Here is a 60,948-nt window from a genome sequence, read left to right as displayed (position 1 = left end):
ATTAAAATGTTCTCTGGCTGACAAGCCAGTAGACGAAACACACTGCAAAAGCAGGAACCTCGGTACCCAAAAGAGGATTATATTCATTCATTCATTCCTATTTAAGAACTATTATATATACTTATTATTTATCTTGTGCCAGGCACTATTTCAGGGGTTTTATAATCATTAAGTCACTTAATCCTCATGATAACCCTAGGAGCTGCCTCTAAGAGCCCACCAGGAAATGTATTCTGGGTATTTTGAAAGAGAAGAGGGCACAGTGTATTGGCTGGCAGATCAAATGCTGCTGTCCTGTTGCAACACACATAAATAACTAAATGGGAAGAACACAAGAGTGCCCAGAAAATCTGTGTCAGTTTCCTGTGGCTTCAATTTACTCTCTCACAATTCTGGAGGCAGGAAGGCCAAAGATAGTCTGTGGAACTTATAGGTATGTTAAGCTGCTTTGGTCGTGTCTTTGCGACCTTATGGACCACCAGGCTCCTCTGTCCATGGGATTCTCCAGGCAAGAATACTGGAGTGGGCTGCCATGCCATCCTCCATGGTACCTTCCTGACCCAGGGTTTGAACATGAGTGTCTTATGTCTCCTGCACTGGCAAGCAGGTTCTTTACCACTAGGTGCCACCTGGGAAGCCCGGAACTTGTAAATGTTACCTTATTTGGATAAAAAGTTCTTTGCAGATGTGATTAAGGGTCTTGAGGTGACCAGATCATTTTGCGTTACCCAAGTGAGTCCTAAATGTTATCACAAATGTCCTCAGAAGACAGAGGCAGAGGGACGACTTCCCTGGTGGTGCAGTGGATGGGAGTCTGCCTGCCAATGCAGGGGACACGAGTTTGATCCCTGGTCTGGGAAGATTCCACATCCTGCTGGGCAACTAAGCCTATGCACCGCAACTACTGAGGCCGCGCTCAGTCAGAGTCAGTCTCACTGGGCCAAATCCAGGGTGGACAGCCACCCGCCTTCCCCCAGAGGCTCTACGGGAGAATACACACACACACACACACACACCCCGCCACTTCCAGCTTTTGCTGGCTCTGCCAGTTCTTGGCCTGTGGGCATGTCACTACAGTCCATCCGCCATCTTCACATCACCTTCTCCTCCATGAGTCAAATTCCCCTCTACCTCTGTGTTTAAATAAGATCGGTTTTTGATTTGATTTGCTTTTGGTTGTGTTGGGTCTCCACTGTGGTGCAGGAGCTACTCTTCGTTGCTGTGTGCGGGCTTCTCATCACGGAGGCTACTCTGGCTGTGGAGCACAGGCTCTAGGTGCGGGGCGCCGTAGTTGAGGCTCTTGGACTCTAGAGCGCGGGCTCAGTGGTTGCGGCACATGGGCTTAGTTGCCCGGCAGGATGTGGAATCTTCCCGACCATTTTTCAGCCTACCACAAAATTATCTGGCTAATAACAGCCCCACACCCAGCACACACACTCACACATGTACATGCTAAGTCACTTCAGTCATGTCCAACTCTTTACTACGCTATGGACTGTCAGGCTCCTCTGTCCAAAATAATAAAATTCTGTAAAGCAATTATCCTTCAATTAAAAATAATAAAGAAAAAAAAAAAGAGTGGGTTGCCATGCCCTCCTCCAGAGGATCTTCCTGACACAGGGATCAAACCCATGTCTTCAGGGCATTACAAGGGACTTTCTGCACTGGCTGGGAGTGGATTCCATGCATCTCTGAAGTTCTCTCATGACCTATAGAGAATGTCTTCTAACTCCTCCCCGTATTTTCCAGAAGTCACCTTGCTCGAACACATTTGGCAGGGAAATTACCCAGGCAAACACCTGCTCTGGAGTTGCCATTCACCATCAATCCATGGCTTCAATTTGAATTCAAGGTCAGAAAATCCTGCATTTACGTGCTGCAGGCGAATAGAACGGTGTGTCTGTCTCACAGTGGGTGCCTATTGTGCTGATTCTACCCCCGGCTTCATTTTCTCTTCCCTGCCTTTGTGCTGATTTCTAAACCCACTTTTCGAAAACAAAAAAAAATTGCCTGTATTGTGTTGTGTGAATTTTTATAAAGCAGTCTTAAAGAGTTTTTTTTAATATAATTTTACTTATTTTATTTTTGGTTGGGCTTCCCAGATGGTGCTAGTGGTAAAGAATCCACCTGCCCAGTAGGAGCTGGGTTTGATCCCTGGGTCAAGAAGATCCCCTGGAGTAGGAAATGGCAACCCACTCCAGTATTCTTGCCTGCACTCCAGTATTCTTGTCTGGAGAATCCCATGGACAGAGGAGCCTGGTGGGCTATAATCCACAGGGTCACAAAGAGTTGGACATGACTGAAGTGACAGCGTGCACACATTTTTGGTTGCACTAGGTCTTATTGCACGAGGGCTTTCATCTAGTCACAGCAGGCAGGGGCTACTCTTTGTGTGGTGGGTGCATGGGCTTCTCTTGTTGCTGAGCGCTGGCTCAGCATGGGCTTCATGCTGGGCTTCAGTACTTGCGGCTCCCAGGTTCTAGAGCATAGGCTCAATAGTTGTGGTGCACGGGCTTAGTTGCCCCGAGGCATGTGGGATCTTCCCAGATCAGGGATCGAACCAGTGTCTCCTGCATCCAAAGGCAGATTCTGTACCACTGAGCCACCAGGGAAGACCTTAAGAGGAGTTCTGTAAATGAAGGTGACATATAAATCATATCAATCCATTGAAAATGATCAATGTGTGTGACCAGGCACGTGTCTGCACTAGAGTGTGCCTTCTGCCCTGGGGGCAGGTTCCCTCTCCTCCTTCCACAGTTTGGGGAGAGAAGTTCAACTTGCACATCTTCTACTGGGCTCCTTCCAACTCAAGGTCCCAGCACACTGAAAGTGCTTCGGCCCGGGTGCTTGATCTGGTGTAAATTACTGCTCAATGACATGGTCATTCAGGATGTGCCTTGATACTAGCTTGTTGAGAAAAGTCACATGGTGTATGACCCCAGGGGAAATGAGTTGAATACATCTTCTCTAGTACTGGGTTGGCCAGAAAGTTCCTTCAGTTTTCCCCACAACAGCCTACCGGGGGAACCAATAACGAACCTTTTGGCCAACTCAGTATCTCTGCCAGGAAGGCAGAGGGGGATCAGCCCAGAGTACCAGTGCTCAGTGGGCACGCTAGGGACACACAGTAGCTGCAGGTGGAGGCTGGTGAGCAAGCACTCTCCTCATTCTGCAAACTCACCTCCATCTAGATTCCTGGGGCATCCCTGCACGTGACGCATCAGATGAATGAACGCGCTTCCCAGCCTGCCCTTCAGCCTCAGATCCCCACGGTTTTCCCACCATTGTGCTGGACTTGGGAATTTCAGAGCGCTCTTGTCTCTAACACAGATGATGTTCTAGAGGCCATCTTAAGCGGTCTCCTCTTTTGCCCTTTCTCCCTGAGCCCACCCTGGCATCTTATCACCCTGAGGACAGGACAGACAGAATGAAAGGTAAGCTGCTCTCTCCCCTAAATCCCGAAACAGAGCAGAGCTAAGTCCTAACTCTTCTCCTCTGATTCTGTGCCCTTGTAAGACAGGCAAGTGCTCTCAGGTCATATGGTGACTGTGCTTTAACCATGTCTGTATCTTTCTCTATTTTTGACTGGAGCATAATTGCTTTACAATGTTGTGTTGCTTTCTGCCACACAACACTGTGAATCAGCCATAAGCATACATACATCCCCTCCATCCTGAACCTCCCTTCCTCCCCCCAACACTCTCCCACCCCTCTACGTTGTCAGAGTATGATCTCCTGTTACCCAGCAGCTTCCCACTAGCTATCTGGTTTCCATATGGTAATATATATGTTTCAATACTACTCTTCCCATTTGTCCCACTCTCTCCTTTCCTCTTTGCATCCACAAGTCTGTCCTCTATGTCTGCGTCTCTATTTCTGCCGTGCAAATGGGTTCATCAGCACCATTTTTCTAGATTCCATATATATGTGTTAATATACAATATTTTTCTATTTCTGACTTACTTTCCTGTGTACAACAGGCTTTAAGAGCCTGTACAACCATTTGTGTGTCTCACACAAGTACTCCTCCCACCAAAATCGGCCTTCCCATTATCAGTGGTTTCTGTGTTCCTGGAACCTCAATGGTCACTGACTTTCATTAGTGCTTCCTTCTTGGAGATGGAATGGAGAGCAGGGAGAGGGGTCTCTGAGCTTCTGCCTGAGGTTGGCAGTGTGTTAATTCTCTCATCCCCTTGCCCTCTCCTCGTACAGGCACCTGCCTCTCTAGGGTCATAATTCTTCCTTACCTATGACCGCTTTCTGCTTTATTTTGCTAATTTTGCTTTGCTCATGTATTTAATAAGTGTTTTTGCTCGGCATTCCAGAGATACTCAACTGGCTTGTGCAAGTTCTTCAAGGAGTCAAGAGAATCAGGCTGGAAGCTGGGTATCCAGGGACCTGTCTTTCAGTTAACTGGTAGCCAGAGAAATGGGGTGGAAAATCAGGCATCCTCATCACAGCTGATTAGAACAAAGGCATCGGGCAGGCTGTTGACACCCTCTCCAAAGCCCCCACTAGGTGCTTGGCAGGCCCACACGGCCCCAAAGCATTTTCACCCGTGACACTGACGCAGCAGGTGTCAGCTGTTCTTCAGGAGTAATCTCCAGATGCTATCTTCCAACACGAGTTCTACTACTCCGTATATAATGGGCTCGGATACGTCTGTGAACTGAATGTACAATTCATGATAGCAAGATGGGACAGGCTTGGGCTTTTACTTGCTGGGCCTGCAAATCCTCCAGAGCAGCAGCACCTCCACCCACCTCAACTGAGCCCCCGAGAGCACTGCCATGATCTGAGGTCTGCAGAGGGTGCTGGCCCAGCCTGCGCCACTCCCTACCCTGCCATCTCCTTTGCATTTATTTTGTACCAAAAACAACGTTGAGAAGTTCTCTGTTGGAACACTCTCTGCTGGAGGAGTGGGCCTCCAACACCCATCTGCACCGAAGAGGACAGGCCCCTCGCAGCTGCCCAAGCCACACAGCCCACTGCCCACACTGTAGTGTTGTTTTAAAGGTCACGTGTCCTCCTTCACCCAGTCAGCCCTTCAGGTGCCTTCGACTCCCCCAGTGCCCAGGCCAGACCACTGGGGTTTCCTGCTGCAGGAACTGGGAATTGGGAACAGCAAAAGGGATAGTGGTCTGGAGGTGTGGGCAAGCGCGCCATAGACTGTGGGAAGGTCCACATTTGGGCCCACTGAGTTGGGCTGGGATTCTTCACTTTGCCCCTTTCTTGAGAGCAAATAACACGGCAGAACCACGTGGGTGTTTTAGTATATAGTATCTTAGTAAAATGCTATAAATAAAATATATTTTAGTATATTTTATATACATATGGGCTTCCCAGGTGGCTCAGTGGTAAAGAATCTGCCTGCCAATGCAGGAGACTTGAAAGCCGCAGATTCCCTGAGTCGGGAAGATCTCCTGGAGGAAGAAACAGCACCCCACTCCAGTATCCTTGCCTGAAAAATTCCAGACAGAAGAGCCTGACAAGCTACAGTCCGTGGGGCCACAAAGAGTCAGATATGACTCAGCACACACACATAGACACACACAAGGTTACAAACATTGAAGTAGCATTTGTCCTTATTTTATAACACACACATATATAAAGAGTTCTAATTTGCAAAAAAAAAGATGGGACTCAATTGCCAACTTGCCTACAGTGAAGTGATGCTGGTTCCTACAGAGTCTTTCAGTCACACATACACTTGGCATATACATATTACCACAGACTCTGAAAGAAATATGGCCTGTGCATGCAGAAGTTACAACAAGATCCTGCAGAACGCACTACACAACAAATCATTAAATAATAAAGCTCTGTGATGAAGGTGAAAGGGCTATACCAGACAATCTCCTTAGGTTTCATGTTATACCTGCACCTGCTTGTGCCTTAAAAATAAAGCACAAACTGCATCTGAGAACTCCAGCTCTGCTGTTATTTAGCCACGGTCTTAAGTGGCTTAATCCATTTAAATTACAGAAATGAAAATGTTTTATGAACACACACAGGACTGCACATAAATGTTTTTGGAGAATTTGTTTACACCATTCCTTCTTACTCTTTGCCTCTTGAAGAACTCACTCTCCAAAGCCAGCTTAGATGTTATCTTCACCAACATCCTCAAGTAGTGGCTGAGTCTTCTAGACTCAGTGGTCCATGGTACTTGCCCCGTCACAATACTTACCATCACGTACTAGGCTATTTGTGGAAGTGCAACATCTGCCAGAAGCTCTTCGTTATTCACCTGTTCTTGGCGCCTGGATCAATGTGATCCAGAAAAACGCTAGACAAATGTTCGGTGAATGAATGACATCACCCTAGGTTACAGAGAAATGAAAGCAAGGAGCCAGGTTGGTTAACTGAATCCACTGGGCACACAAGAACTGTATCATCTGTGAATTCCAAGACTTAAACTAGCAACAATTCTGAGTTCATTGCACTTATGTCTAGAAAGCTGAAGGTGTTTAACTACTATGGATGTTGCCTTCAAAGTAATTCACAATTTCTTCAGCTTTCATCAGTAACATTGGATGGCCTTATCACCTACATTTCTCTGCTGGTCACTGAGTACCAAGACAGACTCACTCTGAACTTACAGGTAATGATTTATGCCAGGTAGCAAAAAAGGACACCAATGGAATTTATTTTCTAATCACCTAAGGCACCTTTGTAGAAGGGTCTATTAGAAAACATTTTATGATCTGGGGAATTTTAATACTCCTTGCTGAGCAATACTCAGAGCAGCATACTACCTGGGGTGGTTCATATGGATCATGGAAAAAGTAAGAGTTCCAGAAAAACATCTATTTCTGCTTTACTGACTATGCCAAAGCCGTTGACTGTGTGGATCACAATAAACTGTGGACAATTCTGAAAGAGATGGGAATACCAGACCACCTGACCTGCCTCTTGAGAAATCTGTATGCAGGTCAGGAAGCAACAGTTAGATCTGGACATGGAACAGCAGACTGGTTCCAAATAGGAAAAGGTGTACGTCAAGGCTGTATATTGTCACCCTGCTTATTTAAAATTCTATGCAGAGTACATCATGAGAAACGCTGGGTTGGATGAAGCACAAGCTGGAATCAAGATTGCCGGGAGAAATATCAATAACCTCAGATATGCAGATGACACCACCCTTATGGCAGAAAGTGAAGAGGAGCTAAAAAGCCTCTTGATGAAAGTGAAAGAGGAGAGTGAAAAAGTTGGCTTAAAGCTCAACATTCAGAAAACGAAGATCATGGCATCTGGTCCCATCACTTCATGGGAAATAGATGGGGAATCAGTGGAAACAGTGTCAGACTCTATTTTTTTGGGCTCCAAAATCACTGCAGATGGTGACTGCATCACTGCAGATGGTGACTGCAGCCATGAAATTAAAAGACACTTACTCCTTAGAAGGAAAGTTATGACCAACCTACATAGCATATTCAAAAGCAGAGATATTACTTTGCCAACAAAGGTCCGTCTAGTCAAGGCTATGGTTTTCCAAGTGGTCATGTATGGGTGTGAAGAGTTGGACTGTGAAGAAAGCTGAGCGCTGAAGAATTGATGCCTCTGAACTGTGGTGCTGGAGAAGACTCTTGAGAGTCCCTTGGACTGCCAGTCCATTCTAAAGGAGATCAGTCCTCGCTGTTCACTGGAAGGACTGATGCTAAAGCTGAAACTCCAGTACTTTGGCCACCTCATGTGAAGAGCTGATTCACTGAAAAAGACTGATGCTGGGAGGGATTGGGGGCAGGAGGAAAAGTGGACGACAGAGGATGAGATGGCTGGATGGCATCACCACCTCGATGGACATGAGTTTGAGTGAACTCTGGAAGGTGGTGATGGACAGGGAGGCCTGGCGTGCTGCGATTCATGGGGTTGCAAAGAGTAGGACATGACTGAGCAACTGAACTGACATATTAATATATTTCAAGCAGAGCATTAGCCACCACAGTGGTTTACATGTATACACCACTTCACTACAGGAGCAAGGAACGTGTCAGCCCAACAGGAGGGAAAGCCTTGCTCACCTTGATTCACCCCACGTTGCACTCTGACATACTTCCTGCCTTCAGAGACTCACAGGCGCCATGAGTCACTGCAGGTCTAGAAGGAGCCAGAGGCAGCAGACAAGGGAACACCTGCACTCTGAATCAGAGGGCTCCCAGCCCTGCAAGCCCGGCTCTCTTGAGAGGACAGTGGCTGGGGTTTGGGGCAGGCCAGGCAATTCTTTAGTGCTGCAGGGGTGCACCACAGCCCTCTTGGAGCAGCTGCGTTGGTGCTGGGCTGACTTAAAGCAGCCTTCTTCTGGAACTCTGTGCAGAAGAATCATCTACACAGGAGGAATCTTGTCAAGGTGCTTGCAGGACCTGGGGCAGAAGGCCGGGTGGGGTGAGATTCTGTACCACAGTGCTGGTGATGCCTGCTCCCTGGACTACACTTTGAACTCTAGATGGTAACTAGATCTACATGAGAACCACCTGGGTGACTTATATAACCATAGGGATGCCCAGGCCTCACTCCTTACTAATTAAATCAAAATGATGCTGGAGAGGGGACGAGGGCAAGGGGGAGTCTGAATCCAGGCTCAATACTGTTCTGGGCTTCCCTGGTGGCTCAGTGGTAAAGAATCTGCCTAACATTGCAAGAAACACGGGTTCTATCTCTGGGTTGCGAAGATCCCCTGGAGAAGGAAATGGCAACCCTCTCCAGTATTCTTGCCTGAGAAATCCTATGGACAGAGGAACCTGGTGGGCTACAGTCCATGGGGTCACAAAAGAGTCGGACACAACTCAGCAACTAAACGACAACAAACAATATTGTTCTAAAAGTTCCCCCAAGCATTTCAGTGTGGTGAAGGTCAAGGTTGAGGTCCGCTGGTCTTGGGTTCAGCTCATGTGACGCAGGGGCCAGCCTCAAAGAAAGAGGTCCCAGCAGACAACCAGTTGTCACCGGGTTTTGTTGCTGTTGTTCAGTCACCAAGTGGTGTCCGACCCTTTGCAACCCCATGGACTGCAGCACACCAGGCTTCCCTGTTCTTCATCATCTCCCGGTGTTTGTTCCAACTGTGACCATTGAATCAGTGATGCCATCTAGCCATCTCATCCTCCGTTGCCCCCTTCTCCTTCACCGGGTTTTACCACTTTCAATTTTCCCCACCAGTCAGGCCACATGCTAAAGGCAATTTACTGCCACCCCTCATTTCAATGACCATTTTCAACACAGAAAATGAGCAGGAGAACTATTCTCCTCTGCCCCTCACCCCAGCTCCTGACACAGTGTTGTGTGCATAACAGGCTGTTAACAGGCTGATTAACAATGGTGAGTTTTCCTTCCTCACTCTGACCCAAAAAAGGTGCTAATAAGCAATTATTGCACCAAAGAGAAGAGGAGCAAGGGGCCCAGAGTATGCAATGACTGAACAGCACTGAGACCTAGGTATGGTGCAGTCTACTGATAAAACAGCCTTAAGGATGGGGCAACAGAGGAACAAAGCGTCTTTCAAAATTCTTAATGGCAAGGGAACAAACTGCAGTTTTCTTCCAGTCATTGATGGGATTCAATGCGTTCGAGTCATGAAAGTTGACGGGTCGTAACTCAGACCAAATTAATATACAACCACAGACAGTTTAGCCTTTTATCTTTACTTTTAACCTACAAAGTGTAAAGTGTTCATAAAAGATTTTAATAAATATAGTAAGGCTTCAGGTGATCACCGTATTGAGTGGAAGAGTTTGCCTTCTAACATACTACAGCTGATACCCAGAATCTTTAAAACTGAAAACGTTCACCACCTTACGGTGACTGATACACATCGCTTGCCCCAGTTTTGTATCCCAACTCGAGGTATCTCTGCACTGTCTTCCACCCATCTCTGAAGCACAGAGAATGACACAAAATATCTGGACAGGTTCAGAGAATGCAAGTCTCTTGATTGGTGTGGCCTGAAAGGTTTACTTTCTCAGCACAGTTTTTTTACTGAGTCCCCTGGACAATTAGTAATGCACCTTACAAATAAATAAAGCTCAACCAAGTGGCTCTGAAGCTCATGAAACAGCAAAAAAGGCAGCAGAAGGTCCTGAGAAAGGGCAGCAGTGAAATGTGAGCTTTCACACACTGCAAACCCGAAGCAAACCCCACCAGTAGAAAAATAACGACCTATATACAAGTTGTTTCATCTTTCCCAGAATACGAGAGGTCTTATCCCCCTGGAGAGACCCTCCATTACTCTCATTACTCTCTCAGTATAAACCCTTGGCCACAGGGTCTCAGGACTGGGGTGTGAGGAGATTGCTGAGCACCTCCAGATTGCTCAGCAGAAAGTAGCCCTCCAAACAGACCACGGCCCCCACACCCAGGCACATCTCCCCGCCTGCAAACTAAGCTGGCAGCGCTGGTCCCACAGGCTCGAGGATGGCCCATGGAAGAGAAGCCCATGCTGACAGTGGCCTGCCTCGTGCACCCTTTACAAGGAGTCCAGGACCCAGTCACTGCTGGGAAGTGGGGAGACGGGCAGCGTCAGGTCCCTTGGCAGGCCTCGCTCCTTCCCATCCTGGAGGGAGTTCTGCTCCTGGAAATACTCATCCTCCTCATCGAAGAAGCCGTTCTCCAGAGCATAAGTGCTGTCTGGGCTGGCTGCTGCCTGGCAGGCTCCCTTGTATTCCTGGATGGACTCGTAGAGGCTGTACAACTGGCAGAGCAAGGACATGTCCAGCTGTCGGAGGCCAACCTTGAGGGAAGGGGCAGGGAGGTAAAAGCGAGAAGTCAGCAACAGAGTGGAATCTTAGCAGTGCTCTCCGTCAGCAACCTGCCCGTGCCGGCATGTTCTTTCCACATGGCCAGTGACTCAGAGCATCACCTGAATGCTCTGGCTCTTCAGTTTTGAGAAAACCTTAACTATGCAATGCCCACACCTCAGACGTCACCCAACATGTCAGGGAACGACCACATGAGTGGGGCAGTGGGCCCGGCCTGCAGAACATCACCTGGCGACCTGGCCCGCCCTGCAGAGCAACAGCCTTGCACATTTTGAAAGCCCCAGCCAGCTTCACTTTGGACTCCAAGATGCAAAGGTGCCATCTCTTCCTGCTATGATCAGATTCAGAGAAGACCCCCCACATACTCTCTCCTTCCTGGGGCAACAGTCTCTGTGCCAGAACCAGCAGCTCATCAGTTAGTGTCATACGCTGCCCCCTGGACCACCCACCCTCCAATCAGCTGGGTCTCCAGACTCACAAGGAGTCAGACTCCCTCTCCTTTGGACAAGAGGACATCTCCTAAGATGGCTGTGGGGTCACTCCCCAGAGAGAACCTGGGGAGTAAGACCTGGACCTCTACAGATTCCCCTGGGAACTATTTTCCCAAGTGATAACAGAACAAAGGACATTTCAAAGTCACACATTTATCTTCAAGTTCCTTTCTCCCCCAGTGGCCTATCCCAGGAAAAAGAGAACATTCAGGACAGGAAAATGCATCTTTTTCATCAATCCCAGAGAGAGAGAGGGGTTAATTCATCTGGAAATGCAGCCCAGACCAGCACATCTACTCTCTCCAGTGCGTGAGGACCACTCTTGTGAAGCCTTTAGATTCTGACTCCGGCCCAGGTCCAGGGCCACTGGGTATGGGGACGCCGAGCAAGCTGCTGAGCAGTCAACCTCAGGGACTCTCAAGATGGGAAACTCTAAACAGATGCCAGGAGTCCTGCCCTGGGCCCTTCTGCTTCTGGGCTCTCGAGCAAGTTATTTATCATCTCTATGCTTTGATGACAAAATGAAATAATTTCTCTTAATCTATTGGGAGGATTAAATGAAATATCAACTATTTTAATAAACAGCAATCAAATGTCTCCCACATACCCAGCACTACACTAACGCACTGCAGATGCACAGCAAAGAGTACACACAAACACAGGGACTACGTGGGTTTTTTCATCTAACTTTACTGAGGCTTTCAATGGCTAAGCTGAAGATCTCGCTTGGTAAATGTCACAGTGCACTTGAAAATATGTGGGTTATTTCCAAATATCTTTTGATACTGATGTCTAATATAATTCCACCGTGATATGAGAACAGACTCTGTATGATTTCAATACCTTTAGACCATGAAATCTTTGCACCTTGTTTTATGTCCCTGGATATGTTTCAGTGTCTCCTAGTTTACATTGTAGGGGAACTTGAATAGAATTTGTATCCTACTGGGGTGTGGAAATTGTATAAATCTTAATTATGTTGAATTGGTTCACAGTGCCTTTTCTGGTCTACTGTATCCCTCTACTTCTCTGTATATTTATTCCATTAATTTTTGAGGGTTTGATATTAAAACTCCAACTAAAGTCTTAATTTATCTACTTAAAAAAAAATTGTAATATATAGTGGTGTGTGATGAAAGTGAAAGAGGAGACTGAAAAAGTTGGCTTAAAGAAAACTAAGATCATGGCATTTGGTCCCGTCACTTCATGGGAAATAGATGAGGAAACAGTGGAAACAGTGGCTGACTTTATTTTTCTGGACTCTGAAATCACTGCAGATGGTGAGTGCAGCCATGAAATTAAAAGACGCTTACCTCTTGGAAGGAAACTTCTGACCAAACTAGACAGCATATTAAAAAGCAGAGACATTACTTTGTCAACAAAGATCCGTCTAGTCAAGGCTATGGTTTTTCCAGTAGTCTTGTATGGATGTGAGACTTGGACTATAAAGAAAGCTGAGCGCAGAAGAACTGATGCTTTTGAACTGTGGTGTTAGTGAAGACTCTTGAGAGTCCCTTCGACTGCAAGGAGATCCAACCTGTCCATACTAAAGGAGATCAGTCCTGGGTGTTCACTGGAAAGACTGATGCTGAAGCTGAAACTCCAATACTTTGGCCACGTGATGCAAAGAACTGACTCATTTGAAAAGACCCTGATGCTGGGAAAGATTGAGGGCAGGAGGAGAAGGGGATGACAGAAGACAAGATTGTTGGATGGCATCACCAACTCAATGGACGTTGAGTCTGAGTGAACTCTGGGAGTTGGTGACGGACAGGGAGGCCTGGGTGCTGTGGTTCATGGGGTTGCAAAGAGTTGGACACGACTGAGCAACTGAACTGAACTGAACTGATAGTGGAACTATATGTAACCTTGTTCTGTATTTTTCAAGTCTTCTGTAAATGTGTTATCACACTTTAATAATTTAAAAAATTAAAATTAAAATATATTTTAAAAATTATTTAAAATAAACATTAATATATTTTTAAAAGAAACACAGAGCATGTCAAAAGATTTAGTCTTTATAATTACCCAGCAATGATATTTTCTACACAAGAGAAGCTATCTGGTGACAAGACTAAATTCCAGGTCACTCTTCACACTGTCAACCACTCTTGTTCACCAGCGACCTCTCTGGTACTTCTGAACAGACCACGGAAACAGAGCCGCTCACACTGACCTGGGATGTTAGCCAAGACACTCAAAGGAAGACCAGGTAGAGAGGCAGGCCATGTTGTTTCCAGCGTGATTCCCATCCTCCCAGAATTCCTTCTATGGTAGAACTTCTAAAGAAGCTGTTCCCAGGAAGAGACTTCCAGCACACTGGGGGTGTGGCCTCCAGGCATGCTTCGCCCCAAGGCATCCTACTCTCAAAAGTTAATTCGCTATTTTGTTGTTGTTAAGTTGCTAACCCTTGTCGGACTCTTTGTGACCCCATGAACAGCAGCCCGCCAGGCTCCTCTGTCCATGGGATTCTCCAGGCAAGAATACTGGAGTGGGTTGCCATGCCCTCCTCCAGGGGATCTTCCTGACCCAGGGATCAAACCAGAATCTCTCATGTCTCCTGCAATGGCAGGTGGGTTTTTAACCTCTAGCGAACCCAAAACTGTTCAGGAAAAAGTAGAAGAGCGATGTGCCATCGGCCCAGGCCTGCCACTCTCCTGGACCGCTGGAGGTGGGCACGGGTGCCTGCAGAAGTCCTGACTTCCCTCAACGCGTGCTGCCCCGAGCACGGCTCCAGGTTGCTCTCCTTCGGTGCTGAGGTGTCCGAGGCTTTCCCAGGCCTACGTGGGAGACGCACAGGCTGGGAGTTGGATCATAACCTGGACCTTTCTGCACTGTGGCAGCCGGTGACTCACAAAGCTGCCTTGTCATCGGGCGGAACACTGGCATAGAAACCAAGTCTGACCCACCTAGGAATACAGCAGAGTCCTATACACGCCTGTTACACAAGCCAACAGATGCCGAGGGTTTGGACTAATTTAACAGAGATTTAAACACAGCACATGTGCACGCCCACAGCCTGGCTTCTCAGGGCCTCCTTCTTCAGATGTGAGATTCAGCTTCCTCTGGTTCACCATCAACCCTCCAGATTAGCCAGGAGGACAGGAGCTAAGTACATACAGGAGCAATCTAGCTTCCCACCCAGGACACCTCCTCCCCTGCTGAGGTAGTTTAAACATTTTCACCTGAATTTTCTAGAGGTAAATCGAAAACCCCTAGGCGGCATCCCATAATCTGATCTGGACAATTCTCCCTGTGCCTCCTCCACCGGCCAGGGAGGCCCCTTCCTCCTGACTGCCCCCCGGCCCTGTTGTTGTTGTTTTTTTTTAATAGCATCAGATTCATTTTATTTAATTCTCCAAGTTTTTTCCTTACCTTTTTTAATTTTTTTAAATTGGAAGATAATTGCTTCCCACTGCATCCCGGGCTTCCCAGGTGGCCCAGTGGTTAAGAATCTGCCCGCCAATGCAGGAGAGACGGCTCAATCCCTGATCCAGGAAGATCCCACACACCATGGAGCAACTAAGCCCACGCACTACAACTTTTGAGCTTGTGCGGTAGAGCCTGCAAGCCTCAACCACTGAAGCCCTAGAGCCCACGCTCCACAATAAGAGAGGCTACTGCAGCAAGAAGCCTGCACACTGCAACTAGAGAAAGTCCGCGTGCAGCAATGAAGACCCAGCACAGCAACAAGTCAGTGCAGCACCAGCTCCCCCTCCTCTCTTCTGACCTGGACGGACTCAGTCACCAGTGCGCCTCACCTTCCCTCACCATCTCTGCCTGTCTCACGGCGATGATCACTCTCTACCTTTGTTGTGGGTGCACATGGTCTTCCTTCTCCCACGTGAGGACACACCCAGAAGGCATGGACCCATCTGCCCCTTGGGTCCCTCAGCACCCAGTACAGATCCTTGTGGAGGAAACTCAGACACTGGTGACCAAGGGAAAGCTATAGAGACCCCGATGCCCTCCCAGAGCACGTCTGGTGGTGAAGTGGCCCGGCAGTGGGTTTGGGATCCACAGGCCCCTGGCTCCACCCCAAGGTGCCCCTGAGGAAAGCCACAGGCCACATGGTTCTCGCCATGTCATCAGAAAAGCACTCACCTCTTGCCTGACAGGAAAAGAGACAAACGAAGATTCCTTCCTGAGTGCTCACTGCAGAGCCAGCAGCTGGGAAGCAGGGACATAGAGCAGGCTCTCAACAGGAGGGCACAAGACTCCGGGGTGTGGGAAGCAGAGAGAAGGCCCGGCCAACAGAACTAAACTGCAGTTACATTTTAGGACACGATTAAATCACTCACGAACAAGAACTTCTCATCATTCCAGAAAAAAAGTGGGGAGAGGCAGGGGCCCACGCCCTCAGCAAGCCCACTAACCCTGACCTCTGTCATCCCACTGCAGAAGCACGTCACCTTAGTGATGTGTTCCCTAAAGGACAGGCGCTGAGTCACAGCTGGATTCAGAAAACACAGCTCTTTTCTGAAAACCCAGCTGAAAAATTCAGACAGCCTCATTTTAGAAAAGTACAGAATTCTTGAAGATGAAGGTGAAGTCGCTCAGTCGTGTCCGACTCTTTGTGACCCCATGGACGGTAACCTACTAGGCTTCTCCGTCCATGGGATTCTTCAGGCAAGAATACTGGAGTGGATTGCCATTTCCTTCTCCAGGGGCTCTTCCCAACCCAGGGATCGAACCCAGGTCTCCCACATTGGAGGCAGACGCTTTAACCTCTGAGCCACCAGGGAAGCTTGTAGCCCCTTGTCATAGACCTCTGAGACAATCAAGACAAGCCACTCATCTCCACGCTTTAAACTGCTGGCCTGACTCCTTCCTCTCTCTGTTCAGGCTTCCTGCTTCCTTCCTGATCACCCCGCTTGCTGTACACACAGGTGGCTCACCCATCCCCAGCATCTCCAACAATAGGGCCAAACAATCCTGAACCACCCTCAAAACAGTTTCAAAACTCACAATGGGCTGGCCACATGTATACACCTCAGACAGGATGGTGGTTCCCAGCTGGGTTTCGGGTTGCCAAGTCTCTGAATATCCCTGGAAGGTAAGGTTAGGGAGGAAGTGCTTCCTGACTTTTAGATGATAATAGAAATGTTACCATTAGGATACGAGGCTTAGGAGATGAAAGAGAACTGCAGTGGGAAATTAATGTTGATTGCAAACAAAGCATCATGAAAAATTTTAGGAAGTTTTTAGAAGTAAAAAATATACTTAAGAAAAACAGTCTGTTTTATTTAAGAAACTAAAAGCCACCAGGAAAGCCCAAGAACAAATGGTGGGGGTAATTCTCCTGCTTGTATGAAGCTCTTTTATGTCTCTCTTTTTCAAGAGACATAAAAGCAACTTTTTCTGAAATACAGCAATGAGTAGAAAACAAGACAAACATACGAGGAGATGGTCTTATTTGTACCCAGGTCCATACTGGGCCCAGGGTGGGGGGAGGGGAGTAAACCTGGTGCCAGCACAGTTCAGCCCCAGTGGTCACGCTGGGGTCATTCTGCAATGAGCCTCTCCCCTGCCAGTCCACTATTTTCTACTGCTGCAATTCCTCAACCAGAGATGAAAAATACCCCACCTCACATGGTACAAGGGATGTATAGGTCTGAAGTTAAGCTAAAGAATCAGGAACAGGGGGCCTCAAAATATGGAGACAGATGCAGAAAAACTCTGGTGGGGGAACCTTTAGTTTGAAACATAACAGATGAGAGAAACTTGACTGAGAAAATCATGTTATAGTCATACAATAAAAAGGTTTCTGTAGCGGCTCAGTGGTAAAGAATCTGCCTGCAATGCAGGAGACCCAGGTTTGATTCCTGGGTTGGGAAGATCCCCTGGAGAAGCAAATGGCAACCCACTCCAGTATTCTTGCCTGGGAAATCCCATGGACAGAGGAGCCTGGTGGGCAACAGTCCATGGGGTCACAAAGAGTCAGACATGACTCAGCAACTGAACACACACACACATACAATAAAAACCAGGCAGTTACTTAAAAGAGCAGCTCTCTAAGTGTAAGAGTAGGACACTGATCAACGCCCACCATTAGGCACAAAAGTTCAAGGTACAGAATAGTATGCTGAGTAGGGCCTCACTTTATACATTATGCATACATGCATGCAAGCTTTTGACTAGAAGAGAAAATGTCCATGAGCAGAATTTACTTCTGCAAAGTGGGACTGGATATTTACAGCCTTCTGTACTGCTAAAAAAATTTTTTTCCAACAAGCAGTTACTCTTAATTTTAAAAACTAGTTATAATAAAGTATATAACTTATGTGCATCGCTAGTAGGGCTGCACGCTTGTAAAACCTCTCAGCAGGACTCACTGGCAATGTCTATCAAAAGCTTTAAAATATCACATAACTTTTAACCAGCTAACCAGTTCATCGCTAGTGACTTTGGAGTAGAAAATCTCAGCTGTACACAAATAGGTAATCCTCATCATTGTTTTGTGAAGCAGGTGTGGATTCTGCTACCATGAGGAAACTGAGCCCTGAAAGATGCAGGCCCTTCACTAAGAGCAGGGGGCTGCAGCCAGGCGGCAGGGCTCCAGCACGCATGCCCGACCATCAGCCTGCGTTGCCCGCAGAGACAACACCGGGAGAGGGCGCCATGTCTGCTGGGGCAGCACGCTGCTGAGATCACAGGTGACTCTTACTATTGGCTTTTCTGAATTTTCTCTGGTGGCTCAGATGGTAAAGGACCTGCCTGTAATGCAGGAGACCTGGGTTCGATCCCTGGGTTGGGAAGATCCCCTGGTGAAGGGAATGGCAACCCACTCCAGTATTCTTGCCTGGAGAATCCCATAGACAGAGGATCCTGGTGGGCTAGAGAGTCCATGGGGTCACAAGAGTTAGACATGACTGACTAACACTTTGACTTTCACCTTTCTGAGTTTTCCAGATTTTCTACCATGAATATGTATTAACTCATAATGAACTTTTAAAAACATAATAAATGGCTTGTAAATTTATTTTAGACAACACTATTAGTAAATGCCCCAAATTTAATGAGTGTCTAGTATGCATCCGCAGGACTGGAATGTAATAAAGATCGCAGTGACTTAATGGATCATAACCTGATTTCTGAATAAAGGATGTGTTGACAGAACGCTGACCTGCATACTGTTTAAAAAAACAAGACCAAAGAGAAAAGCTTCATCAGTGTTGATCTAACAGAGAAAGAGCTATGAACTCAGCTGCCTGAGCTGGCCGGAGATACTCCTTGCAGGACCCCAAGCCCCCAGGTGAACTATGATTCTGGGCTCCCTAAGCAGGCTTCATCAGTCACTCAGCTCCTCCCCAGGGTGTATGCGTCTGTCAACCTCATCTCCTCTTAATGCTGCAGCCCCACCGAGCTGAGGACTGCCTCAAAAGAGCCCTGGTGATTGACAGAGAGCAAGCAGACCAGGAGCTACACCCGAAGGCGCCCACGCTGGTGGATGGAGCCCATTCTGCAGCTCAGCAGTGCTAGTGAAGACATCCTGTCCATCTCTAACCTGCAATAATGGTTGTACCAATGAAGCCCGTTTCCTCTCATTCTGTCCTATGCAGAGAAGGAAAAAGAAAAAAAGCAACTGGCCACTGTCTTTAAGACATGTCTTTGCATATTCCTTTACTAAATCATTTCCCAACTACAAAACTAAAATATTCTAGCTATATTAAAAATTCAACAGCTCATAATTATACAGTCTTCCCTAATTTCATGTCCTAATGCAGCAATCTTAAAGTGTTTTGGTCTTGGTTGGGACCCCTTTAGACTTTTAAAATTACTGAGGGTCCCAAAGAGCTCCTGTTTATGTAAATTATACCTATCAATAGTTACCTTATTAGAAATGAAAATTGAGAAACTGTCATATAAAGCCATTCAAAAACACTACACCCACTGCTAACATAAATCACATTTTTATAAATGGGATTGTGTAAGAAATCTTTTTAATGTCTGGCTTATCTTCTTCTGTACTTGATCTTTCATAACATGCTGTTTTAGTTGAAATAAACCTGGCCTCACATAGATATGTACTTGGGAAAAAGGAGCATTTAAACCACCTTTCAAGTTAACAGTGGATATTCTTATTTGGCACTATCCTTAAGCTGGCTCCAGTGTGGAATTTGAAACTATGCCAATGAGCTTTTAACACTGTTTCATTAAAACCCACCAGTCTTGCATTTTGAATGGATCTTTCAACCATGCACCAAGCATTAGTTCCATGAAAAACGTGGAAAATTGATTCACTGAATGTAGACCCTCCAAATATTTCCTTAGGTACTATTTTGGAAAGTCACATTTGCCCATATGATCACCACCTAATTATGGACACCCCCACAAAAGGCTCTGGGAACCCATAGGTGTCCTCAGACCGTAATTTAAGAACTACTGTTCTAAGCATATCCACTTTTAGCTGTCTAGCATACCTCCCTCAAGACACACTGCACATACAAATGTATGTAGGTACTGTTTTGTAATTCAGTTTTCCAAACCTTGAACACCTATGTTCATTTACATAGTTACCACATTCTCTTCAACAATTGTATAATATTCTATCACTGTTATATATTATTATTATAGAATACTACTATATATCACTGCAAAAGATATTCCTGTATAAGTACTGTTATTCCCTTGGGTGACTATTTCTGTAAAAAAACTTTTTTAAACTATGAAAATGAAATTGCAGGGGAAAAGGCAGAAAAGGGAAACAGGATGCTTTCCTTCCAATCCCTCAATTCTGGGATCACAAACAGTGGACCATTCATCAAGGATGTGTCAAAGGCCTGAAAGTTCATTACTTACGATGAGGAATGCACACATGAATGCAGTTGATTCTAAAAATCAAGTAGGACTAGAGGAAAAAGCATGACTTGACTCATGACACATGGGAATTCAACACCCATCTGAAGGTTAGTCTGCATTTTGTCATTTTCTTGAATGATAACTAATTGAAATTGCCTCTCTGCGAGAGTAGATTCAGTAAAGGAAGAAAATCTGAAGCTAAAAATCAGGAAACCAAGTTCTTGGACAATAAACAGAAAACTTCATGTCAGTGTCTAGTGTTTTTAGACAACTGACATAAAAAGCAAGAAAAAGGGTTGGTGTCCACACGATATTAAAGACCAGTGGCCATCCCCAGTCTCCTTTGACCAAGGCCAACCAAGAATCCTGCATTGAGAGCTAACACTCTTATTCCAAATGGCACTCATGGGCTTGCCTTGAGACTGGACCTCCAACCATAAGCCCATTTAAAGACTCAAACCCCCTCTCTGAGACCCTGTTGCCTCGTATAGGGTGAAGACTGAACTCTGTGGGGATCTGGGCTATTCAAGTTCATGCCCGTCTCCTGGTTTCTAGTTCACCACACAAGGCTGTTAGGCATTTAGGTGTTGTCTCAACTAAAATTAAAAGACACTTACTCCTAGGAAGAAAAGCTATGAAAAACCTAGACAGTGTATTAAAAAGCAGAGACATCCCTTTGCCAACAAACAAAGGTCCCTACAGTCAAAACTATGGTTTTTCTAGTAGTCATGGACGGATATGAGAATTCCATAAAGAAGGCTGAACGCCAAAGAACTGATGCTTTCAAATTGTGGTTCTGGAGAAGACTATTCAGAGTCCCTTAGACCGCAAGATCAAACCAGTCAATCCTAAAGGAAATCTACTCTGAATTTTCATTGGAAGGACTGATGCTGAAGTTGAAGCTCCAATACTTTGGCCACCTGATGGGAAGAGCCAGCTCACTAGAAAAGACCCTGGTGCTGGGAAAGATTGAAGGCGGGAGGATAAGGGGGCAACAGAGGATGAGATGGTAGGACGGCAGCACTGCCTAGATGGACATGAGTTTGAGCGTGCCCCGGGAGATGGTGAAGGCTAAGGAAGCCTGGCGAGCTGCATGCAGTCCATGGGGTGGCAAAAAGTTGGATACAACTTAGCGAAGTGTTGCTGCTATCAGGAATCAAACCTTTTTTCTCAGATTCAATTCTTCACCCAAACCATTGCAGTTCAGGAATTCAAAAGTTCTGTGTGGACAACTTCCCACTCACAGGTGGGTAACCAAAGCAACTATTGGATAGTTTGGAAAAAAAAGAAAAAATGAGGCAGAGAGTTTTCAAAGTTACTATTTAGAAAGGTGCTGCTGATAGTTTGAGAAGTGGAACTCAAGAATCCTCAGAGATCTGCCATCTCCCGACCCCATGTCTGAGACTCTCTTTCTGTCTCTACATTTTCATGTGATGCTTCTGAGGACCTAAGAAGCTTGATGAGCTAAACTTACAGGGCTGCTGGGCAGTGGTCTCTGAAGAACCCTGCAAGGAAAGATGTGTGCCAGGATCCCTGTGGACTCTTGAGAGTCACGTGTGTGCTTCAACCACATGCAAGGATTGAAATGCCAACGAAGATCCTCTGAGCCAAGCTAGCCTGTCAGCATACCAGATAAAAATCTTTCAACCTGTGGGGCCCTTGAGGCCAAAGTATTTTTATCCAGAAAGAGGTCTGCAGGGAGTAAAATTGGTACAGCCACTATGCAGAACAGTATGGAGGTTCCTTAAAAAGCTAAATATAGAGCTACCATAGCACCCTGCAGTCCCACTCCTGGGCACATATCCAGAGAAAAACATGATCCGAAAGGATACATGCACCCCAATGTTCGTCGCAGCACTGTTTACAATAGTCAAGACATGGAAGCAACCTAGACGCCCGTCAACAGAGGAATGGATTAAGAAAATATGGAACATACACAATGGAGTATTACTCAGCCATTAAAAAGAACAAAATAATGCCATTTTCAGCAACATGGATAGACCCAGGGATTGTCATACCGAGTGAAGGAAGGCAGACAGAGGAGAAATATCGTATGACATCCCTTATAAGAAAGTGGAGGTGCTGGTCACTCAGTCATATCTGACTCTTTGTGACCCTATGGACTGCAGCCCTCCAGGCTCCTCTGTCCATGAGACCTCCCAGGCAACAATACTGGAGTGGATTGCCACACCCTCTTCCAGGGTATCTTCCCAACCCAGGACTGAACCCAGGTCTCCTGCGTTGCAAGCAGATTGTTTACTATCTGAGCCACCAGGGAAACCCAACATCCCTTATATGTGAAATATAAAATGATACAAATGGACTTATTTACAAAACAGAAAAAAAACTCACAGCCTTAAAGAACAAACTTATGGCTGTGGGTTGGGGGTGTAGGGAGAATGAGGGGAAGGGACAGTGAGGGAGTTTGGAATGGACATGTACACACTGCTATATTTAAAATGGATAACCAACAAGGACCTACAGTATGGCAGATGGAGCTCTGTCAACGTTATATGGGAGCCTGGATGGGAGGAGAATTTGGGGGAGATGGATACATGTGTATGTTTGGCTGAGTTCTTTCACTGTTCAGTTGAAACTATCACAACATTATTTTGTTAATCGGCTAAACCCCAATATAAAATAAAAAGTTAAAAAAGAAAAAATGCTTTAAAATACTAGATATCTTATATTTTGGCTGTCCAGCAGTAGCCCCCTACTCCATTTCTGCAAACTCTTCTTTTAGGGATGCCCAGCCCTGCACCCCATCCACACAGTCACATCACCTTAGTAAATAAAACACCATCTTGGCCTCAGTCACCAATAGCTGTCCAGACCCCCCAAGCTGGGCCCACTGGTATTCTTCCACACAGTATTTCCAAAGTGGCAGTAAGAAGCATAGCTGAAACTGGGAGTGTGGACACTGTAGACAGTCACATTCCAAAATGTAGGGGGGAAAAAAAAGGAGGGTAAAGAAGATTGCAGTAGCCTTCCTGGGTTCCCCACCAACCCTGGTTCTAGGCTGCCTCTGTACACATCCAGCCCTACAGGGTTCTCCTTTTGCAAGAGCTGGTTCAAATTGAGTCTCTATTATTAATAAAGTCTTCAGACATGAAAAGTGACACGTGGTCTAAACTACAGCAACTGTATTCCTGTAAAGATGCCCACCTCTGCTAGATGTTATAAGCTCCTTAACACCTGGACAGTTCAGCCCTATATCCTAGTTCAGCCCTGTATCCTCCACAGCACTTTATAACCAGCAGACATGTGGCAAACATCTGTCTGATACAATCCAAATATACTCTCTGATGGTGGTGGGGGGAACAATCTGAACTTCTTGTTTTAAAGGATGCTTTCAGGTCTAAAGAGCAAAAAGCATCTGTCTGACCCTCACAGCTCTCCAAATGGGCTCGCTGAGGGAGGGGAAGGGAGCTCACAATGGCACAGAACTTCAGAGTAAGCCCATTACTAGCACAGGAAGTGCTGAAACTCCAGTGGACATCAGGACTCTCAAAGCAGAGCAGGGCGTCACCTACACAGGCGCCCCTCAACACCAGCTCCCTGTGTTCTGCCCTGACCATCCGTCAATCAGTTATCTGCATGCCAGGCTCTGCCAGCCTCTGGCTCCACGTTCTGAAACGTTTAACATACTCTTTCACTGATGCAATGGCAAACCACCTTCCCCCATAAGCAGCCACTTCTCCTGACTCCTTTATTGCTGTGATGACCCCCACTTTCCCAGTGATGAATGACCAAAGTTATTACTGCCACATAATGGCGCTCCATGGAGTTAAGACATTTTAATATACACTGACCTAGAAAATACTTGCAACATGTGTCCCCTCAAAGCAGTAAAACCCTATGATTTAACAGGGTCTTGGAGCCAGACACGTCTGGCTGAGATTGTCACATTAGGTGAGCTACTTAAATTCTGAATCCTATCTTTTTAAATGTAGACTTTCAGTATCTATCTCATGGAGAAGTTATAAAAATCAAATAAGATGACGTAAGGAAGAAGACTCCTGAGAGTCCCTTGGACTGCAAGGAGATCCAACCAGTCCATTCTGAAGGAGATCAGCCCTGGGATTTCTTTGGAAGGAATGATGCTAAAGCTGAAGCTCCAGTACTTTGGCCACCTCATGCGAAGAGTTGACTCATTGGAAAAGACTTTGATGTTGGGAGGGATTGGGGGCAGGAGGAGAAGGGGACGACCAAGGATGAGATGGCTGGATGGCATCCCCAACTCGATGGACGTGAGTCTGAGTGAACTCTGGGAGTTGGTGACGGACAGGGAGGCCTGGCGTGCTGCGATTCATGGGGTCACAAAGAGTCGGACACGACTGAGCAACTGAACTGAAGGAAAACATTTATACTGTGCCTATCAGGAGATATCCCCAAACAGTAAAGTGATCAGGTGCTAGGACGGTAATTTTAAAGATACTATTTATGTATTTATTTATTTATGGCTGTGCCACGTCTTGTTTCCCTCGAGGACTTCTCTCCAGTTGCGGCGAGCAGAGGCTGCTCTCTAGCTGTGGTGCTCAGGCTTCCCGCTGCAGCTGCTGCTCTAGTTGCTGGGCACAGGCTCTAGAGCGCATGGGCCTCAGGAACTGCGGCATGTGGGCTCAGCAGCTGTGGCCCCCGAGGTCTAGAGCACAGGCTTAAGAGTCATGGCACAGGGGCTTAGTTGCGCTACAGCGTGCAGGATCTTCACAGATCAGAGATTGAACCTATGTCTCCTGCACTGGCAGACAGATTTTTTTTTACTACTGAGCCATTAGGAGACAGAAGCAGAAGATATTAAGAAGAGGTGGCAACAATATACAGAAGAACTATACAAAAAAGATCTTAATGACCCAGATAACCACGATGGTGTGATCACTCACCTAAAGCCACACATCGTGGAATTCGAAGTCAAGTGGGCCTTAGGAAGCATCACTATGAACAAAGCTAGTGGAGGTGATGGAATTCCAGTTGAGCTATTTCAAATCCTGAAAGATGATGCTGTGAAAGTGCTGCACTCAATATGCCAGCAAATTTGGAAAACTCAGCAGTGGCCACAGGACTGGAAAAGGTCCGTTTTCATTCCAATCCCAAAGAAAGGCAATGCCAAAGAATGCTCAAACTACCGCACAATTACACTCATCTCACATGCTAGCAAAGTAATGCTCAAAATTCTCCAAGCCTGGCTTCAACAGTATGTGAATCCTGAACTTCCAAATGTTCAAGATGGATTTACAAAAGGCAGAGGAAGTAGAGATCAAATTGCCAATATCCACTGGATCATCGAAAAAGCAAGAGAATTCCAGAAAAACATCTACTTCTGCTTTATTGACTATGCCAAAGCCTTTGACTGTGTGGATCACAATAAACTGTGGAAAATTCTGAAAGAGATGGGAATACCAGACCACCTTACCTGTCTCCTGAGAAATGTGTATGCAGGTCAAGAAGTAACAGTTAGAACTAGACATGGAACAACAGACTGGTTGCAAGTCGGGAAAGGAGTACGTCAAGGCTATATATTGTCACCATGCTTATTTAACTTATATGCAGAGTACATCATGCCAAATGCTAGGCTGGATGAAGCACAAGCTGGGATCAAGATTGCCGGGAGAAATATCAACAACTTCAGATATGCAGATGACACCACCCTTATGGCAGAAAGGGAAGAACTAAAGAGCCTCTTGATGAAAGTGAAAGAGGAGAGTGAAAAAGCTGGCTTAAAACTCAACATTCAGAAAACTAAGATCCTGGTATCCAGTCCCATCACTTCATGGCAAATAGATGGGGAAACAATGGAAACAGCGATAGACTCCGTTTTCTGGGCTCCAAAATCACTGCAGATGGTGACTGCAGACATGAAATTACAAGACGCTTGCTCCTTGGAAGAAAAGCTATGATCAACCTAGACAGCATATTAAAAAGCCAGAGACATTGCCTTGCCAACAAAGGTTTGTCTGGTCAAAACTATGATTTTTCCAGTAGTCATGTTTGGATGTGAGGATTGGACTATAAAGAAAGTTGAGCACAGAAGAATTGATGCTTTTGAAGAAGCATGTTGGAGAAGATTCTTGAGAGTCCCTTGGACTGCAAGGAGATCCAGTCAATCCTAAAGGAAATCACTGAATATTCATTCACTGGAAGGACTGATGCTGAAGCTGAAACTCCAATACTCTGACCACCTGATGCAAAGAACTGACTCATTGGAAAAGACCCGGATGCTGGGAAAGATTGAAGGCAGGAGAAGGGGATGACAGAGGATGAGATGGTTGGATGGCACCACCAATTTGATGGACATGAGTTTGAGTAAGCTCTGGGAATTGATGAAGGACAGGGAAGCCTGGCTTGGGGCAGGCAGTCCATGGAGTCGCAAAGAGTTGGACTTGATTGAACGACTTATCTGAACTGAACTGAGCCATCAGGGAAGCTTGACTATAATTATTGTTTTGCTTAGGGGCACTTTCCATTAAAAAACTTAAGTTATTGCTCGGGGCTTCCCTGGTGGCTCAGTGGTAAAGAATCCGCCTGCCAATGCAGGAGACACAGGTTCAATCCCTGGTCCAGGAAGATCCCACATCCACAGAGTAACTAAGTTCATGCACCACAACTACTGAGCCTGTGCTCTAGAGCCCAGGAGCCACAACTACTGAAGCCTGAGCACCTTCGAGCCTGTCCTCTCCAGGAGAAGCCACCATAATAAGAAGCCCTCTCATTGCAACTAGACAGTAGCCTGTGCTCACCACAACTAGAGAAAAGCCAGCACAGTCAAATAAATAGCATAAATAAAACTATTGGAAAAAAAATAAGTCATGTCTGGTTCCTTATCATCACCATCCTGACTCGGATATTTACCCAGCAAGTCCTGTGGATTCTATTTCAATGAAGTGTCTCCCATGTGATTCTCGTTTCACATTCCGGGATCCCCAGGGTGTTGCAGGCTCTCATCGCTCCAAGTACATCTCCAGTACCTCCCAAGCTCAGCCAGCTTGCCCTTCTAAGCACCCTCCTTTCATATTAACTCTTCAAAGCCAGTTCTCCGGCTTTACCTGTTCCTTCGCTACTCTTGAGGCTTTCCTCTCCCCACTTGGCCCCAACCCGTCCTCTCAGTTGGAATGTCCACACCTGCCCTATTCCAACAGGAGCGCATGTCAGTCTGGATTTTCTATCACCCATTCTCTTCTTAAAATGCAGTCGCATTCTGAGGGCTTCCACACTACTGCTCCTCTGCGCTTGCATACGACTTTTTAAAAAGGAACTAACTACAGTCTGCCAGGACTTCTTGTTAGTTCCCCGGGCATAGATTTTACTTAAGGCCTTCAAATTAAATAGATCAACACAGACTACTGGGCAGATAATTCAAGTACAAACTCTCACCTCTAATCTTGCAAGCCCCCACCCCCACCCCCATGGGAGCCTCAGTTTGAAGCGACCACTCAGACCCCACTGCCCTAGTGGGGCAAAAAAAGGCAAAAAAACCCAGAGTACTCCTAAAGACTTTGTGACATTCCTTGAAAGGGACTTAAGGCCTGTAGCCATGTTTTGTCTTTATCTCAGCTAAATATCAGACGGCTGTTTATTTTTCTTGTGTTTCCGATAGGCTGAGAAAGAGCTCTGGTCCAGGGCATAATTAGGAGGCTGTGACTGTAGTTTGGTTGCACCAGGAGGGACCTGGAAAAACACTTTCGGGAACAGCATGGTTACTCCCATGTTACCACTTGGGAGTGTGCAAGACTCCAGAGCATGTTTATAAACCAGAGAGAGCTTCACAAGGGGAGTGGCCTGAGGTTTTCCTGTCTCTGGTCCCATAAATTAACCAGGATGAGTCTTCCTATTTCACCCTCTTTATTTATGCTGCATCCAAGTTCAGACTAAACATACTGGGTGTAAGCTTATCTAATGAAAACACAGCTTTCCAGCTGTGCAATGCTGGTGTTGATTAATGCTGATTAATAAATAAAAACAGTTGGCTTGAAATTTAAGTCATTCTGTAAGAAGCTTAGAAAATCTTCTCAGGGAGAACTGGAAATCACTTCATCAGCAGCCACAGAGTGGGAAGACAATACTGAATTGCTTAAAAGGTGTTAACGCTGTTTCTAGATTTAATTCTTACTTTTCAGGACAGATATTTTCCCGAAAGAAATGCACAAATTGAGTTTTTCTAAATAATATCTTAATACACTAAAAACATATTTAAAGGATTCCTATAATAAATTTAGGTGCCAATTTATTTTGGGGGACAAAAAAATTTTTCATATATTAGATTTCCTTAATAAAGTATTTACCTGTGCCAGGAGAGGGGGGGACTCTGCATTAGGTAAAAGGAAAGGGCAAATTCTAAACAGAGAGAGTGGCCAAGAAAGGTGATCAGAGGCCTGCAGGAGCGTTAGACCGAAGTTTTTCTGTTGTCTTCTGAGCTGGCCTAAGCTTGGAGAAAGCTGGAGACCCCTGAGCTGCTTTTGGCTTCTCCTTAACTCATTAGTCCTAGTCCACGAACACCTAACATACTTCCCAACGACCGAGAAAAACCAAACCCCATTGTTTGCAGCCCAGGCACAACCTGAAGAACCCACATGGACTTCACCCACACGGCGAAGATGCCACCGCCCCAGTCCTCTCTAGCGGAATTGGGGAACCGGCCACCACGCGGAGACTATCAGGATGAGCGGCCACTTTCCCGGCATCTGCCGGCAGGAGCCGCTCCGCTGTAATCCGATTCTGCACGCGTCCTGGGCTGGGGGGAGGGGGCGAGAGCTGTTCCAATCCGCAGTCTACACTCGCTTGGACAAAAAGCTGTCCTCTTCAGGGCAGGAAAACACAACTGCACACAGCTCTTAACCCCGCGGGCGCAGTGAAGGCCGCCACCCCCCGACCCCGGAAGATCTGCTGCCCCCTGGGGAGGGGTGACCAGCCGCCCCCGGCCCGAGGCCAAGCGCCAGCCCCACGCCGCGCCTCCTGGGTCTCTGAGCCTGCTGGGGCCGGACGAGGAGCGCCGGGTGTCCAGAAAGCTGCCTTTTGGAAGGGGTACCTCCCTGGGCGAGGGTCCAGTAGTGGGCACAGAGAGGACAAGCAAAACGGGGTAGTTGAGAGGGCAGTGTCCCTGTACGCGTCGGCGCCTGGGGCCAAAGAGCCTGAGACGGGCGGGTGGCGCGGGGACTTCCGGCGAACTTTCCCAGAACGGCGAGCCCAGCTGGAAAGGACCCCCGCTCCGGCCCGCGGACCTCCCTTACCATCTCCTTGCGCAACAGGGCCAGCGCGGCGTCCAGGTTGGGGGGCTTGGCGGGCAGCGCCGCCGCCCTAGCCCCGCCGCCTCCCGCGCTCCCGCGGCTCAGCTCGTCCTGGATGCGCGACTTCTGCGCGTACAACCTCTCCAGGTGCCTCCAACCCCCCGACGCGCCGCCGCCCGACGCCGAGTGCAGCAGCCCGCTCAGGCTCTTGGGCAGCGGAGGCAGCCCGTCCACCCGCAGCCCGCGCACGGAGCCGGCAGCCCCGGCTCCGCTCATCCCGTCCAGCCTGACCGCGCGCTCTCGGGTCCGCAGCCGCCGCCGCTGCCTGGGGCCCTTGCTCCCCAGCCCGCCCCCTTTCCGGGGGTGCTCCGCCCACTTCCCCTCCCCACATCGCTGCCCCGCCCCCTCTCCGCGCCTCCGCCCCCGCGCCCCCGCCCCCGCGCCCCGCCCCCTACCCGTGCCCCCTCCCTGCGTCCCCTCCCCGCGCCCCGCCCCCTGCCCGTGCCCCCTCCCTGCGTCCCTGCCCCGCCCCCTGCCCGTGCCGCCTCCCTGAGTCCCCGCCCCGAGCCCGCGCCCTCTTGACGCCCCGCCTCCCCGGCTTTCCTGCGGCCCCGCCCACTTACCCTCCACCCCTGCGCCCGTCCTCGGGCCGGTCCCTGGCTCACCTTTAGCACCTCCTGGGACTCTGGCCTGCCGGCCCTCCTCGTGGAGTCGAGCCCTGCCCTGGCTGCCCCACTCCAGGCAAGGTGGGCTCCGCCACCAGACTCCAAAGCTGCTTGTAATTACTGATAGGCGAGGGTCACCTCAGATGCCATCCGACGAGGCCAGTTGCTGCGGCGAATCGGGGTATAAAGGCTCCCCCTCGGTGCAGGCAGGAAGTCAGGGAGGTTTGGTAGTGCTGGGATCGCGCCCGCGGTCAGGGTCCTTAGAGGCGGCGTGGTCGCAGCCGGCGGGGTCCGCGGAGACCGCGGGGAAGGAGACGGGGCTCTGGGCCACTGGAACCCACCGCACCCCACCCCCGCTCCCGCCCGTCCCCGAGGGCTGAATCTAGACCGCCTCCTGCTAAGTGTGACTTCCTGCCGGAAGAGCTGGGGCCCCCAGGCTCGGGCTAGTCACTAGTTCACTCGATGGCCCACAGGCCTTCTCTGTAAATGGCAACGTCCATACCATTGTCCGTACCGACAGCAGCCAAAAGGAGCGCCGAGTCGAGAAGAGCCTGGCCAATAGGAGCCAAGAGCCATCTTTGGAAACCTCAAAATGCGACCAAACATGTCCTTCAACCTGGTTGTGAACACAAGAGTAGTTCTCAATGGAAATGTTAGGAGAGTGAAGAAAAGGATTATATTTCAGAAACTATTCTTCAACTCTGAGGCAAAAATAAATACGATTCACATCTCAGAGAGGGAAAGAAAGAAGGCTCTATCTTTTGGAGGAAGAATAAAAACGACAGATGTTACAACCAGATTAGAGACAGTAAAGATAAGAGGTTAAGACCGATTTGCAGAGACAGCCTTACTGCAGATTAAAAACTAATGCCGTATATAGAGAATGGATACATTATAATGCCTACTGTTGGCTTTCATTATAAAAGGGACTTAATTGTTCTAAATGCATTCAATGGGATCACAATTATAAAGTGTTCTGAACACTCTCAGACATTAAAGAGCTCTGCACTTAGGGGGGTTTTCCTTTTTTATCTACCATTCCCCATAGATTCCTCAGTCTGCAACACTGGCAGACGTCCTTGATACACCCTTGCAACCTGGTGAGAGGAACATGGAGAAGCTCCAGTACAAGCAGTGTGATCCAAGGGTGTCATGAAGGTTTCTCACCTCACCCAGTGCCCAGAATTTTCATTCTCATCACTGTGCCTCACCTTTCACTAATTGCCTAGTTACATTTCCTGATCTCAGATATTCATTCGTTTGCTTATTTAAACAGTGGGTGTCTGGGAGAGTTACAGATTTGCTTGTGTGAGAATAAGGGAGAGGGGAGAGGAAGGGATGGGACATTTGATCTTTCCTTCACACCCTGGCATGGATTGTTTTAATTTGGTGTGTCAAGTTGCTGTCTGTCCTACAGTAATTAGCAGAAATCATTGACGTAAGGTGGTAACAGGTTATGTGACCGTGCAATAAGAAAAGAAATAATTTCAAAGTATGTGGGCACTTAAATCACTGAAAGCATGTACTTGAGGAGATTGCACAAGGCCAGAAGGAAAGAGGGTTGGAGCCGGTGTGATAGCAGAATGAGGTCCCTGGTGCCAGGGCAAGAGAGACAGTTTACATGATGCAAACCCTACAATTTTCAAGGCAGGTTCTATGTGCTGGTATATGCTCAACGAGGGGAAATCATTTATATTAACAAACAATAACATTCAGTGTGAAGAGAAATTTCTGCAGAATGTCTGTGGTACTCATTAAGATTATATTTGTATAAACTCAAAACATAATTATGCAAGAGCCCATTAAATATTTTAACACCATGGGGCACGTCAGATAGTACCTGCTTTACTGTCATTTAGTAGTTAAGGTATGTCCGACTCTGTGACCCCATGGAATACATAGCCCACTAGGCTCCTCTGCCCATGGAATTTCTCAGGCAAGGATACTGGAGTGGGTTGCCATTTCCTTCTTCAGTAGTTTGTGCTTATTCAAAGGCAAATATAAGTACCCTTCAAGGTTCATGCTTATGTCAGAAATGAAGTAATTTTTTAAAACTTCTAAAAATATGTGTTTTTACTTTAAGTCTGAAACGCCAGCCTTCTGACCTCAAATCAGAGTGAACCCTAGCCATCTCCTATGCAGCTAAATCAGTCTTTTCCCTCTTTTGTTTGTTGTTCACATGCTCTTGGAAGTCAGAAAATACAGACTTTTATTTCAGGGCTGTAGTCATTAACCCATACCTCTTCTTAGACTTTTGTGTAGATCAGTGTGCAGGTCCTGGGCCTGAGAGCTCTGACTTCACATCTGATGACACTCAGTGTATCTCAGCTTCGTTTCCCAGCCTTTTCAGCCAGCTGTGCACTTGATCTCAGGGTGAACTTTCAAAGACTCACTGAGTGCATCCTCATCTCCCTCCATCCTCTCCTTCCACCAATCCAGCCACTTCTTCATTCCATCTCTAACCCCTACCCACTTGGCATGTGCTTTCTGGAACATTACAGAGTCCTTTTGTGCTTTTTTGTAATTCTAAATGTTTAATAACTTAGGTTGTGGATAGTATAGAAATAACCTGAAAAATACATTGTAAGTTGATTGAGCTGTCTTTTTAGAGTCTATGCCCTAAATTCTGCTAACCAGAGAGAAAACCATGTGTTCTTGTCCATGGTAAACATTGTTCTCTTGTGGCCAGACCTAAAATTAGAATACTTTGAGATCAGTTGTGCAATGTATTTGGCCTCAATTTTAGCAAATGTATTTATTCCAAGATAAAATTTTTTATGTTTCTGTCATTTCTAAAGCAAGTTATAAATTTTAAAATGTACACAAATCGTTTCAAAGATCTTTATATACAACCGTGTAGACACTAAGTGAACTAAGAACTTAGCATGTAATCATAGATTCTTATTCCTTTCTTCTTTTTTTTTTCTTTCCAGGAGAAGGAACGAAGGAAGCACACTGCAATTCTTTTCCAAAGCAGTGTCTCCTAGATTCTTACACATTGCTCTTACATGGTTGCTTTGTGAGCTCAACAATATTTTGTTTATTTAGTCAGGGACAAGGGCAAGGCTTTTTGTAGCTGCCATAGCAACTGACACGATGCTAGGCACCTAGTGATATTTTCAAAAATTCAAGAATGTATCATTAGATGTAACTTTGAGTATCTACTATGTGTAAACCCCAGTGCTAAGCTCTATGATGAACATAAAGATGGCTGGGGTTCAATCCATGACTTCAAGTCATGTACAGTCTATCAGGAGAGGTGACATTGTAATAGAAGTAGAAAGCAAACATTGGCAGTTCCAGCAGGGAAAGATTCTTTGAGGGGGTTAGAAAAGGTATGCTAGGAGTGTGTTCTTTTAAACTGGGCTAGAAGGGTAAGTAGGCTTTCAGCAAGTGAAGCCAGACCAGGGAGGGATGGGAAGAGTCCTGGTTGTTTGCAAGGAGGGTTACATTTGGGAGACAAAGGGTGTCACAGCTCTTAACCTTAGACCAGGAAAGGTTTCAGAATGAGTACTTGGAAATTTAGACTCTATTTCTTAGACAGGGGTAGCTATTAAGCATTTTTGTTGTTGTTGTTGTTGTCCGAGGTTTTTTGAAAATATTATAGCACAGCAGAAAGACTAAAACGGCTCCACACAGGGTTTTGAAGTTCATCCCAACTGTAGGCTGAGTGACCTGCAAGTTGGACAGGCTGCCAGAGTTCAAGAGCTTCAGCATTTCCTTAGTGTCAGGATCTACTTCAATGATTTCCTGATCCAGGGCTGAGACCTCAGGCACGTAATTATCTCTCCTCACTCTCTCCTCCTCCAGCAGCTTGATGGAGATGCCTCTCACCCGGGCCTCTTTGAATCCGTTTCATCAGATGTGTGACGCAGCCTGCGATCTTATTGCGAAGCTTCCTGCTGGGAATAATCGCGATTTCCTCGCACACCCGCTTGATGGTGTGGAAGTCATTGCCCGGGCGCCTGTAGTACTTCTCAATGATGACCCGGGCCGCTTTCTTTACGGTTTTGGTGCGAACGCGACCCATGTTGGCGGGTCCTTGGTAAAAGAGCTATTAGGCATTTTAAATGCAACATGAAAGTGAAAGTGTTAGTCATTCAGTTCAGTTCAGTTGCTCAGTCGTGTCCGACTCTTTGCGACCCCGTGAATCGCAGCACGCCAGGCCTCCCTGTCCATCACCAACTCCCGGAGTTCACTCAGACTCATGTCCATCGAGTCAGTGATGCCATTGTGTCCAACTCTTTTTGAGTCCATGGACTGTATAGCCCACCAGGCTCCTCTGTCCATGGAATTCTCCAGGCAAGAATGCTGGAGTGGGTAGCCATTCCCTTCTCAAGGGGGTCTTCCTGACCCAGGGATTGAACCCTGGTCTTCTGCTTTGCAGGCAGATTCTTTACTGTCTGAGCCACCAGAGAAGCCCCTTAAAGCAACATAGCCTGAAACTTAGATCATTCTGGCACTTGCATATTCAGTAGTTTCCAGGTGGAGGCAGAGACTAGAGCCAGGGAGAATAGTTGAGTTGATTGCAAATGCATCTTTTCTTTTTTTAAAGATTTTTATTTGTTTATTTTGATGTGGACTGTTTTGAAAGTTTTTATTGAATTTGTTACATATTGCTTCTGTTTTGTATTTTGGTTTTTTGGCCTCGAGACATGTGGGAACTTAGCTCCCATACCAGAGATAGTACCTACCCTCCCTGCAGTGTCTTATCCCCTGAACTGCCGGGGAAGTCCTTGCTAATGCATATTTGAATTAAGAGGAAATGAAGGCCTGAAATAGGTGGCAGTAAGCAAAGCACAGAGTTGGACACGACTGAAGTGACTTAGCAGCAGCAAGCAAAGGATAGGAAACAAAAAACTAACACTTGATAGATTTCTCATAGATTTTTCTCCTTTAGCCTGCACAACCTCTGGGAGGTGAGCATTAGAGTTCCATCTGATGAATAAGGAATAAGGTAGCTGGTTTGCTTAGGTTTGCTTATCTCGTAAACGATGGAATCTTGACAAAGGCCACTGTTTTCTTACTGGGGAGATGCCAGAGACAGAATCCAGGGAGCTGTTTGGTTGGGAAAGGCTGAACCAGAGTAGACACTTAGAGGTGATGGTTAAAATACTTGAAATGGAAAAGATCACGGTGAGAGCACCTTTCAACCAGTATTTGGAAACGCCTTCACTCACTAGGCCTTTGAAGTTAAAAAAAAAAAAAAAAAAGCCAAAGAGAGTGCACAAACCTAGAAAATGCAGTAAATGAATTGGAACGTTTGGGAAAAATCCACCACTTGCACTTTGATTTTCTGAAGTGCAAGATGAAGCCCCTAGCTGAGGAGCTTAACCAGACAATAACATGTCCTTCAGAGATGAAAAGAAACTGTCTTCAAATCTCGTGGGTGGAGAACTAGAGTAGTGTGTGTGAGGAATCCAGGCAGGAGGAGACTGAGAAATAGATGGGCAAGGGAGTGGGAAGGAAAAATAATAAAGAAAATGGAAAATACTTGGATTAATATCGTTTATTCATTTCTCCCTTCCTTCCTACCTCCCTCACCTCTTCCTTCCTTTCTTTTTTGCACTTTGATCTACTTTGTGCCAAGCAATGAGCCAGGCTCAGAGATACAAAATAAGTCATGCTGAGATAAGGAATGAAATGCTTTGAAGAACATGGCAATTCTTTTTGCTTATGATGTACCACCCTCTCCGTAAACATCTGAAATAATCGGGGGTCAAACTGGGTGAAATTCGTCCATTCAGATTTCAGACTTTTTGAATTTTTAGAAATAATTGTCCTCAGTGGTGGCAACTTTAAAAGCCCTTTTACATGCATTATCTCATTTATCTCCACAAGAGTCTTTACTTACTCAAAAATATGCCTCCAACTATTAGAAATTTGGGGCTTCCCTGGTGGCTCAGATGGTTAAGAATCTGCCTGCAATGCAGGAGACCCAAGTTCAATCCCTGGGTTGGGAAGATCTCCTGGAGAAGGGAATGACTACCCACTCCAACGTTCTTGCCTGGAGAATCCCATGGACAGAGGAACCTGGTGGGCTTTAGTGCATGGTGTCACAAAGAGTCGGACATGACTAACACTAGGATTGGAAACTTGGTTCTGCTCCGACACTGCTCCTTTAAAAGAGATTATTTTTTTTTAAATTAATTTGTCTGCACTGGGTCTTAGTTGTGGCATGTGGAATCTAGCTCTCTGATCAGGGATCGAATCTGGGCCCCCTGCACTGGGACTGCAGAGTCTCAGCCACTGAAGCCCCAGGGAGTCCCAGCAGTGCTCCTTGAGGTGGTTAGGACTGCTTTTCCTCCCACGCAAACAGCTGGCACATTCCTCTGGGATTTTCCTACCTCCGGTTAAACATCCTGCGGTCCTGCAGCTCGCCAATGGTTTTGAATTCTTTGTCCCCTTAATCAGTCTCCACCAGACACATACAGTTTGTCAGTGTTTTTCTTAAAAGATAGTGTCCATATGAAAGTGAAAAATCCCAGATGTGTTTGACAAGTTCTAAATAGCATTGGACTATTTATTTCATTTTACCATTAGCGTACTTCTTTTGAAGTTTAAAATCAAATTAAAGTTTGGAGTTGACACATCCCATTTAGGAATAATATTGACCTTTAATCCGACTTTACTTTTAACCCCTTTTCAAGTAAGTTGCACTAGAGAATAAGTCTATCCCCATAAGTGTTAAAACTTTTAAAGGGTAAACAGATATATGTTTATTTAGGCACCAGGCATTCCTGGAAGGACATGTAAGAAGGTGGCTCCTTACTTCTAAGGAGTAGGAAAGGGATGTTCTCAGAGGGAGATTTTTTTAACCTTTTTCTTTATACCCTTTTGTACTATTTGCATTTTACATTAAATATGTAATGAAATAAAAGGTATAATTTTATCCCAACTATATTTAGTCAAATATAAATTTTAATTTATAGAATTAAATTTCAACTTATAAAATAATTGTTTCTTTTCACATGAACTACAATTCAGCTGCAAGCTTATTTTTGTGTAGTTGGATTTTTTTTAACCTAAATGCAATACTTTCTCTTATCTACAGAAATTTCAGCTTGCTTTATTCAACCCAGTGCATCCAATCTGGGAAAAGCTTTTTCATTCTTTAACTTAACCTGTGTTTCCCAGAATTATCTCATCTGCTATATTAATAAATACACCATTTATGGTGATAATGATAGTAGTAAAGCCCCATATTTTTAAGGGATTCATGTGTTCTGTGTACTGGGGTAAGGCATTTTACAGACAGTATCTCACTTTCTTCACAACACTCCTTTGAGGCTGGTATAATTATCCCCACTTATGGATGATGAAACCAGAGTTAACAGAAGAAAATTAACTTTCCCACATTCACATATGTAGTTTGGTAGTACTGAGATTTGAAATTAAGGTCACTCTGACTCAGAGCAGATTTTTTTTTTTAATTGTGGTAATAAACACATAACATGAAGTCTACCTGCTTTTCAAATGTTAAGGTATTGTTAACTATATATCCATTGCAGCAGAGTGGATGTTCTTAACCACTGCACAACCCAAGCCAACAATAAAAACCATAAACAGAGCAGGGTCAAGGACTGAAACTTGTGCCGGAGACATTCCTCCAGTGTGACAGCAATGTGTTGACTCACATTCTCTGTGTATGTTACCATCACCCACCCATGTGGGATATCAAGGGCTAAGCTGTTCAGTACGGTAGCCACTAGCCCCAAAGGGTCACTGAGCACCCAAAATGTGGCCACTCCAAACTGAGATGTGCTGTGCACTTGATTCCCAAGGCTTAGCATGAAATAAAGAATGTAAGGTATCTTATTAATAATTGATTGCATTTGAAATAATATTTTGGATATATTTGGTTAAATAAATATATTATTAAAATTAATTTCATCTGTTTATTTTTTAATGTGGCTTCTAGAACATTTATAATTACATTTGAGGCTTGTATTTGTGGCTCACAATGTGTATTTCTATCAGACAGTGCTGGCTTAAAATAAGTCCTGAATCCCCAGGAGCTTACAGTTCAGATAAAAATTTATGAAAGAGTTAAGAACATAAAAAGTATTATTGAATAATATAAGCATCAAAATAGAATGCTACAGAGTACAGGAGTTCACAGATAAGGACCAGTAAAAGAGAAAGGCCTTAGAAGTGGGGCTGGACTTCTCTGGGCCTTTAAGGAGTTAAAAGAGAGGCTCCCAGGTTAGGAGGTCTTCCCTGGTAGCTCAGATGGTAAAGAATCTACCTGCAATGCAGGAGACCCTGGTTCAGTCCTTGAGTTGAGGAGATCCCCTGGAGGAGGGCATGGTAACCTTTTCCAGTATTCTTGCCTGGAGAATTCAATGGACAGAGAAGCTTAGCAGGCTACAGTCCACAGGGTTGCAAAGAGTTGGACACGATTGAGCGACTAACACTTTCACTTTCCAGGACACAGGCCCACATGAGCTCCACAGCATGGAGATGGAAAGGGGGCCTGTGAGCAAGAATGAGGATGGTAATCTGAATGAAGGAGGTAACTGAGGCTGAGGAATGCCAGAGACCATGTGGGCTCATTAGCCATAAAGTTCAGGTAGAGCTCAGGGATTTTGCTCTTCAGCAGAGAGGGAGCACAGATATTTTTAGTGCAGGAATGATGAAATCTGCATCTTAATTTTTTTCAAACAAAAGGTCTCTTATGTTTAATACTGAACCTACTAGTGCAGAATCATTGAAACAAAGAAAAAAAATCAGTTTCCCAATAGAACCTGTCCAACTGTCCAGATAGTGGTGATGACATAAGCAGCCCAAGATCTTGATACAGCATTAAAGTATGGTGTCATCTCATGTGGGATTCCTTAAAGACCCAGCCTGGCTCTTCTCTACTGTCTCCTCTTGGAGTTAGACTTGATGTTATTACCAGTGTTCATCCAAACCCATCTGGGGAATGAGATGATTATGCTTTTGTTTCTTGGCCAGGAATCATTTAACGCTGAAAATCTCCAGAGGTAACCTATGAGAACAGAGTCAACCACACACACTACATTGGTGAGAGCTCTCTCCCTCAAAAGAGAGAGCAAAATCTGTTTTAGAGCATTAATGTGGCAGGGCTCAAGGCAGATGTGGTAGGGGAGGGGAAGAAATGGGCACACTGAAAGAAGAAAAGAACAGTTAAGAAGTGAATGTCTTCCTCTACCCATGTGGGGGCTAAAGCTGGGCCCCAGACTGAGGACTTGGATCTAAGGATGGAGAGAAGAGGTATAAGAGATATCTTTAACAAAGCAACATAGTACTTGACGTGTGGGTGCCCAGTCACTTCAGTCAGAGAGGGTCTGACTCTTTGTGACCCTAGGACTATATAAGGCTTCCAAGCTCTTCTGTCCATGGGATTCACCAGACAAGAATACTGGAGTGGGTTGCCATGCTCTCTTCCAGGGCATCTTCCCAACTTAGGGATGGAACCCAAATCTCCATTGCAGGTAGATTCTTTACCACTGAGCCACCAGGGAAGCCTCTAGTATTTTATGACTGGTGGCATATAGAGATTTGAGAATTACCCTCAGAGACTACATATCTACACACGCTTTCCTTTTTTATTTTTTTATTTGTTTTTTAATTTTTATTTTTAATTTATTTTACTTTACAATACTGTATTGGTTTTGCCATACATTGACATGACTCCACCACGGGTGTACATGAGTTCCCAAACATGAACCCCCCTCCCACCTCCCACCCCACATCATCTCTCCAGATCATCCCCGAGCACCAGCCCCAAGCATCCTGTATCCTGCTTCGAACATAGACTGGCGATTCGTTTCTTACATGATAGTATACATGTTTCAATGCCATTCTCCCAAATCATCCCACCCTCTCCCTCTCCCTCTGAGTCCAAAAGTCTGCTCTACACATCTGTGTCTCTTTTGCTGTCTCGCATACAGGTTCATCATTACCATCTTTCTAAATTCCATATATATGCGTTAGTATACTGTATTGGTGTTCTTCTTTCTGGCTTACTTCACTCTGTATAATAGGTTCCAGTTTCATCCATCGCATTAGAACTGATTCAAATGTATTCTTTTTAATGGCTGAGTAATACTCCATTGTGTATATGTACCACAGCTTTCTTATCCATTCATCTGCTGATGGGACATCTAGGTTGTTTCCAAGTCCTGGCTATTATAAACAGTGCTGCGATGACGTGTCTCTTTCAATTCTGGTTTCCTCTGTGTGTACGCCCAGCAGTGGGATTGCTGGGTCATAAGGCAGTTCTATGTGCAATTTTTTAAGGAATCTCCACACTGTTCTCCATAGTGGCTGTACTAGTTTGCATTCCCACCAACAGTATAAGAGGGTTCCCTTTTCTCCACACCCTCTCCAGTATTTATTGCTTGCAGACTTTTGGATAGCAGCCATTCTGACTGGTGTGAAGTGGTACCTCATTGTGGTCTTGATTTGCGTTTCTCTATTAATGAGTGACATTGAGCATCTTTTCATGTGTTTGTTAGCCATCTGTATGTCTTCTCTGGAGAAATGTCTATTTAGTTCTTTGGCCCATTTTTTGATTGGGTCATTTATTTTTCTGGACTTGAGTTGCATAAGTTGCTTGTATATTTTTGAGATTAGTTCTTTGTCAGTTGCTTCATTTGCTATTATTTTCTCCCATTCTGAAGGCTGTCTTTTCACCTTGCTTATATTTTCCTTTGTTGTGCAGAAGCTTTTAATTCTAATTAGATCCCATTTGTTTATTTTTGCTTTTATTTCCAGAATTCTGGGAGTTGGATCATAGAGGATCCTGCTGTGATTTATGTCGTAGAGTGTTTTGCCAATGTTCTCCTCTAGGAGTTTTATAGTTTCTGGTCTTACGTTTAGATCTTTAATCCATTTTGAGTTTATTTTTGTGTGTGGTGTTAGAAAGTGATCTAGTTTCACTCTTTTACAAGTGGTTGACCAGTTTTTCCAGCACCACTTGTTAAAGAGATTGTCCTTACTCCATTGTATATTCTTGCCTCCTTTGTCAAAGATAAGGTGTCCATATGTGTGTGCCTTTTATCCTGAATAAACTGAGAGTTGAGAGAATGACTACACTGATCACTGGGACTGTCACACACAGTAAAAGCCATTCATTTGACACAAATCAAGTTGAAACAAACCATTCAAAAGCCCTCTATATAATGGCCAGCATTTCCAAGAATCTTTTGGTTGGAAAATTATTTGCAAATCCCATTTAGATAACAGCTGAACTGAAAATCATGGAGTTTCCCCATTTGGCACTACTCACTATTTAAATGAATATCAAACAATGGGGTTAAAATGGACGGGACAGAAAGTGGAAGAAGACCAAAAGCTCTCAGCACATATTGGCCAGGAATCCACACAAACAGCAAAGGGAAATTGGAATGTAAATAGAATCAGGAGCATCAGACAGAATTAATCTAGACAAAGTCATCAGTGTTCCACACAGCAGAGTAAAAGTGAATTGTGCTTTATTCAGCTCAATTAGCTAATCCAACTGCGTGGTAAAGAGTGCTGTGATTAGTACCTTTTCAATTTTTTTGGTGGCAAGTTTGGTACTAAAGTTTAATTAATAAGTTAAATAGATTTATGCACTCACTCCGGGCAATTTATTAACAATAAATTGGAAATCAGTTTTAAAGTATTGGCTTCTCTGTCATCTATCCTAGATACCCTGAGATCTACCATTATTTTTTTCACTTTATTGGTTTATTAACTTATTTCTAAAAAACTACTATATATTAAATAACTTCTATGTGCCAGCCACTGTATTATGTGAAAGAAACACAGTTTCTCCTCTCAATAAGCACAGGAGACCAGCATGTAAGCTCAGAAGTTAAATATGCATACCTGGTTCTATTACTGATGTGGGGTGGACAAAGCTCAGTTTCTTGGTGGCAGGAATAAGGCACTGAGGGTTCAGGCAGGGAGTGACATGATGGAGTTCTGTGATCCATCTTCATCATTTACAGGCTCTATATTGGCAGGTTCTGGATTTGCCAATTTGTCTACTTGGTGAAATTTATTTGTAAGCTCAAAATTAACACTTGCAGTACTTTGTGATCACTGTGGGCGTGGACCGAGAAGTGAAAAATCTGAATCTCCCAGCTCTCATCCCCAGCTGAGGTGGAGCACGGGGATCTCTGCCTTCCTGCGTCAACTCCTACCCTAAAAGATGTACTGTTTGTAGTCTATTTAGTGCCCCCTCTTTTGCGGGGGGAAGTTTTGCACTTTTTGTTGGCAGTTTTGTTTTTTTAAATGCTGAAGTGCTGTCCTGCTCCTCTGGGCATGAACACGCTGATGTGTGTTATGGAGAAAACACTGCGTTAGGTAAAACTGTCCAGGCATGCATAGGCATGCTGTGGCTGTGACTTCAATATTAATGAATCAGTGAGATAGATTAAGTAAGGTGTCCTTAAACAGAAATGCACATAAGACAAGGTTATATACTGATTAGCTGATGAAAATGTTATGACCAGAGGCTTTCAGGAACCGAATCCTATATTTTCCTTTCAGGAGCAATGGTTTGGTATTTGCTAATTCAGTATTTGTGGCAACTTCGTAGAACATAACTCCAGTGAATAACAAGAACTGAGAGCACTTTAGAACAATCCCTTTGGCAGAGTTGTGGTCAATAAATTGGAGGGTTTCTTGCCTGCTGTCTTTTATACACTATCATAGCTGTTCATCTGAAAAGAAGAAGGCCTTAGCCCTCAGTGAGGATCTATTTATTCACTTGTTCTTTCACTCAGTAACTCTCTCGTTCTTTAAACGATAATTTGCCTATTTCTTTATCATTCATTTTTGCTTGCACTGGGCCTTCGTTGCTGCAAGCAGGCTTTCTCTAGCTGTGGAGAGGGCGCTGCTCTTCGTTGTGGTGCGCAGGCTTCTCACAGCACTGGCTCCTCTTGTTGCACAGCACAGGCTCTAGGCACACGGGCTTCCGCGGCTGCAGCACACAGAGCACAGGCTCTAGGCACACGGGCTTCCGCGGCTGAACCAGAGCACGGGCTCTAGGCACACGGGCTTCCGCGGCTGCAGCACACGGAGCACAGGCTCCAGGTACACGGGCTTCCGCGGCTGAACCAGAGCACGGGTTCTAGGCACACGGGCTTCCGCGGCTGAACCAGAGCACGGGCTCTAGGCACACGGGCTTCCGCGGCTGCACACGGAGCACAGGCTCTAGGAACACGGGCTTCCGCGGCTGCAGCACACAGAGCACGGGCTCTAGGCACACGGGCTTCTGTGGCTGCAGCACACAGACTCAGCAATTGTGGCACATAGGCTTTAGTTGCTCCGCGGCCATATGGAATCTTCTGGGACCAGGGATCGAACCCATGTCCCCTACATTGGCAGGCGGATTCTTACCCACTCTACCACCAGGGAAGTCCATCAGTAACTGTCTCTTGAACACCTATTATATGAGGCATATAGTGAACACAGATGGACAAGGTGCCTTCATCATGGGTAAAGTGGAGGCCATCAGACTGACAGGTATCAGCGACTGACTAGGTCTGAGGGAGGAAAGAGAAGGCCAAGGGGTGGCCTAACTTTCTGTTTCAGGGAAGACAGCAGGTGAATGCTGCTGATTCTCCCATATGAAGGAACGTAAGGAGGAGGAGCAGTCTTTGGAGGAAACAATGAAGAAGTTGGTTGGATACATATATTTTAAATTTATGTTTATTTATTTCATTTTTGGCTGCACTGGATTCTACTGTGCATGGCTTTCTCTGGCTTCAGAGAGTGACTTCTCATTGTGCTGGCTTCCCTGGTTGCACGGAAGTGTGGGCTCAGTGGTTGTGATACACAGGCTTAGTTGCCCCCTTGCTTGTGGGATCTTCCTGGACCAGGGATTGAACCCATGTCCCCTGCATTGGCAGGCAGATTCTTAATCACTGGACTACCAGGGAAGTCCACATAGTTTTGAGGCATATGGGGAGCTTCCATTTAGAAGACCAGTGGCAGGTAAGTGGCAGGTAAATATATGGACCTAGAGATCAAGAAAGTCATCATTGCCCCTTGTCCTTCCCAAGGTGGGCTCCAGGCAGAAGTGTGAAGTAGAAGAAGACCTCTCAGTGTTTCCCTTATTCTTGGAGCCTGCCCTCTGGGTAATCGGCTACTATTTATCATGATCCTTAGGCCATTGGCCTATATTAGATGCCCACCTGGAGCCTCTTTTCTTTCTCCTTTGAACCCAATAAAGTTCTGCACTCATCTAATTTCTAATCCAGAATATGAGCAATCTCCTTTAGGAGATGAAGGGCCTAACTTCAAAAATTTGTTTGAGGACTTTTGACTCTGGCTGTATGGGGTCATTGGTATCAGTGTTGCTCTCCCACCCAAATCAACTAGAAAAATGAACAAAACCTAGGAAACAGCTGCTTTTGCTTACTAGATAACAGGCAACAAGGGACTGTGGTCCCTGAGAGAGTGATCACAAATAAGACAGTAACAAATTTGATTGCCCTGACTCACCATCCAGAAGCACTTCCAGAATTCCAGCAGTGTGGGGAGGGTTCAGTTCTGGAACCATGGAGAACAGAGGCAGCTGAAACTCATTAGGCAGAACATGGAGAGGAGAGAGCTATGCAGACTGGTCCAGAATTTTGTGTGGTGCCATCCTGAAGCTGTTGATGAACACGTGGCTGCCCAGGCATGAGGTGTGGTGACAAAGAACAGTGGTCAGGACTTCCCTGGAGGTACAGTGGATAAGAATCTCCCTGCCAGTACAGGGAACATGGTTCAGTCCCTGGTCTGGGAAGATTCCACATGCCTCAGAGCAGCTAAGCACATGCACCACGACTACTGAACCCACCTGCTGCAACTATTAAATCCTGTGGGCTGAGAGCCTGTGCTATGCATCAAGAGAAGCCCCCACAAAGAGAGGCCTGTGCCCCAGAATGAAGTGTAGCTGCCGCTTGCTGGAACTAGAGAAAGCTCATGAGCAGCAATGAAGAGCCAGTGCAACCAAAAGAAAAAAGTCAGACCTCTCACAGAGCTGGAAGATCCTGAGATCTGACAACCGGAGGAGAGATACTCGGTGAACACTCAGTGTTGGCAGGCATTGGAGAAACTAGAGGTTGATTTCTCAGACATAGGACTCTACTACCTCTAGGTAAAGCCATTTGTTGTATCTAAACGAACCAATTTTCTAAGAATTGGCTTACTTCTTAGAACTATCAAAAGTCCTATTTCTATTTTGCTTAATGTTTGTGTTGCTGTTCAGTCACTAAGTCATGTCCAACCCTTTGCAAACCCATGAACTGCAGCATACGAGGTTTCCCTGTCCTTCACTATCTCCTGGAGTCTGTTCAAACTCATGTCCATTGAGTTGATGATGCCATCCAACCATTTCATCCTCTGTTGTCCCCTTCTCCTCCTGCCCTCAATCTTTCCCAGCATCAAAGTTTTTTCCATTGAGTCAGCTCTTCACATCAGGTAGCCAAAGTATTGGAGCTTCAGCTTCTGCATCAGTCCTTCCAATGAACATTCAGGAGTGATTTCCTTTAGGACTGACCGGTTTGATCTCTTTGCAATCCAAAGTACTCTCAAGAGTCTTCTCCAGCACCACAGTTCGAAAGCATCAATTCTTCTGTGCTCAGCTTTCCTTATGGTCCAACACTCACATCTCTACATAACTATTGGACAAAGTCTAGATTTGACCAGATGGATCTTTGTCAGAAAAGCAATGTCTCTCCTTTTTAATATGCTGTCTGGTTTGTCACTGGAGAAGGCAATGGCACCCCACTCCAGGATTCTTGCCTGGAAAATCCCAAGGACAGAGGAGCCTGGTAGGCCACAGTCCATGGGGTGGCTGAGAGTTGGACATGACTCAGTGACTTCACTTTCACTTTTCACTTTCATGCATTGGAGAAGGAAATGGCAGCCCACTCCAGTGTTCTTGCCTGGAGAATCCCAGGGACGGAGGAGCCTGGTGGGCTGCCGTCTATGGGGTTGCACAGAGTCAGACACGACTGAAGCGACTTAGCAGCAACAGCAGCAGCTGGTTTGTCACAGTTTTTCTTCCAAGGAGCAAATGTCTTTTAATTTCATTGCTGCAGTCACTGTCTGTGGTGATTTTGGAGCCCAAGAAAAGAAAATTTGTCATTGTTTCCACTTTTTCCCAATCTAATGTTTATATACATAGCTTAACTATTTTCTGCATGCCCAGATCCCACAGAGACACCCTGACACCATTAAGAAGATTGATTTTAATAACTTTTACTTGCATAGCACTGTATGCTTTCTTTTAAAAATATAGAACATTTAGTACAATTAAATGTTATATTTTAAAGTATAAGTGATAGATAACACAAAGAAGAAAATCAGATGGCCTATAATCCCACCACTCACAGATAACCATGTTTTGTACTGTGTACCTTTTAAAGAGCACATCACATTCTCAGACATTATCTCATTTTGTCATCACAACAGCTGATTAAGCAGATGGAATGCGTATTATTATCCATATCTTATGGATAAATTTAAGTGGCTTGCCTGAGAACAACTGGCTTAAAGACCAGGAAACCAGACCTGAGCTCAGATACCCTGACTGTAGGTGTTTCCAGTCTCTGGGAGCTGAAGTTCCCAAGGAACTGTACCCCAAACAGTCTTCAGTTAGCTTTTCCATTAAGGTAGAAAAAAGGCCAAGAAAATAGTTCATCTGTAACTAGAAAATAAACTTTTTAGGCTTGAATAGTTAAGGAAAAACTTTTAGGAAAGTAAAGAGAAATGTATTCAGAAATAGCCATCCTCCCCTGAGTCAAAGAAAGAGGGTGGGTTTCATTTCACTTTGGGGTAGTAGATTTTAAGAGGGAGAGGAGGACATCCTGTTTATATATCACAGGCTAGGTGAGAGAGCAAGGTAACCCAGATCAAGAATTACACTGAGATAATTTGAGGATGCAGCTAAGAGGGGGGAACATCTGAAATTTAAATTGTTATTTTGTAAATCAAAGATGAATAAAGAATTCTCTCATTTCTCAAATCTGCTATTTTTAAAATAACTGATTTCTCAGTGAGTCTGTCCTTCTTAAAATCCTTCTTCCAGTTGTATTTCAGTCTTCTTTGCCTTTGAAAGCAGCATGGGGGATTCCAGGCAGCCTAACTCCTTCCCAGATTTTGGCTTGTCCTTTCAGGTACTTAGAGCCCAAAACCCTCTGTCAGATTGTAAGGGTGCCCTATCAGCCAGAGTGAGTTAGGAGTAAAGTAAGTCCCAGCTACATAGGAGACAACAAGGTTTGTCTTCAGCCTCATTCTCACCCCCTTTGCCAACTTTAAGAGAAATTGTCTGCTTAAATTTAAAAAAATACACAAGCAAACAAATAACATGCCAGCAGCTTTACACTAGGTTCAGTGTTTACATCTGAAAAAAGAACACGGGATGGATCACAAACACTGGGACGAGGGGGCAGTCTTCACTCTGGCTCAGGGCCCCCACACCTTACTCTATTCTTCTTGGATATGCTCCCATTCCTAACTGGGTTTTCTGCTGAGGGTAAGAGTCCTTTTTGTTTTGAAAGCATTCCAAAACCACGGACAACCTCTGTGCATATATTAAACCTTCTCATCTGGAGCTATCTGGCAAGCCCTGGTGAGTGAATTCTGCCATCTGGGCAGATTTTGTAACTGCCAAAAGATCAGGTTTTAGAGAGAAAGTGAATGTGTTACACGGTATTTTTTTGGTTCAGTCCGATGATATGGCCCATCAACCAACACAATTAGTCTGCATTTTGCTAAAATTTCTGATATATCTATTCATTCATGAACAGAAGTTAGATGGTTATGAGTTTTCCCATCAAGTAATAGAAGAAGAATACCAGGGTCAAGGCATTGTAATGATGAATGGAAATAAGTAAGGGAGAAGAAACAGGATTTCATAGGAGATAAACCTACATACTGAGAAATGTGTATTTTCAATGAATAACAAAGACTGTTCAGCAGAAAGGACCATCAGATTTAAAGGAGACCCTAAAACATATCAAACATGGAAGGCCCACACTTTCCAATTTTAAAACCTTCTACCAAGCTCCAGTAATCAAAACACTGTGGAACTGGCATAAGGACAGACACACAGACCAATGAACTAGATAGACCTGAGAGCCCAGAAATAGACTGTCACATCCACGGTCAGCTGATTTTCCACAAGAGTGCCAAGACCATTCAATGAAGACAGAACAGTCTCTTTAACAAATGGTACTGAGAAAACTGGACAGCCTCACGTAAAAGAATGAAACTGGACTCTTACCTCACACCAATCACAAAAATTAACTCAAAATGGATCAAAGAAAATAATAAATGGGTCAGACTTTAAGAGCAAAATTGTTGTTTTCTGTGCCGAGTGGCATGTGGGATCTTAGTTTCCTGACCAGGGACTAACCATGCAGCTAAGTCGCTTCAGTTGTGTCCAACTCTGTGTGACCCCATAGACGGCAGCTCACCAGGCTCCCCCGTCCCTGGGATTCTCCAGGCAGGAACACTGGAGTGGGTTGCCATTTCCTTCTCCAATGCATGAAAGTGAAAAGTGAAAGTGAAGTCGCTCAGTTGTGTCTGACTCTTAGCGACCCCATGGACTGTGGCCTACCAGGTTCTTCCATCCATGGGATTTTCTAGGCAAGAGTACTGGAGTGGGGTGCCATTGCCTTCTCTGAACCCTAAGCCCCCTGCATTGGAGGTGCAGAGTCTTAACCTCTGGACTGCCAGGGAAGCCCCAGGGAAGATCTTCATGACACTGGATTTAGCAATGTGTTCTTAAGTTTGACACCAAAAAACAAGCAATGAAAGAAAATAATCAGTTGGACGTCATCAAAACTAAAACTTGGGCAGGAGGTTTAAGAAGGAGGGGACATATGTATTCCTACAGCTAGTCAACATTGATGTTTGGCAGAAACCAGCATAATATTGTAAAGCAATTATCCTTCAATTAAAAATAAATAAATTTTTTTAAAAAGAAACAAAACTAAAACATTTGTGCATCAAAGGACACTCAAGAAAGTTAAAAGACAACCTGAAGAATGGAAGAAAATATTTGCAAATCATATATGTGAAAAGGTTTAATACTCAGAACATCTGAAGAACTACATTTCAACAAGAAGATATTTCAGTTTTAAAATGAGCAAAGGACTTCAGTAAACTTTTCTACGAAGAAGTTATACAAGTCAAAAATTAGCTGATGAAAAGAAGCTAGATACCATCAGTCAATCTGTTGTTTTGTCAGGAAATCGTGTCTGACTGTTTTGCGACCCTATCGTCTGTAGCCCACCAGGCTTCTCAGTCCTTAGGATTCCCAGACAAGAATACTGGAGTGGGTTGCCATTTCCTTCTTCACTCTTCCTGACCCAGTGAATGAAGGGAAATGCAAATCTAAACCACAATGACTACCACGTCACACAAATTATGATGGTGATAATTAAAAAAACAGACATAGCAAGTGTTAGCAAGGATGCAGTGAAATTGGAACACTTATACACTGCCTATCAGGTTGTAAAATTGTGCAGCTTCTGTGAAAAAAAAAAAAAGTTTGGCAGTTCTTCAGAAAGTTAAACAGAATTACCATATAAGCTAGCAATTCCACTCCTAGGTATACACCCCAAAGAATTGAAATCAGGGACCTAAGCAGTACACAAGCTTATACATCAATGTTCATAGCAGCATTATTCACAATAGCCAAAAATAGAAACAACACATGTATCTATCAGTAGATGAATAAATAAACAAAATGTGGTATTTGCAACAGTATATTATTCAGTTATAAAAAGAAATGAGATTCTAATGTATTCCACAACAAAGATGAACCATGAAAAAATTATACTAGGTGAAATAAGCCTAACACAAAAGGACAAATGTATGATTCCACTTAGGTAAACTCTCCAAATCATAGCGAAAGAAAGCAGATTAGAAGTTGCCAGGGAATGTGGGGAGAGGAATGGTGAGTTGCTGCTTAATGGCTACAGAGTTTCTGTTTCGAAAGATGAAACGTTGATGAAAGGGCACTTCAAAATAAATAGTGGTGATGGTTGCCCAGCATAGCCTCTGTAATTAATGTCACTGAATTTAAAATGATTAAAATGGAAAACTTCAGGTTATATGCATTTATTTTACACAATTAAAAACATACACACCAGACTTCCCTGGTTGTCCAGTGGTTAAGAATCTGCCTGCCAATGCAGGAGACATGAGTTCAATCCCTGCTCTGGGAAGATCCCACATGGCCTAGAGCAACTAAACCTGTGAGCCCCAACTACTGAGCCCACATGCAGCAGTAACTACCAAAGCCCCTGCCCTCGAGCCCATTCTCTGCAACAAGAGATGTCAACGCAATGCACAGCCCAAGCTCTGCAACTACAGGACAGTCCCTGCTCGCTCCAGCTAGAGAAGACCCATTTGCAGTAATGAATAAATAAGCTAATTAAAATTAAAAAATAATGCACACAGCCAAACCAAGTTTGGCTAGTTGGGCTGCTGTGGTTACTGCACTTATGTGGCTTAGCTTTGCCACTGGACCAAGGCAGACTGTGGTAGATTACTGGACTCTGATGATCCTCATGGAGGTGAGTCTCATGTACAATTACGTAGAAAGGCTTATGGTAACCAGGAAGGCCAGAGAGGGAGGCAGTTAAGAGCTAATTTTAACTCATTCAAGCCCCATTCCTGTTTAGAGTCCCGGGGAAGATATTTGCTTACCAAGGACTTGGTAAAGTCGCATGGTGACAAGGCAATTTCAGAGAAGCTGGAAGCCACAGCTTGCAGCTGCCAGTGAGACCCAAGAATCTTCTGTTTTTTAAATTGAAGTATAATTGATCTGTAATCTTAATTGTCTCTTAATAACTGGCCTCGGAAAGTTTTGAAGTTCCTGCAGTGTGTCACCTCCTTGGTGATGCTGAAAGCTCAGCTTCTCTGTGCACCAGTGCCAAATAAAATCTCAGAGACAGAGTTTTGGGTGAAGTAGAAAAGAATAGCTTTATTGCTTTGCCAAGCAAAGGGGGACCCAGTGGGCTCATGCCCTAACCAAGTGTCCAAATTTGGGAAAGATCGGGAGAAGTTTCATATTAATGTCCAAAGAGGGTGTGATCAGCTCATGGACATTCTTCTGATGGGTTGGTGGTGAGATAAGTAGGAGTCGGCATCATCAACCTTCAAGTCCAGCTGGTCCGGGGCCTACATGCTTGTGGGCAGCATACCATCATTAGTCATTAACTTCCCCACCTGAAGGGGGAGTTAAGTATTGGCAAGATAGCTCAAAGATGTTATTATGTGTATTCCTTGATGGGGAAGCAGGACCTGGCCTAAAGCCTACTTGACTATTTGTTTCTCTCTAGTCTCACATCCCTCCCTTCCTCAATTAACAACTGCTTGAATCAGCCCATTGGAGTTTGGGGAAGTCGTGGAGGCTGAATGAACTGCTTCCTGTAGTCAAAGAGATGGGGGCACAGAGGCCTTGTGCTACAGGCCCCTGCAGGATATCTTGGGATGAAACATGTCCTAGGAAATTAACTTTACTTTGACAAAACTGTAACTTCTCTTTGGAAAGCTTCCCCCTTTCTGAGCTAAAACACTGAAACAGATGGAAACAGTCTCAGAGCTCCCCTCATCTTCAGAACACAGCAAAAAGTCATTATACAGTGGTTATCTTCAGAACACAGCAAAAAGTCATTATACAGTGGTTAAAAGTAGCGCGTGCATACTTGCTCAGTTGTGTGCCTCTCACAGCAACCCCACGGACTGTAGCCCACCAGGCTCTTGAGTCCATGGGATTTTCCAGGCAAGAATACTGGAGCCCATTGCCATTTCCTAGTCCAGGAGATCTTCCCGACCCAGGGGTCAGGACCTGAGTCTCTTGCACCTCCTGCGCTGGCAGCACTTTCTTTACCACTGTGCCACCTAGGAAGCCCAGGAAAGAGTAAGTCCTAGGGAAATGAAGGTCCTTGAGACCATGGCTGAAGACTTGTGAAAAGTAGAAGGGAGATTCTAAACCGCTGGGGTACAGTGGGCCTGGCATATTGCTCATTGCCCCTGGGCAATGAAAATAAATCAATACTGATGCTGAGTTACATGCTATACTTAGTCATTCAGTTGTGTCTGACTCTTTGCAGCCCCATGGACTGTAGCCAGCCAGACTCCTCTGTCCATGGGGATTCTCCAGGCAAGAATACTGGAGTGGGTTGCCATGCCCTCCTGCAGGGAATCTTCCCAACCCAGGGATCGGGCCCAGGTCTCCCACATTGCGGGCAGAGTCTTTACCATCTGAGCCACCAGGGAAGCCTTGACGCTGAGGTAAGCAGAAGGCAAATCTACAAGCTGTTAAATATGCAGCCTTAGGAGGCACTAATATGAAATTAGACGTGGGTTTGGTACTACAGGGAAGCAAGGAATGTCTGTTTTATTTACAACCCTGAGTGTGGATTGGTACAAGCTTTTTCTCTGTTATGCTTTTTTTTATTTTAATATTAATCTTTGGGGGCTGCACTACGTCTTCGTTGCAGCACATGAGCTTTCTCTAGATGCAGTGACAGAGGGCTACTCCTCGCTGAGGTTCAAGGGCTTCTTGCAGTGGCTTCTCTCGTTGTGAGGCATGGGCTCTTGGGGCACAGGCTTCAGTAGTGGTGGCACATGGGCTTAGGTGCTCCTTGGCAGGTGGGATCTTCCCGGACCAGAGACTGAACCCATGTCCCCTGCATTGGCAGGCAGGTTTTAACCGCTAGACCGCCAGGGAAGCCCTAGTTAAGACTTTTAGTGATTGGTTTTAGTTGCTAAGTCGTGTCTGATTCTTTGCAACCCCATGGACTATGGCATACCAGGCTTCGCTGTCCTTCACTATCTCCCAGAGTTTGCTCAAACTCATGCCCGTTGACTGGGTGATGCCATTCATCCATCCATCCATCTCATCCTCTGTCACCCTCTTCTCCTCCTGCCCGCAATCATTCCCAGAATTAGGATCTTTTCCAAAGTCCTTCTTTAGCTTCTTGTTTAACAGGATGCTATGTATTTTGGCTTCCCAGTGGTAAAGAATCCACCTGCCAGTGCAAGAGACACAGGAGACACGGGTTCAGTCTCTGGGTTGAGAAGATTCCTTGGAGCAGGAAACGGCAACCCACTCCAGTATTCTTGCCTGAAAAATTCCATGGACAGAGGAGCCTGGCAGGCTACAGTCTAGAAGGTTGCAACGTGTTGGACACAGCTGGCTTGCATGGCCCCTACCATGGCACAGTTTGAACAGAGATTAAGAGAAATCAATCTGAACCTTCACTGTAGCTCCTAAATCCCACCTATTCCTAAAAAATGTTTGGACCTTCTCGATATCTTCAATCTGGGCTTAATTCAGATACTAAAGTAACAGAAAGTCAACATCCAGATTAGCTATGATCTCATGTGATAGGGGAGTTTGGGGGGATTTCAAGGAAGAAGTCCCCTGGAGAACATTTAATCTGGCATTTTATTTGCACAGTAACCCCTCCCTATTAAGTTACATCTGAAGCTGATGATTCAGGAGGAGGAAAGATTGCACCTTGGTTACAGGTCTGGAGGGAGACTGTTTTGGCATTGGGAACATTTGAAGGTTATTAGAGATACCCACCAACTGACTTGGTGTTGACTCTAAGACAGTAGAGGTTTAAAGTTTATATATTATGTCATTATTATTTTTATTCTATAGCACCTGAATTAATTAAAATTTGGCAGTGTTGTCTGTTAATAGTTAAAGAGGTTTCTCCTTCTGATTTAAGGATAAAATATAAAGTTAAGTGCTTACTTTCCCACTGAAGCATTTTAGTTGGTCAATCACTTCATTTTTTTCCCCCTTTAGTTTCTTAGCTAAGGCAGAACAACTGTTTTTACCTCGTTCTTTCTAGAAGGGCCTTTGCCTAGAGATTCCCTCCTTTGGGGATTAATGACTATTTTATTTGTGATACCAAGGATTGGCCACCTTTTCCTGCAGGCAGATAGTGACATTCTGGACTATGCAAGCCATGCAGCTCTGCTGCGGTCTTTTAACTCTGTGGTTGTGAAAGCAGCGAGACAGTGTGTAAACATAAGGGTGACTGTGTTCCATCAAAGTTTTATTTGCAAAAACAGGCAGAAGGTCAGGGTCTTGGCCCATGGACTGTAGTTTACTGAAACTTTTGTAAGATCTTGAGTTTATTCTGAGCCTTATTTTTCTTTTTGGATTGCTCAGCAAGGGGCTGGAGGTCTGGCAGTGGGGCTCTTTCCCATTCTAGCTATTGCATATATATTAAATCCCTTATTTCTGGATTAAAGCCATTTATAAAAAGTGAGGTCACAATTGCTTAAGGATCTACTTTGGAATGCTGTCTATAGGTGGAAAAGAGCCTGTTTCTAGTTTCTCCAATGGAGATATATATATACACACACACACACACACACACACACACACACACACATATATATATATATTTTTTTTTTTTTGCTTATAGGACTGAATCAGAGCTCAATCTGTTTTCATAGGGAAGAGCTGGGAGGAGCTTTCAAAAAATCTTGTTCAACACCTGCAGCTTTTCTAAATTCCTCTGATTTCCTCTGCCATTTTAAGTCATCCTTAGATCTTCCCATTCTGCTTTTTCCACCTTTATTCATTTATTTTGCACCTGAGGTTCCTGCTAATACATGAACTAACTGGTATAGACCTGTGAGTTTTGGATTACGTGTTCTAAGACTATTTTATTTTATTTTTTTAATATTTGCTTATTTGGTTGTGGGTCTTAGTTGCAGCATGTGGGCTCTAGTTCGCTGACAAGGAATTGAACCTGGGCCTCTGTATCGGAGTGCAGAGTCTGAGCCACTGCACCACTAGGGAGTCCCCCTAAGACTATTTTAAACTCCTCTGTAAATTGCTCCAAAGACTTTGGAAAAACTTTGACAATGGCCCTCAGCTCAGAGCAAGAGAGGGCTTCATATCAATTGTAAGGGTTGTCTCTGTTCTGAGGAGGATTTACATTGAAAAAATAATTGAACTTTGAAGTTTCTGGCTCTTCAGGAAGGAAAGGGGCCGATTGAGGTAGGGCAGGGGCAGAAAAGATAGAGGAGCGCAGGGTGGAGAAAGAGGACTAGTGAGAAGAAAGGCTGTCATATTTTAGTTGTGCTTAAGGGATTAAAGGGGCTTCCCTGGTGGCTCAGACGGTAAAGAATCTGCCTGCAATGCTGGAGACCCCGATTCGATTCCTGGGTCGGGAAGATCCCCAGGAGAAGGGACAGGCAACCCACTCTAGTATTCTTGGGCTTCCCTGGTGGCTCAGACGGTAAAGATTCCACGTGCAATGCAGGAGACCGGGGTTTGATCCCTGGATTGGGAGATCCCCTGAAGGAGGGCATGGCAACCCATTCCAGCATTCTTCCCTGGAGAATCCCCGTGGACAGAGGAGCCTGGCGGGCTCCAGTCTGTGACGTCTCAAGAGTCGTACAGCACAGCAGCACAGCGAGGAATTAAAATGGAGAAACAGTTTTATGTTGCTCACATTTTCCTTTGCCTTGGCCAAAGAATCTCCAAGGAAGCAGTTTTAGAATTTAGAATTTCCCTCTTTCTCATACCAATTCAAAACATTGGATATTTGGAAATGCTTCCTTTTTGTTCTAAGATATCTCTTAAATAAATAATTTTATTTCTATCAAAATTTCCTGGAGGGTGGCTACAATAATGCCAAATTCTCTTTGGTGAAATTATGCCATTTAGGAAGGTAAGTACATGAATCTGAGTTACCGCATAAATATAGGTGAGAGGTAGGATTGTGCCCTGGAGGGTATGTGTCACAGACTGAGATAACTTCTTCAGAGTCTTGGAATAATTGGTTTAAAGTATTGCATCTCCATTTCCTCAAGCTGAGCTGTAAAACCACAAACCAAACCTACTTGCAGTTCCCAGAGGGTGGAATGTTTGGAGAGATCTCTTCATTGGAAGGACTGATGCTGAAGTTGAAGCTCCAGTACTTTGGCCACCTGATGCCAAGAGCTGACTTATTGGGAAAAAAACCTGATGTGGGGAATGATTAAAGGCGGGAGGAGAAGGGGGCAACAGAGGATGAGCTGGTTGGATGGCATCACTGACTCAATGGACATGAGTTTGAGCAAACTCGGGAGGTAGTGAAGGACAGGGGAGCCTGACATGCTGCAGTTCATGGGGTCAAAAAGAGTTGGATAGGACTTAGGGACTGAATGAAAAAACAGCTCCTAGAATCAGACTCTCATGGAGTCAAGGTAGGACTAAGGAAAGTTCTCAGAAGAAATTAATACAAAAATAAGTTTATTAAGGTATAGATTATATATTATAAAAGTAATCCATTTAAAATGTACAATTAGATAGTTCTTTTTAGAAAATTTACACAGTTGTGCAACCAAGGATTATATTGGTTGTGCAACATAATCCAATCTTAGTTCATTTCATCACTCCAAAAAATAACTTCTTCTCCTTTTTCAGTCAGTTCCTGTTCCCACTCTCACCCCTAGGCTACCACCAATTTACTTTTATATCTCTGTGGACTTGACAATTGTGGACTTTCCATATAAATGGATCATACAATGTACGATCTTCTGTGTCTGACTTCTTCCATTTAGCACTGTGTTCTTGAGTTTTATTTCATAAGGTTTTGTTGAGTGACCCAGGACAAAAGAGGGGCTTCCCAGGTGGCTCAGTGGTAAAGAATCCACCTGCAATGCCAGAGATGCAGGTTCAATCCTTGGGTTTGGAAGATCCCCTGGAGAAGGAAATGGCAACCCAGTTCAGTATTTTCACCTGAGAAATCCCGTGGACAGAGGAGACTGGAGGGCTACAGTCCATGGGGTCACAAAAGAGTCAGACACAACACAGCAACTAAACAACAACCACCAGGACAAATACAGTCCAAAGGACACTGGTCTAAGAAAAAAGCTTCTGACTTCTCAGTACTCAGGGCTGCTTGAGGAACAGATTTTTGGGGACCTGGCTTAGCCTCCTCCCTATGAACTTTCTGCTTACAGATATGCAACAAATACGAATACAAAGACGTATGAGAGTAGCGTGTGCATGCTCAGGCATGTCTGACTTGTTGGCGATCCCTTGGACTGTGGCCTGCCAAGCTCCTCTCTCCACGGGATTTCTTAGGCAAGAACACTGGAGTGGGTTGCCATTTCCTTCTCCAGAGGATCTTCCTGACCCAGGGATTGAACCCTGGTTTTAAGCTATGTCGTCTGTGTCTCCTGCACTGGCAGGCAGATTCTTTACCACTGCACCACCTGGGAAGCCCATGAAGATGAAGACATCTAGTAGCATTATTAGTTGATAAACTAGATTTCTGCCAAGCTTAAAGTTTTCCAAATCTGATCAGATAACCAAAACACTTTTAAAAAGGGTTTTGTTCCCTACTCCCCCTACCCTCAGGAAACAAAACAAACTCAACATTGGTGGGGCTCAATAAAAAGAAATTAGGGTCATATTACCCTGACACATGCTAAGTGCTAAATAAGTGTTGGCTATTACCATTCCTTCAATATACAAGCCTCAGTGACAGGAATTACCCATACAAGGCATAAGGCAATGTCTAGTAAGAAAAGGGAGTGATATAAGCACAGAAAGGAATAGAATTGAGTGTGACCAGTGCTATGATAGGAGGAAGCTACTAGAATGAGGAGGAGAGGTATGAGGCTCAACCTGAAGGGACCAGAGCAGGTTTCCTAGAAGGGTGAGTTCTGAACTGGATTTTGAAGATAGAGAAGGTGGGAACAAGAAGGCATGTGATCAGGTCATGAGAGCATCTGGCTTACATAAAGTTACAGCCAGTAGAGAAAACCTGGCTCGTTCTAGAAACTTCAGAGAGTTCAGCATGGTGGAGATACAGCAGGTTGGTAAAAGGGTTCAAGAGACAGAAACAGGTGATGGGTCTGGCCTTGTGTGCCCTTCCCAGGAAATCTGAGGTCCCTGGAACATCACAACCAGAAGAATTTGATGATCAGATCCAAGAACTATATTTCAGGCACTGTAATAAGTACTTTGCATATGGTATCTCATGTGAAATTAGACATGTTCTGTATCTTACAGATGAGGAAGTCAAGGCTTGTGGAGATGAAGTACCTTGCCCAAAGTCACACAGTTATTAAGTGGTAGAACTGGAATTTGAATCCAGACCTTCCAGAGTCCAAATCATGATATTGGTTAGCTCTTAACCATGATGTTAGCCATGATATGCCCTGTACCAGTTAGATTTTCAGTGCTCCGTGGTAGAACACTTGAGGGCAGAGTCTAGGACAGCAGCAATAGGGAAAGAGAGACATTGTGCTTTCAAGAGGTCTTATGAAGTAGAGTCTTCGCGAATTGTAAGTTGAATAGTGGGGAGGCCAGATGGATGATGGTGTCATTTGACCAAACAGGGATGATACAGGAGGAGGAGCAGGTTTGGGAGCAAAATAATGGTGACACTTTGGATCGTGTTGGGTTCAAATTGTCTGTGGGAGAATTAAGGGGGCAAGTGTAGTACTCAGAAGTCTCTGGGATCTAAGTTCACAAGAGCAATACCAGCTGAGAATTAGTTAGATGTGGGAGATGTAAGCTTGGAAGTGGGAGGGTAGACTGAGAAGAGAAAGCTGAGGATGGCATGGGCCCTGTCATTACAGCAGAAGTATTTTGGGTTATTGATTTCCTAGACACTAGTCTAAGGATTTGATCTTCCACTAGCATGTGCAGAGGAGAATCACATGTCTTTTCTTCAATAAAATTAATAATTTTTTTTCTCCTAGGATTGGTCACACAAGAAATTCTTATGTCATAATGCTGCATTATGTGACTGATTTAAAGCCTTTGTTTGAAAGGTCTAATAAACCTAAATGGAACAATATCATCTAGAAAGAAAAAAATTAACAGCCCCCAACAAGGGAAAATGTGCTGATCAAAGACAGGCATTTTATTTAGACTCACAAGTGGCAAGTTCTAAGCCCAAAAGCCCATTAAATGGTCTGCTCCATACATTTCTCTTAAAGGAAGTCTTGCATGCTTAAGGGATCTATTTATCCATCACTTTAGTGCACTAATTGATTAAGTCCTCTGAGGTCACTGAATAAGCATCACATGAAAAAACTCATCTCCTGATTTACCACAGACAGAGTTTCCCACAACATGATACTTAAAATGGCAAGTTCCCTTCGAATAGGCCAGAGTCCTCAACTGGCATCTGCAGACGTGGCCAAACGGCGTTTTTCTTTTGTTTTTGTTTCCAATATTCTAGGCTGTTCTCTATATGAGAAAGGGTTAAAGTCAAAATAACAGTATAATTTTTACCAAATGTTATGGGCTGGATTCCCATCTCTTGAAGAATTTTCCACAGTTTGTTGTGATCTACACAAAGGCTTTGGCATAATCAATAAAGCAGAAATAGATGTTTTTCTGGAACTCTCTTGCTTTTTGTATGATCCAACAGATGTTGGCAATTTGATCTCTGGTTCCTCTGCCTTTTCAAAATCCAGCTTGAACATCTGGAAGTTCATGGTTCAGGTACTATTGAAACCTGGTTTGGAGGTTTGCTAGCAAACCATTGCATTGCTAGCATGTGAAATGAGAGCAATCGTGCGGTAGTTTGAACATTCTTTGGCTTGCCTTTCTTTGGGATTGGAATGAAAACTGACCTTTTCCAGTCCTGTGGCCACTGCTGAGTTTTCCAAATTTGCTGGTATATTGAGTGCAGCACTTTCACAGCATCATCTTTCAGGATTTGAAATAGCTCAACTGGAATTCCATCACCTCCACTAACTTTGTTCGTAGTGATGCTTCCTAAGGCCCACTTGACTTCGAATTCCACGATGTGTGGCTCTAGGTGAGTGATCACACCATCGTGGTTATCTGGGTCATTAAGATCTTTTTTGTATAGTTCTTCTGTGTATTCTTCCCACCTCTTCATAATATCTTTGCTTCTGTTAGGTCCATATCATTTCTGTCCTTTATTGTGCCCATCTTTGCATGAAAATATTCCCTTTGCATGAAACGTATCTCTAATTTTCTTGAAGAGATCCCTAGTTTTTCCCATTCTATTGTTTTCCTCTGTTTCTTTGCATTGATCACTGAGAAAGGTTTTCTTATTTCTCCTTGTTGTTCTTTGGAACTCTGCATTCAAATAGGTATATCTTTCGTTTTCTCCTTTGCCTTTCGCATCTCTTCTTTTCACAGCTACTTGTAAGGCCTCTTCAGACAACCAATTTGCCTTTTTGCATTTCTTTTTCTTGGGGATGGTCTTGATCCCTGCCTCCTGTACAATGTCATGAACCTCTGTGCATAGTTCTTCAGGCACTCTATCAGATCTAATCCCTTTAATCTATTTCTCACTTCCACTATATAATTGTAAGGGATTTTATTTAGGTCATACCTGAATGATCTAGTGGTTTTCTCTACTTTCTTCAATTTAAGACTTCAATTTCAATCTGACTCCTGAGAAATCTGTATGCAGGTCAGGAAGCGACAGTTAGAACTGTACATGGAACAACAGACTGGTTTCAAATTGGGAAAGGAGTACATCAAGCCTGTATATTGTCACCCTGCTTATTTAACTTATATGCAGAGTACATCATGTGAAATGCCGGGCTGGATAAAGCACAAGCTGGAATCAAGATTGCCGGGAGAAATATCAATAACCTCAGATATGCAGATGATACCACCCAGATGACACCACCCTTATGGCAGAAAGGGAAGAGGAACTAAAGAGCCTCTTGATGAAAGTGAAAGAGCAGAGTGAAAAGTTTGTCTTCAAGCTCAACATTCAGAAAACTAAGATCATTGTAACTTGACAAGTCCTCAGTAGGGAACTGTGAATTTCTGTAACATTTTGATATGTTTTAAAGCACCTGACTTAGATCTTTTTGAATAAAGCACTCTCAAAAAGAAAAAAAAAAAAAGAGGGGGAGGGCGGGATGATTTGGGAGAATGGCATTCTATCATGTATACTATCATGTAAGAATTGAATCGCCAGTCTATGTCTGACGCAGGATACAGCATGATTGGGGCTGGTGCATGGGGATCACCCACAGAGATGTTATGGGGAGGGAGGTGGGAGGGGGTTTCATGTTT

The 60,948-nt window shown here is 44.9% G+C and overlaps 1 protein-coding gene and 2 pseudogenes across 1 annotated transcript; 1 reads left to right on the top strand and 2 right to left on the bottom strand.

Annotated features, from left to right (window-relative positions):
• Positions 1-9,632: 9,632 nt before the first annotated feature.
• FAM89A (family with sequence similarity 89 member A) lies at positions 9,633-29,541 on the bottom strand. The gene is made up of 2 exons (XM_068982718.1): positions 29,269-29,541; positions 9,633-10,723 (listed from the first exon to the last, which is right to left on the bottom strand). Exons 1-2 carry the CDS (start codon positions 29,539-29,541, stop codon positions 10,460-10,462), a joined length of 537 nt encoding a protein of 178 aa, XP_068838819.1. The 3' UTR covers positions 9,633-10,459.
• LOC138087250 (short coiled-coil protein B-like) lies at positions 20,046-20,426 on the top strand (annotated as a pseudogene).
• Positions 29,542-33,452: 3,911 nt separating the features above from the next.
• LOC138087746 (small ribosomal subunit protein eS17-like) lies at positions 33,453-33,960 on the bottom strand (annotated as a pseudogene).
• Between the last annotated feature and the right edge of the window lie 26,988 nt (positions 33,961-60,948).

The sequence above is a fragment of the Capricornis sumatraensis genome, chromosome 10 (assembly GCF_032405125.1).
Source record: "Capricornis sumatraensis isolate serow.1 chromosome 10, serow.2, whole genome shotgun sequence".
In the NCBI taxonomy this organism is placed as follows: Eukaryota; Metazoa; Chordata; class Mammalia; order Artiodactyla; family Bovidae; genus Capricornis; species Capricornis sumatraensis.
The sequence above is the reverse complement of the archived record's forward strand: the minus strand, read 5'-3'. Positions and strand labels throughout refer to the sequence as shown.

Bases quoted from the DNA above. Each gene is read 5' to 3' on its own strand.
- FAM89A (XM_068982718.1), bottom strand. From the start codon at position 29,541: ATGAGCGGAGCCGGGGCTGCCGGCTCCGTGCGCGGGCTGCGGGTGGAC. The intron at 10,724-29,268 runs GTAAGGGAGGTC...CCTTCCCTCAAG, and splicing joins CCCTGTTGCGCAAGGAGATG to GTTGGCCTCCGACAGCTGGA.